This window comes from Amia ocellicauda, chromosome 11, assembly GCF_036373705.1.
Source record: "Amia ocellicauda isolate fAmiCal2 chromosome 11, fAmiCal2.hap1, whole genome shotgun sequence".
In the NCBI taxonomy this organism is placed as follows: domain Eukaryota; kingdom Metazoa; phylum Chordata; class Actinopteri; order Amiiformes; family Amiidae; genus Amia; species Amia ocellicauda.
This window is the reverse complement of record NC_089860.1, coordinates 13,346,154-13,418,242: the sequence shown is the minus strand read 5'-3', so window position 1 is coordinate 13,418,242 and position 72,089 is coordinate 13,346,154. Positions and strand designations below refer to the sequence as shown.

The window sequence follows — 72,089 nt, the reverse complement described above, 5'->3', positions numbered from 1 at the left end:
CTCCCCATCAAACTGTAAAATTAAACAATGCATTTTTCTTTAAGATCAAAAGGTTGACTTGATACATTTGTGTGAAGCTGCAGCTTTCTTTTGAAACAGTCACACTATTCCTGCAGAGAACAAGTCAAAGACAGGAAGACTGATGCTGATCAAATCTTCTCTCTGCTCTTCGATTCAAAGTAATTCTTCGACACACATTTTCTGTTCACCCCCAAGCAAAGGAGATGAGAGAAGGCAGCTTATGAAGTTAAGCAAAGATTTGTCCACAATGCAGTGAGCAAAATACAGTACAAATGTGTACAAAGTAAACATCCAACACAAGAATAGTGCAGCAGATGTGTGGAGTCTTAACACAAAATAAAAACAAAAATATGTATCAGATATGCAATTGTTCATCAACTGTATTTTTAGAAATGTTAGAGGCACAACAACGTTATATTTAGTGTCCAAGCACATTGCTTGTAGTGATGCTGCTCTATGCTGATAATCAGTTTGGGTGTAGGACAACAAACTAATTGGGATTATAGAAACAAGTTTGGAAAAAAACAGTCTAGATCAATGATTTTCTAACCTTTCTTTGAAGGCCCCTGTTCATGCAGTCCCTGGTGTCATTAGGAAAACTACCCTTAATAACAATTAATAATTTCTGCTACAGAAAAACTAGTGTATCTGTGTATCGATTTTCAAAAGCTTGTGAAATAAAAGCGCTTTCTGTGTGGCAGTGGAATGATTCTCTAGATTCCCAGGCCAGCATTCCAATGTCTTTCCAAACTATTGAACAATAATAAGAGTAACACAGTCTTTTAGTCAAACAATCATTGCTTTATTGTAATCAAATCTCATACTTGACAGATACATATACTTTTCTGTCATAACATTATGACCACTGACAGGTGAAGTGAAAAACACTGATAATCTGGTTATCATGGCACCTGTCAGTGGGTGGGATATATTAGGCAGCAAGTGAACATTTTGTCCTCAAAGTTGATGTGTTAGAGGCAGGCAAAATGGGCAAGCATAAGGATCTGAGCGACTTTGACAAGGGCCAAATTGGGATGGCTAGACGACTGGGTCAGAGCATCTCCAAAACTGCAGCTCTTGAGGGGTGTTCCCGGTCTGCAGTGGTCAGTACCTATCAAAAGTGGTCCAAGGAAGGAAAAGCGGTGGACCGGCGACAGGATCATGGGCGGCCAAGGCTCATTGATGCACGTGGGGAGCGAAGGCTCGTGTGATCCGATCCAACAGACGAGCTACTGTAGCTCAAATTGCTGAAAAAGTGAATGCTGGTTCTGATAGAAAGGTGTCAGAACACACAGTGCATCACAGTTTGTTGCGTATGGGGCTGCGTAGCCGCAGACCAGTCAGGGTGCCCATGCTGACCCCTGTCCACTGCCGAAAGCGCCTACAATGGGCACGTGAGCATCAGAACTGGACCACGGAGCAATGGAAGAAGGTGGCCTGGTCTGATGAATCACGAGTTCAAGGTGTTGACTTGTCCTCCAATCGAGCATCTGTGGGATGTGCTGGACAAACAAGTCCGATCCATGGAGGCCCCACCTCGCAACTTACAGGACTTAAAGGATCTGCTGCTAACGTCTTGGTGCCAGATACCACAGCACACCTTCAGAGGTCTAGTGGAGTCCATGCCTCGACGGGTCAGGGCTGTTTTGGCGGCAAAAGGGGACCTACACAATATTAGGCAGGTGGTCATAATGTTATGGCTGATATATATATATATATATATATATAAATAAAACCTAACATCCTATACTGTGTGATCTGTGCTCTGTAAATGGCCTTGTACTGGAGTAGGTGCATCTTGGTGGATGTTGACATAGAAAAGGTGTTGGAGCAAATCTGTGACCAGAAGTTATCGGCTGGAATTGTTAGATCAGATTCCCTCTGCTTGTAATGTACTCACCTTTTGTTCCAAATTACATTCTCTTGATCTTTTGTCTTTTTGTTTGATGAAAATGATATTATCTTCCCTCTCAGTACTACTTTAGCAGTTTCCCATAGTATTATTGGTGAAATGTCTGGAGATTTGTTTAGTTTCAAAAAGGATGCCCATTCTCTGCAGTGAAGTGTTGAAGTCAGTGTCCTTTAGCAAAGATACACTGAAGCGCCATCTGGTGTTGGGTCTCTTGGCGTGACAGTCTGATAAATCAAAGCTAATTGGTGCAATGGTCTGATATAATAATATGATGCATTTTGTATTAGATATTTTAGAGAAAGTGGAGTTTGCTGTGAGAGAGCGATGCAGAGCTGAGAAATATGTGTATCCACTTGCTGATGGGTTTTGAAGTCTCCAACTGTCCCCAAGATCAATGAAATTAATGTACTGTCTAATGGTTTCACTTGAGTTCCAGGCTCTGTAATTATTTGTGTTATTTGATCTGTCTATTAGAGGATTAATGACTGTATTGACATCGCCCCCAATAAATAATGTTGTGTTAGTAAAGTCTAGCAGTAATAAAATGATGGGTCATCTGTGTTTGGGCCATAAACATTTGCTATAGTGATTCATTTTTAATTTTAAGTGATCAGAATCTAATCAGTGTGTATCCTGTAAAAGACAGGATTCTGTTTTGAGATTTTCAAGGTGGTTTATACCAATGCCACAAATATTCCAACTAACAAATCTAATAGACACTTGATTTACTAGATTTAGATGTGTAGTATAACAGCTGTGTGTGAGCTTTTTGTGTATAGTGGTAAGGCAACTATGTGTAATATGATAGGAGTGTGTGGTGTAATGTTTTTGGTGTACAGAAGATTAGTTTTTTATGTACTTTGATTGTAATATAAAAATACTTTGTATATTGTGTAAATGTATTTTTCTCCACATCCTTATATAAATAGATAATTACATTAAAAAAAAAAAACACACACACACACACACATAAGAACATACAATGTACAACACATAAGCATATAAGGGATATGTCAGAGTGCATAACTTAAATAGTTACTGAGGGGGGATGATATTGAAGTCATCTATATCTCTTTAACTGGGTGAGAATTATTTCAATACATATATTTAGTAAAGCCATAGTGTAATAGTGTTGTAGGTGTAGGGTGGAAGGGAGGTGGTTGGAGGCTGTGCTCCCTGTTGGATTTCAGGTGTGGGATGTTAGGAGATAATGAGGTGTCTATAAAAGGTGGGACGGGTTTGGAAGAAGGGAGACGAAACTGGGCGATTGGCTTCCTGTGGCTTTTTTGCATTGTTCACTGTCCAGTCTGTCACAAGGGAAAATTGTATTGCATTGGGGTGGACTGGCTGGGAGTCGGGGAGTTGAATCAGGTGTTGCAGTTGGGTTGGAGGACAGGGGGGATTGGGATTTGTGTAAAGCTCAGGTGGAAGATCCAGAAATCCAACAGCTGATCCAGCGGAAGCACCAGGGATGGAACGGGGATCATTCCACTGGTGAGGAGCCCATACTCAATCGGCTGCTGGAGTTGTGGTCGGATCAGGCACATCCACCTCTTCAACAGTTCGGGTCAGATCCCTTTCCAAATTGATAGGTGTCCCCTGGGCCACTGTTTCCATGACTGTATGCAAACTGGGTTTGGTTGAAGCTGGGGAGGGTTCAAATTCTTCAGCGTTAGGTTTCAGCTTATGATGTATGGAACTGGGCTTGATTTGTTGTTCTGATAAATCCTGATAAATTCTGGTTGGATCTTCCCTCTGATCTTATTCCGGTTTTCCCATTTTTGGTTTGTTTCGCTTTGTTGGAGCTCATCCACCGGTGAGTAATCACAAGGGAGCAGCAAGTTTCTATGTAACATTCTGAGTCTACCAGTGCCAGTTTCAGGTTTGACTTCATACACTTGGTTCTTGTTTTTTTTTTTCCTGTATATCCACATGGACTCTCTCCTCCCAATATGACCGTAGCTTACCAGGTCCACCTCACTCATTTAAATTTCTGACTAAGATCCTGCTGCCAGGATATAGCTATAGTCATAATATTCCTTTCCACTTTCACCTTCTTTCAGTGTGGTTTTAGATGCAAACTGATATGCTTCTTGCATTCTTGTCCTCCACCTCTCCACGTAATCCTCATGCGTGTCTCCCTTTTCCACACAAGTCCACACATGATGTCAATGGGAAGCCTGGGGGTTTTACCAAATGACAAATAGAAAGGTGAAAACCTGGTGGCCTCACTACGAGTGCAGTAGCAAGTATGCACCACTTTGGCAAGAGAATTCTTCCAATATTTTAATCTTCAGGGAGGGTTCTTAGCATGCTCAGGAGGGTCCTGTTGAATCGCTCCACTTGACCATTGCCCTGGGGATGATATGGGGTCATGTGGGAACCTCTGACTCCGCAGTACTTCTCGAGTCTTGAACTCTCTCCCTATATCATGATGTAACTTTGTGGGAAATCCAAATTTAAGCACAGAATCATTGAAGATTTTCTCTGCAGCTGTCTTCGCAGGTTTATTTGTGGTTGCATACGCTTGGGCAAAGCAGGTGAAATGATCAATTACAATATCCCCCCTTACATTTCTCAAGATGCAGGAAATCCACAGAATCCATCTCAAAAGGATAGGTGGTGACAATGTTTGATAGTGGTGCTCTGGTTTGTTTATTTGGACACTTTCGCTTCAGACAGCTGCATACTTTGGTGGTCCACATCCCTGTGCATGTGTGGCCAGTAGAATCGGTCTCTTACTAAATGTATGGTTCGTTCAACCCCCAGGTGTCCAATGTCCTCATGAAGCTGCTTGTATACATCTTTGTGGAATTCCTTTGGTAACACCAGCTGGGTTCGAGAGTCTGTATTCTGGTGAAGGACCCCATCCTCATCGATTAACAATTTATTCCATTCTCTCATGAGTTTTGTCAGTTTGTACTGCAACATCACTCCAATTACAGGGTCCTTTTCCTGGGCCTTTCTCATAACTCCTTTTGCTGATGGTAAGTCGCTACTCTCCTCCTGTGCTACTGCTGTTGTTATGGTCACCGGGCACACCCATGGCCCTTTGTCCTGTTCCTGGATTTGGATTGCCTGCACAGTGATACTTATCATTTCCGGGTGGACTTCTTGTGCGCATTCCTTCATGTACTGTTCCATATCCAATGGCACTCTGGACAAGCCACCTGCATCAGTGTTAGTCTTCCCTGGGTGGTATTTAATATTAAAGTTAAAGTCTGCCAGTTGATCTACCCATCTGTGCCCTGTAGCATTTAACTTAGCTGTGGAGAGGACATAAGGGAGTGGGTTGTTGTCTGCGTAGAAAACAAATGATAGGGCATAGTTCAGAGTCACAGTCTGTCACATGGCCCATTTAATTGCCAAAAACTCCAGTTTCCCAGAACGGATGTGAACGGAAGTTCTGTATATAAGCATGGTGATAGGAGATGAAGCCTAAGAGCTTTCTAAGTTCTCTCACTGTTGCTGGCTTCTTCTCTTTCATAGCTTATACTGGTACAAGATCTGCTGGATCCATAGTATATCCATCCTCAGACACAATCTCACCAAGGAATCTAACCTGCCGTCGGGATCAGGAATGGATTTCTGATTTAGCTCGTGATCATAATCACAGACTCCCATGCACACACGCAAACAATTGGAGAATATGATGACTTAGATTTGGTAATCCACCCCCGATTCAGCAAATCCTCAAGGTACTCCTTGACCTCCTTGTGCAGTGGCTTGGGAACCGATATATATGTTTTCCTCACTGGAGTGTCATCTCGCAGTCTAATCTGTAACTGTGGAGATGGAATACAGCCTATTTCTCCATCATTCTTAGAAAATGTCCGACGTTCTTCTCTGAGCATTTTCCTTACCATCAGCTGTTGTTAGGTGGGCCACTGAGACTGGGGGGTCCCACAAAGCCTCACAGTCTTCCATCTTTTGGGTAAGGCTGTCTTGGTTCTCCTATTGATGAACTGTCTCTGAAACACCGTTACAGGTGATCAACATACTCTCGCATGCTGACGGCTCGTTCAGAATACGATCTACAGGTTTGCCGCAGTGGGATAGACTGCTTTCACTAACTGGATCATTGATTAAGAGAGATCATGACAAGTATCATTAATAATAGGAATTGTTATTCTAGACAAACTAGAACAAACTCAGGGCATCAGTGATGATATCTGGAAGCTGTCCACTCTCCATTTCCACGTTGACTAGTAATTCAATCACATTATAGCCAATTATTGTCTCTTCGGCCATGCCAGGTTCACAGGACACAAGGACAGGAACTCTGAATTCAGGTTGTAACCTACTTTCTGCTCCAAGCTGGAATGTTACTTCAATCCATCCGGAGAATGGAATATTTGTCTGGTTTACAGACTTTACTTTGAGTGTCCCAGGACCTAAGATGTCCTCAATGGCTCTGATTTTGCTGCCAGTTAAATGTTTCTTTCTCCACTCCTTATTTATGAGACAGACCTGGAATCTAGTGTCCCATAAGTCATGTGTTGTAATGTCATCTAAAGAACACAAGATTAAACATTTCCTCCCGATGAAGTTCAACAGCTTTGACTTAATGTAACAGGATCCTGTGAGTTTGATCTTGCTTTCTTGTTTTGCTTTCTCTGTCTCTGTTCATTCTAACTGACTAATGCTATCACATATTCTCTTGCGAGCTCCATTGCATTGCTCCAAGCAGACTTTTGAACAGCTGAATGTAGTGTGGCGTTCTTCCATGTTTTCAAACTGGAAAGGGTGATTGTGTTCTTTTTCACAACCCTGGCAGCAATGGGACTTTTATTTTGAACAGGTTACGGTCTGTCCCGCAACGGCAACCTGGTCTCGTTTCCCTGCTGTTTGAGTGTTCGACAGCCTCTGGACAGATGACCCTGCTGACCACATTTAAAACAATGATTGCATGTCTCGCCCTCACCTCTGTCTAGACAAGACCTGCACCCTCGTTTTAGCGGCTTAGGCTTCCGGCTGTGTTCTCTGGGAAGACTGAACATCCTTTTCATCTCTGCCATGTCCTCCTTCAGCTGTTTCACCACATCATAAAGGTCTGGATCTCTTCTCTTGTCTATTTCCATGGAGTCCCTGCCTTTCTCCAGTCAGTTGTGCCACTGCTTGGGGAGCTTATTATGTTTCAGACTGATTAAGGTTGGTTAATCACTCACGCTGCAGTCGGGAGATCAAGTTTACAAAAACAAACCATTATTCACATGTCACTCGATCACTATTATCTTCTGTCGCACACGAAAACCTTGGTAATAACCACACTTTACGTACTGTTGTACATAACATTTCCCCCCTCTCTGAACTGAAGATCCCAAGACTCGCTGAAAAGAACACAATGGTTAACCTGAGACTTTTCTTTTTCAATAACTACCAAACAAGTTTGCCTAAACTAGGTAAGTGTCCCATTGAGAGTCTCTCACTGACTATGTGTGGAATGAAGTAACAATCTTATAGGTAGGCGGGATGAGCACAAGCCCGCACCTCCCTGTCCTCAGCTACCATGGGCCGCTGCCTCTGTGGACAGTCAGGTATGGGCCACTGCGGCCCAAGCCGACCGGACTATCTGGACCCAGAGCTAGAGTCAACAGGCGTGCCAGTGAGAACCATCACTCAGCCGTTTCTCCACCCGCAAGGGCTGGGACCAGAATGAGGCCATCTTGTTCAACACTGGGGACAACAAGCTCTGACCCAGTCAGACACATGAATGGAGGATTGCTTGACTTTGCGGGCTCTATCAAAGTCCAGTATCATTTTTTCCTGCCAGCGGGAGACAGTAGCCTTCACCTGGGCATGTTCAGCTGCTGGTGCTGTCACCCTCTCTGCTCTGAGTCTGTCCAGGGGCAGGTCCATCACCCGACCGAGCATAAAAAATGCTGAGGAGGCACGTGTTGTGGCACGTTGTCTCGACCTATAGTGTATCAGTGTTTGATTCGCGGTCCAGTCAAAAGCGCCTGGCAGTCCAGATTTCCCCCTATTGACTACCCCTGATGCACAGTGTATGTTTAAGTGCAATAAGTGTTCTGTGATGTGCACGATTTAAATGTCCGTGTACGGGGAACACTCACACTTCTTGCCGTGAGGTGGGGGGGCCTCTTCACTGGTCACTCGAAGGCTGATCTGACGTCCCATCGGCAAATGGGGCAGGATGCGTTGTCCTGGAGGAGAAGAATTCAATGAAAACAAAATTAACTTCAAAATGTCTGTGTCTGTGTCCACTGTGTCCACTGACTGGACTGCAAACAGATCTCCTAGGATTAAACGATTGATAATGGAAATCATGTGTTTTTCACACACAACCACAATTCTAATTAATGATGTTGCTTGATGTGGAAACAATATGAATTTCAGTTATCAGTGCAGCTGACACAGCACACACAACTAACATTATAAATCACACAGGAGCAACCAGTCGTCATTTCCAAACATTCCTGACCTCTTATCCTCTCATCACTTTGAGTGAAGCTCGTACACCACCAGTAGGAAGCGTTGGTGGTGAGGTTCTGCCTGGCCATGAATCTCCCTGCAGAGTTGTAGGTCTTCCTAGGCAGAAATCGGAGGTAGTAGGCAGTCATCCCCAGGAACGAGGCCACTTGGGAGGCAGAGGTGGGTTCTGGGATGTTGTGGATTGCCTCTATGTTTCATAAGAGCGATGCAAACCCTTTGGCAGTCAGTCGAAAACCCACAAAGTCAATGGCTGATGCTGCAAATGTACACTTCTCCCCATTGAGCGTCAGATGGTTTTCCTGGAGAGCGGTGAAAAGCCTGTGGAGACGCTCATTGTGGGTAGAGAGATCAGGGGCATGGACCACAATGTCATCCAGAAACATTACGACCCGTTGGATCCCTGCCAGGACAGCGGTCATCACCTTCTGGAAACAGTTGGGGGTGGAGCTAAGTCCAAAGGGCATTCGTGTATACCTAAACACCCTGCGTGTGTGACAAGAGCTGTGAGATCTCGGCTGCCTGGGTGGAGGGGCACCTGGAGATGCAGCGTCTGCTAGCACTGTTGAACACTCTAAAGCAGCTTCCGTATTTTCTCACACAGTGTCCCTTCAATAAGCTGATCGCGTACGATCTGGTCCGAAGCACCCCGTAGTGGCATGATCTAGCCACATCCCTCAGGTTAGCCACGTAGCTTTGAATGGACTCACCCGGCCACTGATGCCGTTTCCGTAGCTTGTATCGCAGAAGGAGCACCCCCTGTCTCCCAGTGAAGTGCTGCCGTAGCAGGGTGACTGCCTCTTCCAATGTCTCAGCAGTGCCCAGGGTTCTTGGTGTGGGCGTCTTTTACCTAAAGTGTTTATTAGTTGTTGCTTTTATTTCAATGTGCACATTGCACTATTTACTTTTGTATTTATTACTAAATCTATGTTTCCAACATGCACAGTGTATGTTTAAGTGCAATAAGTGTTCTGTGATGTGCACGATTTCGATGTCCGTGTACGGGGAACACTCACATTTCTTGCCGTGAGGTGGGGGGGCCTCTTCACTGGTCACTCAAAGGCTGATCTGACGTCCCATCGGCAAATGGGGCAGAATGTGTTGTCCTGGAGGATTAAACGTTTGATCTAATAAAGATTTAATCCTCCTAGGATTAAACGATTGATAATGGGAATCATGTGTTTTTCACACGCAACAGCAATTCTAATTAATGATGTTGGTCGATGTGGAAAAAATTAATTTCAGTTATCAGAAACCAAATATAACACAAAACACAAATGCAATACAATGACCATTGTCGGCTCCTGCAACACTGGTTCTGCTGCAGGTGATTACTGCACTCTTAACAACACACGATTTAACCATGACCTTGTTGTGTGTGTGCAGTACAGCTGACACAGCACACACAACTGACATTATAAATCACACAGGAGCAACCAGTCGTCATTTCCAAATATTCCTGACCTCTTATCCTGTGCAGAGAGGCATCGTATTTTTAAGGCATGTTCTACCGTGAAGTACAATTGCAGTGAAATCAATCCCAGTACTCTGCATCCAACCACACAGTCTAGGAATGAAGGGAGGGCTCACCTCTAGCCAGCGATCCACGCACTGCACGTGGTAGTCGTGCAGGCAGGGCAGGGTCCTCAGCTCCTCGTCCTCGTCGAAGTCCATCAGGCACACTTGACATCTGAAATACAGAACAGTATTGGACACAGCTCAGTCAGGGGACCAAACTCTGCTTAATTACGTACAACACATACTTGGTAGAACTGTGTGTATATTAATTCCAGCATATTAGATTGAGACCAGAGAAATGCACCCATATAAGGTTGTAACTACATTATTGCGTTGCTCTCTTAGGTCAGTCTAAGCTGAGACTGTATTTTGGAGCAACGTCTACAAACAGGGACTCCCAGGCTGCTGGTCTCACAACTCTGCCTCTAGATACAGACGCCTGGAAGTGAGTTTCATTAGATTTCACTGCGTCTAGAGACCCAAGGTGAGGAGAACTTGCTCTGACTCAGCAATAGGCTGCAGGAGGGCAACTCACGCTGTCTTCCCTCCACTGTGGGCCGGATCGAACCGCTTGGTGGGCAGGAGTTCAGTCTGCGATGCGTTCAGTCCCTCGTCTCCAAAAGCACCACCAGATTCCAGATCGCCATCTGAGCAGGAACAAGAGCACAAAGCCTGGTTTAAAGCACTGCGGGTTTGTAAAGCAAAGTGAAAAGCAGCACAGAGCAAAATCTGAAATTACCCATAAAACAAGAATAAACTAAAAATCAGCTGGGGACCCTGCTCTAAAACATCCGTCTGACTCAGACACATCTCAGGCCGAAACCACCTGTTGAGTGACCATTTCTTACCCACGGGCAGGTATTCCCACTCCTGTACCCCAGGATCCTCTCCATCATTTGCCACAGGAACCAGGAGATACTGATCATGACCCTCCAGCTCCTGTCCGTCAGCTCCCACAGTGACCAGGAGATACTGATCATGACCCTCCAGCTCCTGTCCATCAGCTCCCACAGCGACCAGGAGATACTGATCATGACCCTCCAGCTCCTGTCCATCAGCTCCCACAGTGACCAGGAGATAGTCCTCATGTTCCCCAGGCTCCGGCGCATCGTCTTCTGATGGAGGGTCCACACTAACCTGAGAGGAGGGGCGGGAGGAGACAGGCGAGGTGGAGGGGTCCTGTCCGGGTTGTGCGCTCTGAGAGCTGCTCTGCTGCTGCTGCTCCTCTCTGTCCAGCTGTGGAAAACAACACATACATCAGCAAGCGCTACAGCACGAAACTGAGTTGTTCTCTGCGCCACCAGAAGTGGCACTGAATTGCTGAGCCAGGCACTGAGGATGGCAGCACTGACAGGCCCTGTGCAGCGGCCACAAGCATCACAGCGCCTGCAGCAGCGCCACTGACCTGCAGACGCTCTTCCTCCGTCTGAGCAGTGCGCACCACTGCCACAAACACCACATCTTCATCATCTTCAACCTCCTCCGCTTGTCCTACTTCTGCCAGGAGGGGTTCACTGCTCTTGTGGAAGAAAGCAGAGGGGGAGGGGGAGGGAGAGGGGGTGCGCTGCTCCATATGAGCAGCGCGCACCACTGCCACAAACACCACATATTCATAATCTTCAACCTCCTCGGTTTGTCCTGCTTCCTCCAGGAGGGGATTGCATCTCCTGTGGAAGAAATCAGAGGGCGAGAGAGAGGAGGGAGAGAGAGAGGGAGAGGTGTAGGGGGGGAGAGAGAGGGAGAGGTGGAAGTGAAGGGAGAGGTGTAGGGAAAGGGAGATGAGGAGGGAGATGAGGAGGGAGAGGGAGAGGGAGAGGGAGTGGGAATGGGAGAGGGGGTGCACTGCTCCGTCTGAGCAGTGCGCAGCACTGCCACAAACACCACATCTTCATTATCTTCAACCTCCTCCGCTTGTCCTGCTTCCTCCAGGAGGGGTTCGCTGCTCCTGTGGAAGAAATCAGAGGGGGAGGGGGAGAGAGAGGAGGGAGAGGAGGAGGGAAAGAGGGAGGGAGTGGGAGAGGTGGAGTGAGAGGGAGAGGTGGAGTAAGCAGGGGCCGAGGTGGACAGGTCCGGTGTGGATGGTGCAGATTGAGCACTGGTCTCTCCACGGTCCGTCCTGTCTGCCTTCTTGCGCTTCCGCTTCTGTCATGTTGATTGTTTGAAAGAGAAGGAGAAGGAAATGGAAAAGCACACATTTAAAGTGTCCCATTAAAGCAGCTACATTTGTATGCTGTTGTTTTTCTCCAGCTGTGGGGTTTAATGTTGTTTAAAGGCCAGCCTTTGTGCAACAGCCGGGTTTGATTTGAAACAGATTCCATTTCAGATTCCCAAACTATAACTGTGAAATGAAAAACCTGAGAAGACCCATAAAGAGGAATGACAACGAGCACACAGATGGGTGTCACTCATCTGATAGACCTGCAGAGAAAACTATTCATTGCTGCTGCTGCTGATCAATCTGTTATCTGTGTACATTTCTGCAAATGCAGTACAAACCCTCAGAGGGGAAACCAGTGAACATGTTTTACACACACATTCACAATGAAACAAGATGGCCGAGCGGCCCTGTTTGTACTGTATGCTATAGGAGGCTACAGGACATTCAGAAATTCCTCACAGACACTGACCTTCCTACGCTCTTCCAACACCCCTCCATCAGGCCGCCTCTTACGATGTCTCGGGCTGCAGATAATGATCATTAAAAAGGCAGTAATTCACACATTAGACATGTTGCTCATATCTTCCCCTCATCGCACAAACAATCAACAGGGATTGTGACAGCAGGGGAGGAATAAGACTCCCGTTGCACAGCAGTTTGACACATTGCTCATTTTACAGCCTGCGGATCAGCTCATAAGAGGCCCTGGATATTGGTGCTGAATGGAGAGAAACTGAGGAGAAGTGCATACTGTATGTTGAGTTATATTGTCAAGTGTCATTTCTCGCTTCATCCATGTCATTATACACAAGTATTGAGCTGTGCAATAGTGATCTTTACATTGGGCCGCTGAAGGCGCTATATACCTCGGCGCTGCAGGAGGGAGGCCGCCGTGGGCCTCGGAGTCGCTGGCCGCACTCGACGAGTCGAGAAACGGCGTCCAGTCTGACATTATAGTCGCTCTAATCGCGTTGAATCGCAGCTAGTGCTTCTCAACAAAGGGCAAGCAGTGAAACTGTTTCATGGAGGAGGACAGGAGCAGATTGCGCTGAAAAACGACTCATATTTTGAATGTAAACATGTTTAAATACCTAGATCTTTATCATAGGGAATGACTAGTTTTGTTTCAGACGTTTATGTTTTTATGTTTCGTCGCTTGCATTGTGTTCAGTATCGAGTCACAGCCCGTGTGTGTATAAATGTTCAGTAAATAGAAACGCGACTCACCTCCAAAGAGAACCACATACGAGTGACGCGGCACACGCACGCCAGTGACGTCATGACGCAGCGTGATCAGTCCTGGGTGAGTTAATGCAGCTGCAGGTTATTTACAGTGTGAGTCGGTGTTTGAGTTGCCACCCGTCCCTTACAATACGGAATCGTCCCGTTATGGAGAGAACAATGTTGCGGTCCGTATTGAATCAATACGGGAGTCGATGTGTTTTGCCATTTCAGATTTTACTGTAAGAAGCTTGCTATATATACCATTGGCAGAAGTAGTGACGTTATATTCAATCCCATAGATGAGCGTCATCTTATTTGTATAACCACACTGCAAACAATCACATAAACAGTTACAGATGATATGTTTGTTAAAGCCAACGGAATATTCCCTGCAGTCTCTATACACATTATAGGTATCAGTCACATTGACCAGCTGTGTAAAGAACTACCTGATGATCTCAAGGTGCAAATTGACAATATCCCTGTGGCAGGCCTCTCTAGAGAGAGCAAACACACATTCAATGTGCAAATCTACCTGTACAGATGAAAGAGGGTCCTGTCCGCAGCAACATCATCTTTTAATAATAAAAGTCTGTAACACAATTGGAAAAGCTCAAATTGCATTATGATATTTGGCCACTAGATGACACTGTTTGGAAATATAACACAAGACAATCATTGACCTGCAGGTAACAAAAACGTCATTAAATGCTTAATAGTTTAAAAGCATAAAATATTCTTAAACTTTCACTGAACAATTGCATTAAATTAACATTAAAATGGCCCTTAAGTCAGGCAGGTGCAAAGTGCAAACAGTAAGTCTTGGTTGAGCTGAGGATGCCTCCCCAAAATACTCCCATAGGGCTCCTGAGGAGATTGAACATGCATTACAATGTCATGCACACAGCATGTTGTGAATTAGAAATGCTTCCCCCTGCGATGTATTAAACACAATTGCTGGCATACTAGGTGTATCTGTAGTTCTCACATTACAGTAATAATCTACCTGTTCGTTAGCCTAAATTCATTAATTATTTTGTGAAATAATTAAGTAGACCTGCATTTCCCAAACCCATTTTTTACAATGACAGACGCTTAGTTTTACACATTGTTGCCCCAGGCTTAGTCCTAGTCAGCAGCACCCCGTCATGTGCAGTCTGAAGTCCATCAGTCCACAAAGGTCCTGACCAGTGGCGTATTTAGCAGGGACCATGATGTAAATGGATATTAATGATTGAGGGGTATCCCACATTGTCTATATGAATATTAGTTAGATTAGAAAAGTCTTCTATTGCACAGTAGTGTCATATTTGAAGGTAATTCAGACAGCGTTTATTAGAACTTCTAATCAAACTTTGTACAACAATGTTGAGCCTCAACACTAAACCAGTTCCAGTTCAGCTACAGTGTTCGGGATTGTTGTTAGAAGAGTCTAAAGCATCTCAAATCAATGTTGAACTGACATTATAAATATACTGTGTGTACACTCACCTAAAGGATTATTAGGAACACCTGTTCAATTTCTCATTAATGCAATTATCTAACCAACCAATCACATGGCAGTTGCTTCAATGCATTTAGGGGTGTGGTCCTGGTCAAGACAATCTCCTGAACTCCAAACTGAATGTCTGAATGGGAAAGAAAGGTGATTTAAGCAATTTTGAGCGTGGCATGGTTGTTGGTGCCAGACGGGCCGGTCTGAGTATTTCACAATCTGCTCAGTTACTGGGATTTTCATGCACAACCATTTCTAGGGTTTACAAAGAATGGTGTGAAAAGGGAAAAACATCCAGTATGCGGCAGTCCTGTGGGCGAAAATGCCTTGTTGATGCTAGAGGTCAGAGGAGAATGGGCCGACTGATTCAAGCTGATAGAAGAGCAACTTTGACTGAAATAACCACTCGTTACAACCGAGGTATGCAGCAAAGCATTTGTGAAGCCACAACACGTACAACCTTGAGGCGGATGGGCTACAACAGCAGAAGACCCCACCAGGTACCACTCATCTCCACTACAAATAGGAAAAGAGGCTACAATTTGCACAACTCACCAAAATTGGATAGTTGAAGACTCGAAAATTGTTGCCTGGTCTGATGAGTCTCGATTTCTGTTGAGACATTCAGATGGTAGAGTCAGAATTTGGCGTAAACAGAATGAGAACATGGATCCATCATGCCTTGTTACCACTGTGCAGGCTGCTGGTGGAGGTGTAATGGTGTGGGGGATGTTTTCTTGGCACACTTTAGGCCCCTTAGTGCCAATTGGGCATAGTTTAAATGCCACGGCCTACCTGAGCATTGTTTCTGACCATGTCCATCCCTTTATGACCACCATGTACCCATCCTCTGATGGCTACTTCCAGCAGGATAATGCACCATGTCACAAAGGTTGAATCATTTCAAATTGTTTTCTTGAACATGACAATGAGTTCACTGTACTAAACTGGCCCCCACAGTCACCAGATCTCAACCCAATAGAGCATCTTTGGGATGTGGTGGAACGGGAGCTTCGTGCCCTGGATGTGCATCCCACAAATCTCCATCAACTGCAAGATGCTATCCTATCAATATGGGCCAACATTTTAAAGAATGCTTTCAGCACCTTGTTGAATCAATGCCACGTAGAATTAAGGCAGTTCTGAAGGCGAAAGGGGGTCAAACACAGTATTAGTATGGTGTTCCTAATAATCCTTTAGGTGAGTGTATATGTAGGTATATACACTGATCAGCCTCTGAAGGCGGGTTTTGGTATCTGGCACCAATATGTTAGCAGCAGATCCTTTCAGTTCTGTAAGTTGCGAGGTGGGGCCTCCATGGATCGGACTTGTTTGTCCAGCACATCCCAGCAGTGGACAGGGGTCAGCATGGGCACCCTGACTGGTCTGCGGCTATGCAGCCCCATACGCAACAAACTGCGATGCACTGTGTGTTCTGACACCTTTCTATCAGAACCAGCATTCACTTTTTCAGCAATTTGAGCTACAGTAGCTCGTCTGTTGGATCAGACCACACGGGCCAGCCTTCGCTCCCCACGTGCATCAATGAGCCTTGGCCGCCCATGACCCTGTCGCCGGTTCACCGCTTTTCCTTCCTTGGACCACTGCAGACCGGGAACACCCCACAAGAGCTGCAGTTCTGGAGATGCTCTGACCCAGTCGTCTAGCCATCACAATTTGGCCCTTGTCAAAGTCACTCAGATCCTTACGCTTGCCCATTTTTCCTGCTTCTAACACATCAACTTTGAGGACAAAATGTTTGCCTGCTGCCTAATATATCCCACCCACTGACAGGTGCCATGATAACCAGATTATCAGTGTTATTCACTATATATATATATATATATATATATATATATATATATATATATATATATATATATATATATATATTATATATACTTTTGTATCTGTCAAGTATGAGATTTGATTACAATAAAGCAATGATTGTTTGACTAAAAGACTGTGTTACTCTTATTATTGGGGAATAGTTTGGAAAGACATTGGAATGCTGGCCTGGGAATCTAGAGAATCATTCCACTGCCACACAGAAAGCGCTTTTATTTCACAAGTTTTTGAAAATCTAACAGAGTTGAGTGCTTTTCTACAAATGTTTAAACTGCTCACAGATATACTAGTTTTTCTGTAGCAGAAATTATTAATTGTTATTAAGGGTAGTTTTCCTAATGACACCAGGGACTGCATGAACAGGGGCCTTCAAAGAAAGGTTTGAAAATCATTGATCTAGACTGTTTTTTTCTAAACTTGTTTCTATATTGTGCTTGGACACTAAATATAGCCGGTGCCATGACAACGAGATTATCATTGTTATTCACTTCACCTGTCAGTGGTCATAATGTTATGGCTGATCGGTGTATATATTTGCAGCGGTCAAAATGGAAATTTTAAAAGTACCGGTGTTATGACATATTTGACATCCCGTTGAATGACTGATTGCACCTGCACAGTTTCAAACCCTGTAACATAATACTGTGAATAATAATTAAAATCCTTTTTTAAATCATTATCTTCATTATATATGACTGATTTGACATGTGGCTTTATACAACAGTCTGCAAAGAGAAGTCTTCACTTTAAAATATAACAATGTATTTTCAATTTATTTGGCAAAGTGTGCATGATTAATATTTAAACTTCCTGGAAATGGATGCAAATAATCTACCTTTTTTGTAATAAATCATGCACATTTGGCTGAAAAGTAATGAATGTGAACATTCTGAGTGAGAAACTGTTTTAAATTAATGTTACTTACTGTTACTTATCCACTGGTGTCGATCATTATCTTTATCTTTATCCTCTTCTGTTTCTGAACTGTTACCTTTCCGACTTTTACACTAAGACGGATTCAGGGACCTTAACACCGATCCAGATCCCAAGGGCCAGGGTAGCACACACAGCACACTGTATCTTGCACTCCCTGAGGTAATAAGCCCCACAGACACAGTTCAGCATTGCAGTTTTATAAAAAGGTCAATATTTATTGCTCTGAAAAGACATGCAAAGACAGAAACTAAGACTAACTGAACTAAGAAGAAAGTACAATGAGAAGATAGGCCAGTTGTTTGATCTACTTTATAACACAAGGGTTTTGGTCAATGTAATGTCAATGTATAGCTAATTGGCCCTGTGTGTGTGTGTGTGTGTGTGTGTGTGTATGGCAAGCCAAATTATCATGTATAGATATCTGCAAATCATTTAGAGATATCTTAATAAGGTGCTTTTTAAAGATATCTCTAAACCTCCAACCCCGCCCCGCTGTACAGAGCTGCGGTCCGAGCTGAGCTCCCAGCGCTGAACAGGCCGGGACTATACCATGTTGGCATTTACCACTACATCGGATATAGGCTACATACTATGGAGGGTCATTTGTTCCAAAATTAATAATACATACATAAATAAAATAGGAAAGAAATAAAAATGAAATAAATGAATACATATATGAATATAAAAGGAAATACATTGAAATATACATGTATTTCGTTATGTATGTATTAATTTATTTAGTTAATGTTTTATTTAAACATTTATGTATTTATTTATTTATTTATTTTCTATTTTATTGATTGATTGATTTATTGATTTATTTTATACTGGCAACAGCTTTTCATCATGGATCGATGATCTACTCAATTTGCCGTCAATTTGCCCAGCAACAGTGCTGCCAGGTCCTCTCCTTAATTTCCCCCCAAACTGGCCCTAAAATGGGTTGTTATAATGGGGGATTTAAATTTCCCAAACTTAGACTGGGAAAGCCCAGTGGGGACTACAGAAGCAGAAATAGAATAAAATAGAAATGGTTGAGATGGTAAATGACTGCTTTCTAACTCAATTTGTCAGGGAAGCAACCAGAGAGAGCGCATGTATTGACTTGATATTTTCAAATGACCAAGATAGAGTCAGAGGGACACTAGTTAGAGAACCAATGGCAAACTGTGATCACAATAGGTATGAAGGTATGAGGCGGCACTTAGAAGAGGTAGACTGGAGCACATTGGATACAGAGTCAGTTGAAAATGGATGGGTATATTTTAAGAATATACTACTTGAGGCTCAGGAGCAATTTGTACCAAAACTTAGCAAATTGAGGAACAAAAAACAGTGGCCAAAATGGTTTAATAGAGGTATGCAAAAAATTATAAAGAGGAATAAAACGTTGTATAGCGCATACAAAAGGGATGGTGACGAAACAAAATACATAGAATATGTTGAGCTGCAAAGAGATCTTAAGAAAGGGATCAGGAAAGCAAAGAGGGAAATAGAAAGAAACATAGCTATTGGAGCTAAAACCAATGTAAAGAGCTTTTTTCAATATTACAACAGCAAGCGGTCAATAAAAGAGGAGGTGAAACAGATAAAGGGCAAAAATGGAGGTATCTTGGAAAATGAACAAGATGTGTCAAATATTCTAAATGAGTATTTCACAGAGGTTTTTACAAAAGAAAAAACAGATGACATGCCACAGGTTGACAATCAGTCCAGTCAAACCCTAAGAGAGATCAGGATAATTGAGGAGGAGGTACTAAAGGGACTAGCAGAATTAAAAACAAACAAATCACCTGGGCCAGATGGGATATTTCCAACAGTACTTAAAGAAATGAGGGAAATTATTTATAGGCCGCTAACTCAATTATTCCAAATGACACTTAGAACAGGGGATGTGCCGACTGACTGGAAGACAGCAAATGTCATACCAATCCACATGACGTTATGTTCAGCATTCCCACATTGCAAGGTGAATTCATATCCAAAATTGATAGCTGCTCTTGGCATAATGTAATGTTTGAAATTGTAGTTTAACAATTCATTCCTTTTCACAGTCTGGCACAACAAACCGGGTGAGTAAAGACATGTAAAAGTCAGTAAGGTCTTCACTTTGGAAGAATTTATTTACTGTGGTCACATCTTTAAGTATTCCCTTCAGAAACACCAGGTACATCTTACAAGTTTGGTCATTGTACATTTGGTAAAGCTGATCAGCTGTGTAGCATCTTTCCTTGTCTTTGACCAGCATGAAGTGAAGCTTCAGTGTATCCCATTGATCTAAAATGACAGATATTGACTCATGTCTTGAAAGCCACCTAGTGTTAGCCAGTTGAACCAGTTTGACTCATCTTTCTTTTCCTAGGACTTCAAACATTTGTTGGATTCATGTTGCCTCTTGCTGCTATGAGCAAACCAGTTGTAAGATTCTCGAACCAAAAACTCCAGGGTTCTTGGAAGCATACTACAAGCTTTTTCTGCTGCTAGATGGAGAGAATGACAAACATCTCACTACAACTAAATGACTGCACATAAGCATTGATGACACTGAACAATGTTGTCCTACCATCACATTTGCACCATCCACACCAATGCCAATTAAAAAGTGCATCAGCATGCAGTGTTTTAATTATGAGGTTTGTCAAAGAGTGTGCATTTGCCACTTCAACCATTTGCCACTTGTAATGTAGTTACAAGTTTATGTTGGGACTCACTGTAGTAGCGAATCATCACACAAAATAGCTTGAGATGTTGAGATGTCTGTACTTTCTTAAAAAATGAATGAGTAGTAGCTCTTTCCAATGTCTGCCAACAGTTCCTCTGTAAATGTGGGAGTAATGGCCTGTTTTATTAATGCAGTACGTTTTGTGCTGTGCATTTGTATCTGATTCAGTAGATGTGATTGAGGGTCAAGAGATGACAACATTTCTGTTAGGTGATCAACATCTACCTCTATTTTTAATTCAGCTTCTTTCCGACTGTCTGTTATTTCTGGCACCACAAAGGATGCCATGGACGATGTTCTTGCTTCTCTGTTCAACTTAATGCACTTGTGGTGTTTAGCTGAGTTAGCGTGGGCCAACAAATCTTTTTTGTATGCTTTCAGAATTGCCTGACAGTACTTACAGCGAGCTGAGAAATCGTCTCCAGGAACCGAAGATATCCATTCTGTAAATAAACAAATAAATGACCGATAGAGATGCACTTCTTTCATGAGAAGATTCATAAAAAAAACACCATAATGCTGAGGAATCACTGTTAATACAAAATAATGCAAACCAGGGATTCCCAAAGTGCAGCCCAGGGGCCAAATGCTGCCCTCAAGGATGTTTGGTAAGGCCCCCCAAAGCCAAACATCCCTTTTCTGAACCTTTACTATATTTTTACACTTCCTGAAACTTTTGTTACAAATTTCACATGTAATTTGCGGGGAAATAATAAAACAACAATTAAAGTCAATAAAAGTTCCCTAACAGAAATGTTTAGGAAATAAAAAGGTATGATTTGGAACATATTTTGTTTTCATCAGTGGATAATTTTCTACTGCGGCCCCCCCATCCCATATAACCTCCAGAAATTGGCCCTCCATCACCAGACATCAGGAACGCCTGATGTAAACATATTGAGTAATTTAATGTGTTCAAACCACTGCACAGAGTACACATTGCAAACAAAATAAATAATTTGATTGTATACCAAAGGGTGAAATAGGGCGATATATAACATATGCATACCACATTGGAAATATAACACATTAGATTATATTAATTAAATTTCAAAAATCGACTGCAATGCATAATTAAACAAAAACTCAACATATAATTTTTGAAATCGCACGGTACTAAATCTTTGTCTTTACACTTTACAAATTATACAGGAAAATGGCATCAGCTTAATTTGCGCCTTTTCTTAGGCTACAGTGCATTTATTTACTACATACCTTTTTTTTACCCCAAAAACTTCTTGCTCATAAAATTGTGGTATTTTACTATTTACTACAGTATAGGTCTACTATTTTTCCATAAATGTTTTTTTTGTTTTCATTACAGTAACGTTTATAGGCCTAACGCTATAGACATTCATGAAAGCATATGGTCTTTAACTCACCTTTCAGTAAAGGTTCACTTTCCCACAGTTTTGCACAGTTTGAATTTTTCTTCATTTGGGATTTTGATTTATGTTTTTGGTTCCTTTGTATTTATAGGGTGCATGCGGCTGGTTTCATTTAAGATCTACTGTCCTGGGTGGCACAGAACAAGCATATGACTGCGTGACTACAAGAAGTATTTTGTTGTGCTGTTTTAAACTGAGATGTCACCACATGAATAGACTAGCGTGAGAGTATGTTGTTGTATCAGACCCTCCCACACAATTGACGTCAACCAATCCCAGACAGGGACAGTGAGGCAGAGTCTCAGACTAACACATTTAGCCATGACATTCTTAAAAGGTAATTGGCTAAATTGGTCACAGTTTACGCAGAATGAATCTCGTGAAGGCACCCAGTGTTTTCAGCAGCTTCCCAGAGATCACTGTAAGTCACCAGTGGAAGAAGTGCAAATCCACTGTTCAAATCCCTAAATCCCCCCAGGTTAAAAAAAATTAACCCCCAAGATTTCCCCATACAAATATTGCCCCGAACTGTCCCCCTGGGCACTTAAAAATCCCCTAAATTTGGGGGAAAATCCCCCAATCTGGCAACAGTGCCCAGCAATAACATATTTGCCCGCAATATTTACTCCCAGCCCCACTAAATATGTTACAACCAAAGACATATTAAATAGATTGACTTTCCTGAGCCCCGGGCCGTGTGAGTGAAACACTGAGCTGCATGGCGTCTCGGTAGAGAAGCTCGCTCTGCCAACAGTAATGATGTTCAACTGTGTACCTATATAATCAGAATTGATTGCAAATGATATTTTATCTGAGCTTTCTTGTTGTTGGTCTCTTTTCTTGAACAGATTTACTGCTGCCTGTGTGATGTTGGGTCTGGAGCATCTACACAGCCACAAGATAGCTCACAGGTAAGGTCTCACACATCAGCACTTTTTACAACATACAGAGAAGACAAACCCCACCTCAACTATTCTCCCATTTCATTTAATTTCTGGTAGATTTTGTAAATGATTGATTGTGACTCATAAGAGAAGCCACGTCCTAATATCAGTGCAGACATGAACCTGAATGCACACAGTGTGAGACGTGTGTGTTTCCTTCAATGGCTGACAGTGAAACAGTGCTCGTGTTCCGGGCATGTCCTCTCTCTATTCTGCTACCATGTGATTATACTGTATACTGTACAACCGTTTTAGGGCTCTGTCCCATGAAGGCGGCACCACCTTATCCTTCATTTCTTCTCTCTCGTTTCAGAGTGTGGACTGGCCAGCACTGCTTGCCAAGAGAGTGACGCCTCCCTTCACCCCCACAATCATCGAGCGCGAGGCCCTGTGCAGATTGTAAATTATATTGTTAATCCATTTCTTCACAGAAATTGACATTCAATAAGTTATTTCTATTTTATTCAATTTTAATATTAAAGCAATAGGTGATATGCAATCAAATATGAAGTATTGTGCATTTTTCTGCTGTAGATTAGTTTGCTAAGTTTTGAAAGTAAATGAACCAATCAAACGAGAGAGGGCATGGTTCTGTGTTGTCAATGCAGGGAATGGTATCATGGAGCTTGCCTTTCAACAACCATACAACGTCCTAAGTGTTTCATTTGTGAGACCTGCTTGTAAATCAATTTGTGCATGTGTGTGAAAACAATCCTATTATGTGTTTAGTGTGTTTTCAGTTTATCAGGTTAATTTAAAGAAAGTGTATTCAGGATTTTAGAATCCCAGGCTAGGATTTAATCAAAACTTTAACCCACCCGCTAATAGAAAACTAGACAACTGTACTCAGTTGCGCCTTCAATTTTAGATGCCACGTTCTTGTAATCATAAATATAAACGCTATAATGTACAGGTTTGTAGTTTGCTACTAGTGGGTGTGTCAAACGTTTGTTTTAATCCGGCCCCCAGTCTAGGATTTGGAGATATAGGTAGTCAAACCTATGTGTGCTGTTTTCAACGTGTTTTATACGTGACTTTAGTACCCATATATTTTGAAAGAATGTTTAAATCCATCGATAAACAGATGAACTAACATACAGGCTCTAGGACCACAGGGTTATTGGGCACATAGACAAAACGCCAGCACCCCCCCCAATCAATACAAGCATTGCGTATGATGATCAACTGCCCAGTGTGACATCACAGTGGTTCCAGAGTTCTAAACCATCCTCCTTATGCCAAGCATTCCACTGCTGTGCTTACCTGAGAGAGAACGGACGTGTTTTGACTTTGTGCAAACATTGTTAGACAATCCACTATCCTCTACGTAGCTAAAGCCTTTCTTTATTGTTATCTGTTCTTTGAGTATCTGTTCTGTTAAGGAGAAGCGAGAGACAGACAGACAGAGAGACAGAGAGAGAGACGGAGGCCCGGTGGGGTGCCATCTCCCCCGGGAGACAGAGGAGACAGAGATTCCAGCAAAGATGGGGTTTAGGTCATTCCTGCCCTACGTATTACCTGGAGTCCTGGCGGTCATAGGCTGGTGGTGGTGGTTGTCACGGAAGAACCAACCCGACGACAGCCACGCCTCAGCCGAAGCCAGCCACGTCTCTGCCGACGTTAACCACGTCGATGCCGACGCCTGCCATGTGGAAGCCGACCCCTGGCACGTCGATGCTGACGCCTGCCACATGGAAGCCGAGTCCTGGCACGTCGATGCCGACGCCAGCCAAGTCGAAGCCGACCTCTGGGACGTTGATGCCGACGCCAGCCACGTCGAAGCCGACGTCTGCCACGTTGATGCCGACGCTTGCCATGTCGAAGCTGACCTCTGGCACGTCGATGCCGACGCCTGCCACATGGAAGCCGAGTCCTGGCACGTCGATGCCGACGCCAGCCAAGTCGAAGCTGACCTCTGGGACGTCGATGCCGATGCCTGCCACATCGAAGCCGACGTCTGCCACGTCGATCATGACGCCTGTCACGCCGAAGCCGACCTCTGGGACGTCGATGCCGATGCCTGCCACATCGAAGCCGACGCCAGTCACGTTGAAGCCGACCTCTGGCACGTTGATGCCGACGCCAGCCACGTCGAAGCCGACCTCTGGGACGTCGATGCCGATGCCTGCCACATCGAAGCCGACGCCAGTCACGTCGAAGCCGACCTCTGGCACGTCGATGCCGACACCTGCCACGTCGAAGCCGACCTCTGGCACGTCGATGCCGACACCTGCCAAGTCGAAGCCGATCTCTGGGACGTCGATGCCGATGCCAGCCACTTCGAAGCCGACCTCTGGGAAGTCGAAGATGACCCCTGCCACGTTGAATCCGACTTTGCCATCGCCAGCCACGGCAACTTCCAATGCCTTGCTGTCCTGGGTCAGGGGACGTTTGGAAAGGTATATCCCAGTGACCCGAGTCATGGTGGTTATAATGTGGGGCGGCTCCAAGCGATCGGTAATTCAGTCGAGGATGTGGATAATAGATATTTGCTCGACACCAGTCTTTCAAAAACATATCTGTGGACACTTTAGAACTGACGTCCACTTTCTATCCTCTAACAGAAACATTGTCTGTGACTTATAAGCGCAATTAGTGAGGACGTACTTCTAAATGCCTGTGTTGTGAGTGTCGCTCCTGGGCTTGACAGCGGAGTTTGCCCATCTTGAATCTGTCTTGCTCTGACAGGTGCTGCTTGCCGAGGCCAGACACACTGGAGAGAAGTACGCCATTAAAGCATTGAAGAAGGCAGACTACCTAGGTAGTGAAGATTTTGGCAGGTATGGCTTTCTTTTGGCTCTAGTGAAGCTTCTGGGTTTCTCAGCAGAGCAAAGATAAATAAACCTCATCATGGTTTTAATGCTTTAGACCTAGGGACCACATTAGCAAGATCTTCATTGACTTTTTTAACTGTCTTACTCTGCAGAAAAGCTGCCATTTTGTTGCCTCTGTGGACTTCTTCACCCAAGCTGTTGATAAATGTATTTTCAGCTGCTGTCTGTCTTTTGTCTCTCCCAGCCTCATGTGCGAAAGGCGCGTCTTTGAGACGTTAAACAGTGAGCAGCACCCGTTCCTGGTGAACTACTTTGGCGCCTTCCAGACCAGCGGGCACGTGTGCCTCAAAATGGAGTATGTCGTTGGGGGAGACCTGAAGATGGACCCAGACGCGGGCGCGTTTCCTGAGCCCCGGGCCGTGTGAGTGAAACACTGAGCTGCATGGCGTCTCGGTAGAGAAGCTCGCTCTGCCAACAGTAATGATGTTCAACTGTGTACCTACATAATCAGAATTGATTGAAAATGATAGCTCAGATAAAATATCTTGTTGTTGGTCTCTTTTCTTGAACAGATTTACTGCTGCCTGTGTGGTGTTGGGTCTGGAGCATCTACACAGCCACAAGATAGCTCACAGGTAAGGTCTCACACATCAGCACTTTTTACAACATACAGAAAAGACAAACCCCACCACAACTATTCTCCCATTTCATTTAATTTCTGATAGATGTTGTAAATGATTGATTGTGACTCATAAGAGAAGCCACGTCCTAATATCAGTGCAGACATGAACCTGAATGCACACAGTGTGAGACGTGTGTGTTTCCTTTAATGGCTGACAGTGAAACAGTGCTCGTGTTCCGGGCATGTCCTCTCTCTATTCTGCTACCATGTGATTATACTGTATTTTTATTGCAGGGACCTGAAGCTGGACAACCTGTTGCTGGACAGAGACGGCTTCATTAAAATTGCTGACTTTGGGATATGCAAAGAAGGTAAATTACAAAAACAATAGTGTTGATTTCCTCATTTAGCACTATGTATAATTTCCATTTTTACTCCAGTGTGTTGTTCCCGACTCCTCTTCGTTGTTCTTGCCAGGCATGGGTGCCAGTGATGTCACCGGCACATTCATTGGGACACCCGACTTCCTTGCCCCCGAAGCCCTTACAGAGGAGACCTACACCAGAGCTGTGGACTGGTGGGCACTGGGGGTGCTGCTATATGAAATGCTCGTCGGCAAGGTGGGTATTCTAACACAACTTCATTAAACCTGTTGATTTTGCAAATGCCAATCTAAAGGAAAATGTAAACTAATAACTCCAAAAGCTGAAACACAAGCCGGTGTTTAATCTCAAACAGCTCTCTCGTGCACACAGAACCGAAAGCACACGCCTGCATTGACACTTTGTCCACCAGGTTTGGTTCTCGGAAGGATTGCGGTTTCTGCGCAGATGAATTTCACTTCCTATTCTATAATTGATCTTCTTTAATAAGTCATGTCTCAGGTGTGAATTTGGTTGCGCAGTTTACACTATTGGTGTCCGTGTGGCTTTTGCAGTCCTGGGCTCAGATTGTGAAAAATTCAAAGGCTCGGTCTGGAGACACCCTTCAATGTGCTCTCCTGTCTTTCGTCTTGTGCCCGTAGCGTCCCTTCACTGGCAACGATGAGGACGCCATGTTCGAGAGCATCATCAGAGACCCAGTGCAGTTCCCCAGCCACCTCTCCACAGAATCCACCTCCATCATCACAGGGGTTCGTGTGCCAAGTTTTTTCCTCCAGTTTGTGCCTCGGTATCCCGCTTCCCAACCATAATGAACGCATGTCACTGTTATTGAAATGTGACGGGACTCCTCTCCAGCATCACGTTTCAGCTCTAAGTCCATTGCTTGAGAATAACGTGCCTCTCCTTCTTGTTTTGAATCATCTGCAGCTGTTGGAGAAAGACCCAGAGTGGCGGCTGGGCGCCGGGGAGCGCGGAGTGGAAGACGTCAAGGCCCACCCCTTCTTCAGGGTACGTGGCACACACAACCGTTTTAGGGCTCTGTCCCATGAAGGTGGCACCCCCTTATCCTTCTTTTCTTCTCTCTCGTTTCAGAGTGTGGATTGGCCAGCGCTGCTTGACAAGAGAGTGACGCCTCCCTTCATCCCCACAATCAGCGAGCGCGAGGCCCTGTGCAGCTCCGCGGCCCCCGTGTTCACTCTGCCCCACAAGCGCAGGGCCCTGACTGAAGAGGAGCAAGAGCTCTTCAAGGACTTTGACTATGTGGCCGATTGGTTCTAGTGCCAGCGCTGTGGAAAAGAGACAGACAGTCCAACAGAGAGAGAAAGACAGTCCAACAGAGAGAGAAGAAGTCACACAGAGAGAGACAGACAGGCATTGAAATCAAGAGTGAAGAACATCAGCTCTCTCCCTACCCTCCCTTTCCTTATTCATTATTTCAATAGTGTTGTGAATTACACAACCCAGCCGGACTCAAGCAAGGAGTCCCTCTAGCGATGGAGAAAGTTATATACATGTAGATGACAAAGCAGGCAAATAGTGCCCTCTTCAGTTCAAATAAGTGAATTTCAATCTGGAATGGGAACACATGAATTGGGGGAAAAAAATCAGAATCGGGGAAAACTGGCTTGTAAAATGCATCTTAAATGTAAACTTAACTTATTAAATCAAGCTCAGGCCTACAAAAGAAGCACCATTTCCATCAGCATCACCCTCCATATTTTGTTTAACCACAATTAACCAGTTTTCTTGCCTAAAAAAAATCTAATTACCACAACTGTGTCATAAATCATTTTATTCAATATGAAAAAGAAGCATATTTATAAGACAATATACAGTGTAACAGACCATGTCCAACAATCAATGTCTTTTTATTTATTTTCATCAAAACTAGTAGTTCTAACAAATTGTTTTAGGAATCAAACTTGTAAACAATTCAACATTGTTAACGTTTACTACTTGGAAAATAAAAATGACAGTGATTTTTTTTTTTCTTTCACGTTTGTTTCTCCTTGAATGACTAATGGATAAGGACCTTGTAATACTGCATCACAGATCATTCAAAGTAGTGAGTGGGGGAGCAGTAACCTCAGCACCCTCAAGAGACCAGGTTTAAAAACACAAATGTAAGACTGAAGTGTAACAGTGTATTATGTTTAATTGTACTGGATTAGTAATATTACATCACAAAACATAGGAGCCCAACTGCGGTAATTTCACTGGGGCCTCATGCAGCTCATGATTTGAACAAAATAGGAACCCTGCCCCCTTTAAAAAAGTAAAGGGAGGATGGTTTTATACAGTAACTAGTGTATACCCTAATGATAACTGAGCTTCACATGTACTGAGCCTGTGCACAGACAATAGCTTTTGTTTGTCAGGTTAAAACAATAAAATGAAAATACAGAAAACAAACAGTTCAATCCTATTCAGTGAGGTTGAAAGCACACTAACAAACAAACAATGACAGGGTGGACACCAAAAACGAAACAAACAAAAAAGAATATATACTATGAGAAAATAACATGTACTGTCCTTTACTTAAAAATATAAATATGCTCTTACATTTTGGAGTACTAAAATATGTGGTTGGTTGCGATTCACGAATGGTACACAAATACAAAGACCCAGATATTAGTATTGTAATCTGGGGAGCATGGAATATGCCAGCCAGCATCATGATAGCGATTAGAAATAATGGAACGCCACTGTGGATTGATTTTTTGTGGAAAGTGTAAAAGCTAGATATCCCACCTCTCCCCCTTCAAGTTACTGGACAAGAGAAGGACAGATCTACAAAGGGACGTGAAATCGATCAGATCAACATGGAATCCAAACAATCAAAACGAATAAAAGAATGCTAAATTAGAATTCTGAAGGTAGATGCTGCCAACAATGTCTTCATTGATGGCTATATTTTCGGTCCATCTCTATTCTTTATAACTGCTCTGGCATATAAATATTTAAAGAATATCTTCCAAGTGGTTGAACAATCAGAATTCCCTTCATGACCTAATGGCTGTAAGTCACTGGAATAATTCTGCTGTTGCCATGTGCTGTGCTGAATCAGAGCGCAAAGTCAAGTGAATAGAGACTGCAACATAACAGATATTTGGAGAAAATAAAATATGCACTAGACTGACAGGATTCTGCAGTCATAACAGATTCTCTTCATCACCCAGCACAGAAATGTAAATTGGTAAGTCTGATGTTCTGCGGTACACAAAGAAACAGGAGGTAATAAAAATCCTGTCTTTTTTTTTTTTTTTTTAAGACTTTGTTTTCTGTCTTGAGGTAGAGTCACGGGTTCATACAAGTGCAGACATTTTGACAGCTTGCGAACACAATGATTTATTTTCTTGGTCTATTGTTTGTGATTACTCAGTTTAGAATAGGTCCCAATTTATCGCCAAAGACACACTGCCAGATGCGGATTTAAGTATCACGGAGAACAAAAGGCTAAATCATATACATGTTGACCTACAATTACAACATTTGCATTGATGTAGTACTCCCTGCAACATGTACTAAAATAAGACAATGTACAATTAAACGTGAGAAACTTTATTAAAAAAGTTAAATAAAAATGGCAAAAAGTCTAAAAGACAAAACGTGTCTTATTCAGTGATACTACACTGAAGACACCGGAATCAAGACCAAAACAACAAGTGCCGATATCTTACAATGCTTTAACAACGGTTTCAAACGACGGGAATCGCTCCAACTCATCTGCTTACAATTATTGCTTCTTCATAGACAGCCGCAATAAGCCAGAGACCTTCCCTTTTTACCTTAAAGACATCTGTAGAGAATTTAATTAATTATGGCAATCTATTTTGAGATATCGGGCCCATCAGTGGGCTTTATTAGTTTGTTCCAAGCCGAAATTCACTTACCAGGCAGTCCAACTAAACAACAAGCACAATCTAAATTAAAAAAGATAGCTCTTGTTTGAAATAAAATAAAATGTAAAGGATGCGGAGGGCATTAAGGTACTTTTATATAATCAAGGTGCTGACCTGTATGTGCGAGACAATTCGACAGGAATGGAGTACAATGTAAGGAAAGCGAGATTGTACTAAATCGCACACACACACACTATGAGAAAAACAGATTATGGCCAGTATTTCTGTACCAAGAATGGTACAAGTTCAACATGGAGATGCAGAGAAACTGCCAGGGAAGCTCCTCAGTCGTAGAGAAATGCAAGGACAGGATGTCATGGGTCTGAATGGGAAGACGCATGACAATTGCATATTTAAAAAAATGCTATTCATTTAAATTCTGGGCCGCACTATATTTCTATCCAGCACTTGTTTCAACTGTGTCAGCAAAAATGGGTAGAAATTAAACAGTCTGGAAGTTTGATAAATATAATAATAATAATATGTGACTAAAGAACGTTAGGCAGTTCGCACACAGGTAGAAGTGCTGTAGCTTTTGTGTTGAAATTCACCGAATGTAGACTATTTTGCACACAGACATCTACATACATGTCTGTGAGAGGCAGTTGAGCTGAGTTTTCATCAGACCCTACACTTAAGACTCTAACATGCATGATATTTCTCCAGACTATTGCAAGCACTCATTAACATGCCAACATGTAGTCTTCTCCATTTCCCCCAAAATATATATCACCACTGAAGGAGCAGTTAGTGACTTCTGTCAGAAAGGATGGAATGCAAAGGCTTAGAAAATGATCTTAAAGAGACGGCATTTGAAAAAAATAATATCTTCCACTGGAAGCCACAATATATTTATCTTTAAATAAAAATGTCTATATAGTTTCCTGTGTTATGATGCCACTTGTGATTTAAGACAGTTTGTTGGCACTACAGGAGGCAAAGTGTTGGCACTCGCATATCAGTGGCAAAGAACCACTGACCTCATTTCTGAGATATTGAACTTAGATTATATATAATGCCTTAGTAAGACACGTAAGCTGAAGGTGAAGAACAGAACAAGGAGAAAATAGCATGTTAGACTGCAGGTACATAGAAGCTTTTTACTGTCATTTCTGACAGGAATGTACTTGCGTGTAAATAAAAAAAAAACATCATTGCCCAATTCAACACATTACAAACAAAGGATAGCAGTGTTCTTTTCAAGCAGAATGTACTAAAAAAGAAAAGAAAAAGATGGAGTGGCCATTGCCAAAATACAATCAACCCTGTCTTTTGGAGTTAGAATGGCTGAGCAATTTCGAGCATGTTCGTTTTTCTTTTCCTAGGGCTTAACATTACTATAAAGGGTTGGCTTGTTTCACCAGGGTGTTTAGTCCCTGTCGAGGAAACTGCAGCCCTTGACATTTCCAGGTAATGGGAGGCACTGGCACAGCTTCAACACTGTGAGAGAAAGTCTCTCGTCTACAAATTACAAATATATCTCAGTATTGGTCACAACTGTTTTTACAGACAAGTGTGAAGCAACAGATCTACCGTGTAATAGTAGAATGCAGTGATCATCCCAAAGGTGCATTATATTGACTATACCCGCAACGCACTCATGGTTGAGTGATTACAATCACCACAATCTACTCCTCTGTCTTTCTACCAGATTTTAGAGAAACAGCAAAAGGAAAGTGAGGAAAAAAGTTAAGACAAGGTTAATAGAACATACATATTGTTGAGAACATAAATGTTGGCTTCTGAAATTTCCCCAAAATAAAATAATGCTAACTAATGCCTAGTAATAATGAACTTAAACGTCCTGCCTATAAGGCCAGAAGTACTAAGTATTACACAGATAAACGCCTTCCTTTTAGTGGCTTAAAAAAACATACAAAAATAAACAGACAGCATTGAAAACAACTAGATTATCATAATAAAAGGATAAAAGAGAAACAGATGGTTCCAGGTTTAAAATGGTTAATAGGATTCTGAACACTGGTTTTATATTTACTCGGCCACTCTTACGACGCACAAGGTTTCAACCCATCAGCTGGTCAGTTTGAATCTAAGATCCCCAGAGAGTTTGTTGACAGATCGCATCCTCCGTCGTTCTCACTCCTCCGACGTTACGTCCACCAAACGATGGATATTGAACTCAATAGGGACCCGCAGCCAGAATCAAAACTGAAATCCGAGCTAACTGATTTCTGTCAGCCTATCAATTCAGGATGGAAGGGCTTGAGTGGTGAAGACCAAAAAATTAAAGAGGGGGAGGCGAGCAACGCAAACTCAAAACTGAACAAAAGGTTCTGCTTGGAATGGCAGACACTATTAATCTGATCCGCTGTTGTCGTTACTCTTATTATTTTATTTTTTTATCATTATCATTATTATAACAATAATAATAAAGAATGGCAGTCTCCAAACTGGTATTTTTTCTCCCTGTGCTCTAGGGTAAATATTTTAACCTTCTCTCAGGAGTGTGTGCTCTGTGATCGCTCACTTATGATCTTCTGCAAAATCACTCAAAAGGGGAAAAAAAAAAACAGATCAATCCACAGGAATCCACGTTTCAAGACCCCTAACCCCCCCACGCTGCTGCAAACACTGCTCCATGCATTAGTCCAGTTTACAGCTGCTTGGCAGGGGAGGCCGGGAGTTGGACTGTTTCTTGCCACTGTCATGTCTTCAGGGCCTGGCGTCACCAGTTTGCCTTTACTGCTTTAATGTCGCTCACCAGGTTTTGTGCCAGGCAGATTCCGAAGATCTAAAAAGGCATGAGGGCAAGATTGTAAATAATATTCAATACAAAAATATGATTCTATTAATAAGTATAAGGGCAAACAGTATTAAATACACATTTAAAAGAAAACAAATGAGAGAGAGAGAACCTAAAAAGCAGTTTTCATAAATTATATTAAAATTAGTTTTAAGTCAATGGCATCAGCACGTATAACTGGTGGACTAAAACAACTAACAAGACAGCTGAAGTAAAAAACAACAATCTTTTAAAGAGTGTAAATGTCTAATTCAATTCTACTAAACTGATCTTATTTTGTAAATAGTATGGGGAAAAATGATGAAGATGTGGGTTACTTCAACCTTAAAACTTGAAGACAGACAGTTTAAGAACAAGAAATACTATGTTAGAAAGTTTTCTTACAGTTACACTGAATACAAATAAAATTATTTTTTAATTTAAATTATGAATACAAAAAAAAAAAAAAAGACAAATGTGCATATATGAAATACCACCACCAGAGGGCGGTCTTAAAAGAGGCACAATGCCTTTGACAAGAGGGTTGTCTGAAAAGAGTCACACACTGAAAATCACTGAAGCACACTTGATTTTGATACAGGGAATTCTGCTTCTCTTGGGCATTTTAATCCAAGGACAATTCCATACAAAACCAAGCCAAACCAAACCTCTCCTCACCTGTAGTAGTGCAATTCCAACAAAGATGCCAGCTACAACTATTAAATTGTCTTGGAGCCACTTTTCAAATTGTCCCACACAGCCCTTGGTATAAATGTATTTCTGCTGTTCCATATCCTGTAAGAAAAAAAATTAAAAAAAGATAAGAACACAAAATGAATGTGTAGTGCTACTTTTGTTTGACGCAGCAACGGGGATAGTCTTGTGGTCGACTCCGCCATGTAGTACACGTTACGCACACACACGCATGAATACACAGCCTTTTGTCTGTTTTTTAATTATTATTATCTGTAACATATACTGTTTATTAATTCTTTTAGGTGTGGTTATATTAGAAGCCCTTTTGCGTTTCCAACCTCACCCTGCACATTTTATCCAGTTTTTTTTTTATTATTTGGCTTACTTTGTCACTTTGTTTTTGCGTGCGAAACAACTAAATCAATAAATAAATAAAAGTTGGTCCCAATGCCGCAGTAAGCACTGTTGTGTGAAATCAACTCTATTGTGGCAACGAAGAGAAACTGATACAAAATACTTGTAGGGAGATACACCTGGTCAAGCAATCTGAAATATCTAAGGTCTTTCTTTAAATGAGCTGAAACATCCTGGGGGGAAAAGAGAAAAAAGGCACACAAATATCAACATGTGAGTGGCTAGACTGATTCTTTTGTGACCGTTACAAAGAAACCTAGCCAACCATGCGCTACAGCAGCTAATTCTTGTTGGAACGAGATATTTCACGAGGACGCATCCGAAGTTATTGACGAACATTAAAAAGGCTGAAAAAAACAGCATGCAATTTACAGGAAGCTGGAAGGACTATGCTGCTGGGAGGGGGAGGGAGATTAAGTAGCAAAAAACAGAACCCCCCCAGAGACGCTTCTTTGTTTGCGCAGACACAGACAGAAGGAGTCTTTTGTTTCTTCCAGTAACAAACAAAAAGGGTTTGGCTATTCAAATCCCGGCCGCTCTGTGGTCTGCGAGGGAAAGTGGCTCGGTAGCACATTACGAGAACCACCCTAGTTCCAGAACGCAAATATGACTCTGGGGCTGAAAGGTGGTTTTGTATTTTGTTTAAGAATGACCCCTCCCTGTACTCTGAAAAGGCCTATTATTCTTGAGCCCAACACACTTTACTCAAGAATGGTGGAATATTCAAAGACGGCCTAAAATTCACACGTTAATATATGAACATGTTTAATAACTTGCTGTGCTATGTTTAAACACATGAGATCATGCATTTCACATATGGAGAAAGGGTTTGGATTTCAGGACATCGGGTTTTTAAAAGTAAAAACTAGAATAAACAACATTTTCATGTACTCCTTATGTAGATAGGATATTTGCTCACTTGTAACAGTTCCCATCGTTGCATGTGAAGAGGGCAAAATAAAAAATGTGCATAGATGATGCTTTCTTCAGCTGGTTTGCTCGTCAGCTTAGATTAAATATTTACTCATATCCCAGATCTGAGAGACTGTGCCTGCAAGGGGTTAAAAGATGACATCGCCTGCTCCAGGCTAAGTCACAAATACCTTGGCAAACACAGACACACAAACAAGTGCAAAACAATGGCTGATCACGCCTACCTACACTCCTGTCTATCTGCTGTGACTTGTAACCAGACCTACGCAAAATCACAGAGGAATTATACCACGATGAAATCCCAAAGGACAAGCTCAGACTTTCACAGCCGACTAAAAAGGGAACTTAATTAACGATTCTAAACGAAACAACCATATAATTAAGCTAAAAACAAAATGCAATCATTTCCCAATTTGTTTTGAACCCACTGGGGATGTTCTGGAAACTCGTACTCTATGTAACCATCTCTGATAATCAAAAACCCTCCAGAAATATATTCATTAAATAAATCTGTGTCTTTGTTTGATTACACATGTCGTGCACTTTTTAGTATAATTCATAAGGAGTTATAAATGTGCGTTGATCATGCCAAACAAGGCACAGAGTAACTGGGCTGGTACCAGTCACTTGAAGAGGGTCCATTATTATTATTATTTTATTTGTTAGCAGATGCCCGTATCCAGGACGACAGGAGTTTACACAGGAATTATTTTAAAGCATTACAAAAGTGCAGTAGCAAAATCAATACAACATACAATAAGCATACAAGTACGATGAGCTAACCAGGGCAGACATAATACAGATAAGTCGTACACATGTGCTAAAGGGAGGGGTCAGGAGAGGAGACGTTGCTGTTTTGCACGTTTATTGTTTTACTGCAAGAGTGCTCAGACTCATGTATTACAGGTGCGGCCCTGATCTCAGTGGGAAGGTTGGTCCACCACTTAGGGGCAAGGGTGGAAAAGAAACGCTATATGATGTACATCACCATGCATTGGCATGTGACTCCATTCGCCCTGTTGATAAAGAGCAGTGTGAAGGCCAAGAGAGAACACCCACACAACACCAAACACCACTGATTCGAATATAAGGCTTTAGCATGTTCTGCTGATGGTTTTAAAAACAGGAACGGTAAAATATTACTACCCCAATCAAAGATCCACTAAACCGCAGCCCATACCTTAGCTCGCACATAAATGATTATGCAGTGTTTTACTGACAGTAAATTGAAAAACCCTGTTCTGCACAGCCTCTTCCTGGTGATGGACTGGAAGTTTGCCAGCACAACCCATTTCTGAGAGGGGCCTCATCTGTCATTTTCAGTTTGCATAATGTTCATAAATTGCATATACAGGCCTGCACATACATAATCTATGTTCCAGACCACTACTGAAATGGAACCATATACCCTACACACTGTTTGCCAATGAAAATATATCTTTGGAGTCATCCTTTAAAAAAAATAAAGATTAAAACTTAGAATGAGATGACACAGCGAAGCAGCCCATTTGCTCACACATATAAATGCTGATAACAAACACATTGGACTCAAATCCAGCCTCCTCTCCTGGCCCTGACTAACTCACAATGCGTGCTCCTCTGGAAGGATCCGAACCAGCTTTCTTGAGAAAGTGCCCCTTTAATTATTTAAACTAACTGTCTCGCCTGTCAGAAATATGGATAATTTCCACAAACCCACTCTGATTAACATGGAGCCAGGCCAACACACCACTAGGAAAAACAAGAAACAAAAAAAGCTCAGCAGCTTGAGAAGACAGAAGAAAAAACTAAAAACTAAAATCTGTCAAATTACCAGTGGCTAATGGGCTTCAAAATCTTAAGCGTTCAGAGACCTACTGTATCAGCCTTACACCAAGACTATATGTTTAAGAATAAAGTAATTAGTACTTACTCCTTGAAGCCGCACATCGTAGCCACACTGTGTGTTAAGTACATCCTCCTACACGAAGAGGGAAAAGAAACAGAGCACATTTACTAGAAGTAACGTCCATCCTGGTGAGATGTTTCAACAGAGCACAAAGTTCTAGGCCAGGGTTTCAGTGGTGGTAGAAGGCTATGGTTCCTTCTGAAGTTTTTATTCTAGGGCTGCAACGAAAAGTACATTTTGCCCTTCATGAGTTTGGAAGATTACTAGAAACAAATCGACCAGTTTTTGAACAGAACAAATCAAGTAAACCAAATCTGAACAGAAGACCAGAAGGAGACGCGGTCCGCTGGAGGAGTAAAGCCATGCTCTTACCGCTGGGTCTTTGAGGCAGCAGGAGAAGGGGACCCCACAGCGCTCTCGGCTCGGGTTCAGCTCAGTGCAGTTGAAGTAAATATTCAGGTTCCAGTCGTTTGGACCATGTGCACCACAGCAAGACCACTGCAAGGACATGCGTGTTAAACAAGGAAGACAACTGGACAGTTGTGCCAAACAAAGAAGGCAGCAAAGACGCAATTGCATAAACTGATTACACTATAGCTACAGATGGTTTATCAAACCCTGGGAACGGTCTTCAGCGATCTTAAGATGTGACCTACTTTATATCCCATATTAATATTGGCCGTTTGGGGGTTAGTCTGCAAAATGAGTTACAAGAGTTGCACGATTTAATGAATACACTAGTCTACTATAGTACTGTCACTACACTATACTCCATTTTCTGCAACCTACTGTAAGAGCTCACGATAAACATCCTCAAAAACACAATGCTACCTGGATGATGCATAACAGTATAACAAGTAGTTCCTCCAACGAAAACGATCACTTCCTGCAAATTACCAGGCAGGGAATAACTTCCACTTTTGTTCGGAGTAGTATGTAGGTGTGTGTGTGTGTGTTTTGGTGATTCTCTAAATGAAAGGTATTTTTTCTACTCAGTTCAGTTCCCATATCAGTGTTTCCAAAAGAACACCACAAGGGATCTTTCTGTTCAGAATTGAACTCCTAATCAGGCCTCTTCACAAACCACAAACAAAGTCGTCCTCGGAACATGCATTTCTCCAGTTCTTGGAACATAACATCCTGTATTTATTTATTTATCAAACTGTGTGCGCACAACCTGCAGTTAAAAAATGTCATATCTGCTTCCCAAATGCACTGGACCAACCCAAGGAATTGGAGATATAAAACTTCCCCTTTTTGAAGAGTGTACAAACTGGTATTTCGATATTCAATATAACAATTAATAATAATAATAATAATAATAATATCTAAAAATCAGGTTAATCGCTGCCATGAAACTGTTCGTTCAGCTTTTTTTTTTTAGCCAGCCAAGCACATTTCTCCACAGTGGCTGGGTTAATTGCACAGTTTAGACAGATCCCAACAGTAAGACAAATAAACCCCCTCCAGACTTACTGGCTAATTTAAGATCCTCAAACAAAGGTGGATGAAAAGTGCTGGACAACAATCGAGAATTGTTCCCAAATCTGTGCTCCAATATCAAGACAAAGATTGTAAATCTATGTCTCCTTATGTAGTGGCACTGACACACTCTTTTTGTCTGTTTTATAACACATTTTGTTAACTCACATATTCTTGGGCAAAATCTATGAGGTTTTGAAGGTCAATGTCATCGCGATAAGCCTTGACATTGTTATTAATGAAGAAGTTCAGCTGGTCCTTGATCCAGTCCTTGAACACGAAAGCTAGGATCCCAGCTGTTAACTCCAGGAAGAAAATAAGACCTAAAAATACAGAGAACTGAAAGAAACACACACAAACAAAGAAACAAACAAGAGATAGAAAGCAAGGTTTAGACATCATTCTGGAAAGAGAAATCTTCAGTGAAAAAAGGAGATGTTTTTCTTATTCATTCTTTTTATACACAGTTATTTTAGAAATAATTGCATAGAAAATGAACAAAATACTCTTTATCTTGAGAATATTTCTAAAACAAATGATGCGTGAATCATTTAGAAGAAATCTATTTGCATAATGACAGCTGCATAGACACAGTTCAAAGCTACAATGTCAAAAGGCAGGTCTGAAAGCATGAATCTGTTCCAGTCTGTTCCAGACTACAGTATTAAACCTGCATAGGGTTACAAAGGTGATAGAACGATGCATTTCATATTGCATATTATTAGCTGGAAAATGAATAATTTACAGCCTTCTCACATAAAACAAATGAGGCCTCCTATAATGTTGCATTGGTTAAGGTTACTTTTTCAAGCACCAATACAAAACATATCTTGTGGTTCATAATGTGATAAATATATACATTTAAAAAACAAGTAGAATTCCAGGTATCTTAATATACAGTGGATTTATTTTAAGTACTGAGATAAGGCTGACATGAGCACAAAACAAAGCAGGGCAAAAATATGTAGACATGCATCTGTTATCCTTGTAAACACAAAATAGGCTGAATTTTGTGTTAATCTTTAAGCTAAATTGTGAGGTGTGTGTGTCCCATCTGTTAGACTTGTAATGTGTTTACTGTAAACACTTCAGGCAATAAGGCTATCTATATCATTCTGGTCATAAATCATTTTCTTGGTCTGAGACAGGCTTAGATTGCTTTGAGTCAGTATCACCGAGGAATTGTATAGCTGAAACTGAAAATCTATTAGCAGCATCTGTGGTATCAGCGCTCAGTTTGCACCTGCATCGACCAACAATGGTTTCTCACACAGACTGAGAACATTTGTACAGCAATTCATTTTGATTTAGTATTCAGACACACTCAAGACATTCGAAATGAAGAACCATACACCTGAGGCAGGATTTCTTTTTTAGATTTGTTGACATAAAAGGAGGATCTTTGTTTTTATCAAGAGGAGATACCAAGGAGAGTAAGATGCAATATAAAATAAATATACAAGTACTCTTAACTATGTCAGGAGTTAAGGACAACCAGTGATTCATCGATTTGTTTTATTTAGAAATAAAAGGATAAAAACTACCATTTACATATGTCTTTCAAGGCCATTAATACTGATTTGCATAGCCTTCTTCAGTTTAAATTCAAATGTGTATAAAATTAGGTACATAACTATACAGTTTATGATTTCAATATCAAACTGTGATTGGCTTTATGGACTCTGTATATTGAATTTAAATTTAAACTGCCCATTTTCTGTCTGGCAAATGCAAATGCGGTGACATTATACATAGTATTTCAGTTGACAAGTGAAGAGTGAAGAAGTCACTTTTACATTATAACTAAATTTAATTTTGAATGCATGAATTAAAAAGAACACACAAACAATTCTTATTTTTTTGTTTAATGACTCAAACAATATTTATTCAAATTTATCAAACTGTTCCCAAAGGCGTGTGCTGTCTACTTTACTTACTATGCCTATCGAAGAAGTTCTGGTTTGAAAAGCTGAAATGTACACACACACACATTTATATACACAAAGAAATATTAAAATACCTTACATATAACAGGCATATTCACTTTTACATTTTAAGATTTAGAAGACAAAAAAAGGTAAAATCTTACAAATTTGAGGAGGAATGTGTTTTCTCTAAGAGCGCCGATACAGCCAGCAAATCCTAGAATGAACATCACCCCTCCAACCACTATAAATAGCCACACTGGGTCAAATCCTCCCAGGTCTGTAATTGAAGAGATATTTGACAACACTCCCTACAGGCAAGAGAGAAAAAAAAGTAGAAAGTTAACATTGTTTTATTCGCACGGCTATGGAACTGTCATGAAACAGCTTGACAATGTCCTTGGATCGATATCTAGCTAGATGAGCTGCATAAAGTGTATGGCCTCCTGGCTTCCTGTGAAATATTCTACTTTTATTTGCACATCATGGTGGCTATTGAAATTTTGCATTCAACTGGATCATTCTGAAAATAAGATTTGAGAGGAAACCATCAAATACCAGTTTAAAATGCTTAATCCAACTAAAACAATTACAAACTTCCCATTCATTTTCTTAAATCTACTGAATTTCTATAACCCGAATGTGTATATTTTATAGCACAACAGCTACAAGATATAGCTACAGAAATACTGTTTGTTACGGACACAATAAGTGATGCTGTGATTATGCAAATCTCTGAACCCATTTCTAGGAATTTTCCAAAACTAGTATTAACAAGTTACTAGTGAAGGAAGCGCTGTCAATAGTTAATAGTCAAATATAATGCTGTTGATATAGTGAGTGCATTACAATGTGGCAATGCCAGTCGTTGGATTCCAACAATGCATGGCTCAGATTAGCGCTTCCTGGTTTGAAAACCAACTAATCTTAATATATACACATGAAATTATGGTTTGAGATGCTAGAGATGAGTCAGAGTTAAAACAGGGACTTGATTTGTTCAGCCACCCATGTCTTGACTCTGGGAGTAAAGGAATGCTTGGCATGAGATTTTAAACTGTGAAAACAAGAACAAGGTACACCCAGTAGAAAATGAATATGCCAAAGGCGGGTGTTGCATTAGTTTGGAGATGGAGAGAGAGAGAGGGAAAAAAGAAATACCTACTGTAAACAATATATTTTATTGCCATGGTTTCATAACAGACTAGCTAAAAACGTGAAGAATGTCAGAAATACTTTTGCGCTTGTGTACTTGCCTTTTCTGCCCATGCCCACAGTCCAATGCCCAGGAACGCAGCTCCCAGCAACTGCAGGAGAAAAAGACAGAAGAACTCAACCAAACAGGCCACTCATAAATGTATTAAAGCGCTGGAGGACAAGTTATCACGCTTTACCAACTTACAAGGCAGGGAGTGTAAAAGCAAAGTAACATTCTATCAATTACCGTGTCGTATTATAAAATACGGCTTGCGTTTTGTAACTGGAAACGCATTTGTTTTGGTGAAAGAGAAAAACCTTTGTTTTGTATTATGGGATACTGTGATTCGACAGTCCGATCTGTCATCAATCACCAATGCATCAGATGGCAGTACATTAACATGAAAATAAGCTTCTCTGGAACCGTCTTTGTATCTGTTGCTCCTTCCAGATAACTGGGGAAAATAATAGCTTATGTAATAATGCACATTCATTTGTTTTAGGAAACCGCTTCCTCTTAATAGTTCTTCAGCAGGTTGTATACAATGCCATTTAACCTTAGGAAGTTCACATCAGAATTTATATAAAAGCCACACTTGTCTTTACTGGTCTCAGGTACAGCAATGGAGTTTTAGTTTTAGACTGCACTGGAAACTAAAGGCTTCCCGATATCTACACATCATGCACGCTGTTCAAGTTTGTGCAATTTTGTTCAAGAACAAGACTTGGAGGCTTATCCTGCTTTAACAATTTTTTTTTTTATCTAAACATGTTTTGCACGTAACTAAGGTGGAGTATCCTCACTTGCAGTGAAGTACATACACAGCTGACAATACAAAAAATAACCACTACATTTTGTTTAATGTTGTTTTTTATTCCTAAGAAAGCACAACAAAAAAACTAATTTTGAAAATATTTTAGATGACCATATGCATTTATAACTATACATTCACCGATCAGCCATAACATTATGACCACCTGCCTAATATTGTGTAGGTCCCCCTTTTGCCACCAAAACAGCCCTGACCTGTCAAGGCATGGACTCCACTAGACCTCTGAAGGTGTGCTGTGGTATCTGGCACAAAGACATTAGCAGCAGATCCTTTAAGTCCTGTCAGTTGCGAGGTGAGGCCTCCATGGATCAGACTTGTTTGTCCAACACATCCCACAGATGCTCGATTGGATTGAGATCTGGGGAATTTGGAGGCCAAGTCAACACCTTGAACTCGTGATTCATCAGACCAGGCCACCTTCTTCCATTGCTCCGTGGTCCAGTTCTGATGCTCACGTGCCCATTGTAGGCGCTTTCGGCAGTAGACAGGGGTCAGCATGGGCACCCTGACTGGTCTGCGGCTACGCAGCCCCATACGCAACAAACTGCGATGCACTGTGAGTTCTGACACCTTTCTATCAGAACCAGCATTCACCTTTTCAGCAATTTGAGCTACAGTAGCTCGTCTGTTCAGACCACACGGGCCAGCCTTCGCTCCCCACGTGCATCAATGAGCCTTGGCCGCCCATGACCCTGTCGCCGGTTCACGGCTTTTCCTTCCTTGGACCACTTTTGATAGGTACTGACCACTGCAGACCGGGAACACCCCACAAGAGCTGCAGTTTTGGAGATGCTCTGACCCAGTCGTCTAGCCATCACAATGTGGCCCTTGTCAAAGTCGCTCAGATCCTTACGCTTGCCCATTTTTCCTGCTTCTAACACATCAACTTTGAGGACAAAATGTTCACTTGCTGCCTAATATATCCCACCCACTGACAGGTGCCATGATAACCAGATTATCAGTGATATTCAATTCACCTGTCAGTGGTCATAATGTTATGGCTGATCGGTGTATACAGACATATTAACTATGCTCTCTCTACAATATGCCTAATTTCACTCCAGCATGCTGTACACATCATAATTAGCAGAAAGAGATGGCAGTGCAGTGAGAAATGCTCTTGGCAGCTCCTTCTGAAGTTATTTCAACAATTTCAAAATGCCAGAAGTTAATTTACTCCTACAGCTGGATGTTTACATCATGTGAGGCTTCCACTTGGTGCACATTTAACCTCCTTTCACTGGATTCAGATTAAATGCAAAATGAGAAGGTCCTTTATCTAGAAGCAACCTCAGCCCACTCCTGTAACAAACGCCAGCTTCTGAAACAATGCTAAGGACTGTTTGGTTGGAACCAGATCACTCACACTCAAACGCGAGCCCTGCCCTCCTGTCCTGCTTCCCATTCTTGCATGCTTAAAATCTTAAAAGTCTCTCTCAGGCAGTCACCGAGATCTATTCTTGCTAGTATTTTTCACCCGAGATATCACAGCAGACGTCACATGCCAGAGGTTTTTACCCCCAGATTGCAGTTTCTCTTCTAAGCCATTCATGTGTGATCTAACGATGTGTTATCTTAGCCGACACTGTGTAAACGAATAGTTATATCCTTTATTCATGAATTGCTCAGCTAAACGGAAATTAACTTTTCATACCAGTCAGTACCTGTCCCTAGGTCTGTATGGGTAAAGACAATTACAATAAAAAAATCAAAAGGTGAAAATAAAAAACTCACATTCTGCATAAAACATGATATCATTTTCAAACGTTGAGCAAACAGACTATTTAGGATTCACTGAAGCCACACGTAACAGAGCAGGCCATGCCAAAATCTTCAATTAGAGCACACTGCAAGAATTAGAGAAAAGTGGATTTTGAAACTTCCCCATCCATTTCCATATAATAACTGCAACCACTTGGAGCCTGGGGCCAAACTCGCGTACTCTGCTAATTATCAACATGAATACAGATCAGTTTCCTGCAGAGTTTGGAGACTAAAACAACATACAAACTACACCGGCGGTTTGTTCCGTCTGGTCAAGAGGGGATGTTTTTATTATTGTACAGCTAATCTGAAACCGCTGTCAATCACCATGAACACAATCGGGACCAAATATTTCTTAGCAGGAACTAAGACAGAGATACAGTTGTCAAAGGAGTTGCCAATGACCACTGTTTTCAAACACAGTTTCACAGATCTGCCATGATGTTTGCAAACAATCATTATCCGCCTGAATTCAGACAATGTCCCATCAGAAATGCACAAGGAAACTTGGCACAGACAGTCGGTTTCTTGTTATCTCACTTCATAAAACGCGGAAGAGATTTATGCAGTAGGGCCTGCACCTTTATACAACTGCAATGAATTCAAGGCCCTGAATTCATCTCTCACAATGTCTAAATCATTAAGTTTCATCAAGACTAATGTGAGGGGAGACTAAATTATACTGCCCATGTGATTAATCTTTGGAATTTCTGAATACAGATTTCGGTCCATTTATTTCCACCCGCCTTTATTGTAAGGAGATGCTGCAGCAAAACACTTTATACTTGATGTTTAAATAAATGGATAAGTTCCTTACCTCAGCTGCTATACATTAAAGAGTTCTGCTGGGAATTCTGCAAGTATTGCTGTATGAACATCAATATTGTCATAAATTATATGGTAATGTTTGATGATAATAAAGAAACATACAGCAATATTGAATTTGAGAGTGATAGATAGGAATCATAATTTATCTGGGCAAATCAAGGAAACAATGAGCATATTTAAAGTATTCAGAAAAAAAATGTTGTTTTAAAAAAAAGAGATCCAGATAGTATGTCTTTCCTGTTAACGCAACACTTTGGGACCCTAAGGCAATATCCAGGTGTTTCCTGCTTTTTTGAGACTAGTTAGCAAACCGTTTTGATCCTTTCTTCTCTGTGCTATACTTCCTGTGGATCTTTGACCTGAGTTTCCATGATTATACCGTACTGATATATATGTACTGAACTGGCTTGAGCAGCATCAGGAAGTCAGTAACAATTTGAGATACCTCCTAAACTGATACCAAGATACCAAGATTCATTCATTCAGAGCAGATGCTTCCCCCATTACACTGCACTCAATTTTATGCTTTTAATTTCATTCATTCTGAGTCTTAATCAAAAGGTTATTCTAGGATATTGCAATGACTTACTGTACCAATTAATCTAACCTTGTTACAGTATGGATTTATTTTCAGAGACCCATTTATCAACAGGGTTGTGTGCTGTGCCCTGTTCTATACATTTACTACTGTATCAGTCTTTTTTCTTTGCCAAAGGTAAAACAAAAGTCTATTATTCGGTACAGAGAAAATCAATATATAATTTATCCGTTTTGTAATTAACATCTCCAGTCCATATGAGAACATCTGCTGTTTTTAGAACTCTATAAAACATATATACTTTAAAACAGAGAAAACAGGAAAATACAGCCTATTAAATATACTATACTAAATGCAATCTCTGCAGAGAATTGATCTGTATAGATAGGATATAGTGTATTTCACTGCTCTACTGTAGTATTGTACATTGAGAAGTGTCACTATTAATGTCAAATGTCTTACGCAGTGCAACATTTTGCTAAAGGCCTGGGAAACTTCCATCTGGATTAAAATTACATAAATAAACTCCTTCAACAGATTACTGCATATTCACGATCCATTCTAAGTTCCGCTTCCACTTTGTTGGAAAATAAGACTCCTGTCTCCAGTTTGCACACTAGTGCCGTCCTAACCTCAGTTGATTGAAACAGTCTGAGACGTTCATGTCTCATTGGGCCCAGATATTCTCAGCGGTCTCACAGGTCAATGACATTTCTCAAGGGGCAGAATCACAGAGTCTCAGTGGCAGCCCCCCCCCCACCCACTTTCTTTAGTACTGCTCTTTCAAAATCCCAGAGAGAAGAGTCATTTGTTTGGGAAATCCAGCCCGGGCCCTGCCTGAGCCCATGCATTAATCACATACGGGACGACACAAGAAGACATAATTGCGCCTCATGGTTCCCAAAGCTTTGCTCGAGCCACTGCTATGACCTTTGGACAGGCCTTCCCGGACGCTGCCTCGGTTTGAAGCCAGCGTGAAATGCAGTGGTTGCCTGGGTGATGACACCGCGTTCTTATGAAGACATTTGTGCCGCCCGCCCACTACCAACACCACTACCACCTCGGTGTGTGTGCGTGTGTGTGTGTGTGTGTGTGCGCGCGTGTGTGTGTGTGTGTGTGTTTAAAAGAATCATCCCACCTCCTACAGCTTGTTACCATAGTGACCTGTTTTCCACCCCCTCAACTCTTTGCATCATATGGCAATTAGGCTGTGATTTAAAGCCCACTGCGTGCAGCTCCTTGGTGTAATGCAAGTGTCCCCTCACTACAAGTTAAAAGGTTGACCAACAGGTCAGCAGTGTCGTGCAGCAGGAGAAGTACAGGAGCACTGGAATGCAAAAACATTTTTTTTTACAGTTAATCATCAATTAAGGACTTTTAAGGTCACTGAATTTGTCTTCATCTTGCACATTACACACTGGACTGAGCTGTTGCAACACACTACCTCTTCATAGAAATCCTTCTGCGGAAAACTCTTTGGTTACTAAACTAAAACTGACAGCTAACTAAACTAAACACCTTATTAAAACTAGATTTAGTAAGATTTATATTTGTCACTGAGTCGGGGGACAAGTAGACGAAAAAATTTCACCGGATAAGGTGGCCAAAATGATTGCCAAAAAATAAATACATTTGAGGATATATTTCTTGTTGATCTTGAATGATCATCATAAATTGATCACTGGAGCAGAGATTGCAAGTGTCACTTACTCATTTGAATCTTAATCAACAATGCACCTGGACAAGAATTATTCCAGAGTGCATTATTAAACGTTACAGACCCTTTTATCGACATTTTTGTTTTCTACAGCAATAAAGATCATCCGAAGGGCACACACGGTTCCAGATCTGCCCAGGTCAGGTAACGGGGTTAGAAAGCGACAAATCCCATATTGCTCTGGCTCAGACTAATCCAATCAGATTAAAGAGACACAGCAGTGAAAGCAGCACTCGGCCTTCCTGTCTGCCTGCGGATGTTCGGGGCATGTGGAGACAGGGCTGAGTAGCGCTCCCCTGCTGAGAGACCTGCGCTCGATCAACAGGGCTGGGCAGGCAGGGCAAAGTGAAGCAACCCACGAGCTCCCACAAGCAAACAGAACTGAAACCGATTGATTGATTGATTTCTGCCACTCATTCCTGAATCTTCACAACTCTTGCTGCAACAGAAAATGCTGTATCAACTGTGCAAATTTTGATACTTTATCAAACAGCAGAAGCGCACGGCACATTGTTAACGCACGTCCACACCACGGTATATGTTGTCGTGCAATCATGACTACTTATGAGAGAACACGAGTTGTAATTTGTGCAGCTTCTCTGTGTAATTACTTCAGGACAAATCCAATCAGGTACTGGGTGCGGCAGCTCTCCCACATTTCCAGTTATGCACACTTTACGAGGATGTGCGGTAAAAAGAGACACTCTTGCTTTGTTCTGGGAAACACCGGATCAAACACAGTCTATTGCTCATGCTTTTGCTAGGTACTGCAGCTGCTCGGCTGCTGTGAGGGGAGTCAAGGAACTTCCCATCTGTGTTAATACTGTTGAACAGGAAGTGAGCACCCAGGAACTGTCACTCAGGCAACCATTTAGCAGGGAACATATTGATTTTCAATATAACTGGACTTTTCTGATGGAAAAAACATCCTCGCCAAAGGCAGCCCTGCACTTTTCTGTGTGTGTTGCAAGATAATGTGGTTGGATGGTGCACAGAACACATAGCGAATTGTAATCCTGCCATCTCACAAATCCTATAGGCTCTGATGGGAACTAGTGTTCCCTCTTTAACCTGTGATATGAAGTCAAGAAGAGGCTGTTAAGGGAAGGAGAGACCAATAAAGATTATTATTTTTTAACTGGTCTGTTTGACTGAGATCTTTAAGAATAATTATTGTAAAACTTAATTTGATTTAAATAAACAGTATACATATTTTATTTGTTTTCCCGAGATCAAAGGAATCGAGGCCTTTTTCAGAAACTGAAAGTTCTATTCCAAATGGATGCGAGCGATTTGAATTTCAAATGTGGGGGTTTGCAAAGCAGGAGAATGCAGCTAAGCAGAAAAAACAACAACAACAAAAAAAACAACTGCCTACAAGGATAGGTAAGCACTCTCTGGAAGCAGCAATTTGCACAAGTTGAAACTTATTTAACCAGACATCAGGGGAAACCACAATACAAGGAATTACAGTAATCAATCTTTGAGGTACTGTTGCAGAGGCCTGAGCCAGCACTTCATCATCTCCTCAGTATAGCACTAGCACAGGGAATCAGTGCAACAAAGTTTCACATTTCAAGATATGTTGGTTCTGTCAGGGCTTTCTGTTGGGGCACAGAATTTGAGAGTGTTAGAAAACATGCATTAAAGAAACGGGATGAGTTAAACAGCTGCCTAGCATTCCAGCAAAAAGCAACTCCTCTGCTCAAGAACTAAACATACTGTAAGAAACACTTCAAAGCAAGTCACAAATCTGTTTAGTAGACTCTATATTGTGGGAAGATGAATGTGTACAATGGAAAGAAACTGAACATGCCGTGTTAAGAAATAGCTATATGGATTGGATCTATACGTGTGTAATGGGGCGACGTGGGAAAGCATGTGCCTCTTGTTTCATGGTTGGATGTTAAACTTCTGTTGTTAAAACCAGGGCTAAAAGACGGTAAAAGAAATATTTACATATTGCCAATTGTGAAGAACAGAAACACAGAGGGGAATTCAGCTACAATAAGCCAAACCGATTAGAAGGTGAAGGAATGCAACCTTTGGTTTTTACTCAGAAACGGAAAGTAGGTTGATTAAGCCGTAAAGAAAACAAAAAATCGTCAATGTGTAATGTGATTAAGGTCAGCCGAAAAATAGTTTGCTTAAACTCCATTTCGATGCCAGACATGTCCCTCTACCACTAAAAGATGCAATAATAATAATACGCAATCTGGCTGAATAAAATAAGAAAGGTCTGCCAAGGGCATGGAAATGGGAACTTATCAAATTTACCATTGCTGAATATCATATAACAAACCATAACAAATCAGGACAAATCCTATGTGAGTAGGCAGGAAACCTATAAATACCGCGAGTCTCCATTCCCTATAAATGTTAACCCATTGCTTTTCCTTACTAATCCAATAAACACAGAAATCTGTTCACCCCAGATGACACACTCTACAATGCTGGCTGCATAGATAATAACATTATATAATTAAGCACTGTGTTTTTTGATCATCTATACACATATATTATTTAAAAGTTACATATTGTGCATACAGGCTTCTGAGAATTATATATTCTAGGAAGAACTCAAATGGAGTGTATAACATCTAAAATGTACGTATATATACACACACGATACATTATGATTTCTATAGTTTTGTAAATTGTAGTTTTTGACAATAGTGCAGTAGTACAAAACAAATAACATGCTCTGTACTTAATAGGTAGATTTAAAGTTAGATTCGGTGTGGGCAAATGAAAAACAAAATGCAAAGTAGAGTTTGCAAGCTATGGGTTATTCTACTATAACTCAATGTTATTTGTTTCAATGCACGCCTCATGCCAGTGGATGTCTTTCAGCCGTAATGTGTTTACTGCGTGTAGTGCGTTTGCGCACGTGCTGAGTATGTGTAGCCATGTGGGCAGGTCTCAAGAGCTTAACTGTGTGAGGGCAAATAACCCTGCATAGTGAAAGCTCTTGTCTTTGGGACTAAGATCCTTAAAGTCGCCACGTCTTAGTCTCATACAGCAGAGCTCCTTAACCTTCTGATGTACTGAACAGCGCTGAGTGTACTGTTCAAACAGTGCAGGGAGGACCGCATGGCATTTCTTCAGGCATTCTCCACTATGGCAGGAAACTGAAATACCGAGAGCCCATTTTCCACACTCTCTGTGGAAGCCCAGAGTTGTTCATTTTAATATTTGCTGCATGCTTTTCTAAGCGAGAAGCCAGCATCAGACGCTTACAATTTTTAAACCAGGCTCTGCAGCTCCAGTAAGGTCTAATTGGAAGAGTTCTCCGATGACTCTGTTAAGGTTCTGATACTTATTTGAATAAAAAAAAAAAACGTGAGGCCGTGAAATGAGTGTTTGTGTTTTTTTCCATCCGCAAATTCAAATACTGGATGTAATGCGCAACTTTGAATAGGCAATGTAGTGTACATGAAGATCCTTTTTTAATGGGTTTGTACTCTCTGCTTCGGAGTGTATAAAAGCAGATTAGAGCTGCACCACTGATGGCCACAGGGGTGCTCAAAACCCGGGCCTCGAGGGAAGCAATGCATCTGTTTGTTCTTCTACCCGGAGTTAACAACTACAATGATTTAATGAATACCTAATTTAACTGCTGATGATGGCCTCCTTCCCTGGCTCTTTCAATGAGTTAGAGACCTGAGTTTGATCCTCCAGGACCATCTCTCAACTAACACAATACTGTTGAAAGTCTTTAGTGTACTGTATATTCCTAGACTAAGTATCTGAAACGTGACCTATTATACTGTGACAGAGCCCTGCTTCCCATTTTCAATTCCGCAGTACAGATTTGCCCTTTTCTAGTTCCTCTGGATAGCTCATTTAAAGCATTTTTGATTTCTTGATATTGAAAACCCAAATCGTAGGGGCAAAGGAATGTCCTGTAATATTTAATTTGCAAGTCATGTATCACAATTATTGTACTGGTATAATGAGAAAGGGTAGGCATTCCTTTGGGCTAAGCAAGAAAATAATTCATGTTTATTATGAACTTATTTGTATTTAAAAGCTAACCTATAAGGAATGTCTCATTTAGATAATCAGAACCATACAAACCTGTCCTTTTTATTTCCAAGGCCGCTTTATAATCTTTAGAAAAAGAACATTTTTATATTTTGTAATTGAAACACTTAACCTTGTATGATAAATGTTTCTGTTTGTTAGTATATTCTGCACTTCTGTAAAATATAGGCTACTACTTTGGGGTGAAACCTTTCTTATTTACTTCCCCACAAAACTAAAAGAACATTGACATTTTATCAAAGGCAAAGCTGCAATACATTTATTTTGTCAAGCCATATTGATAAAGAAATACATTGTCTCCACAGTTGATTGTATGATGCCGAACCTATTAACTAAGTGCAGAAAATACTTTCAGGGATACAGAAGATTAAGAATTTGCATTAAACTGCATTCATAAATGTATGTATTACACACAAAGCTTCTTATACGAGCCTATTGGTATTTTCAATGGGAACTGGAAGCTTTTGGCTAATGCGTTTTCCCAGTGTAAGTGTGAAGCAGGGTGCTGCTGAAAAGAAAAAAAAGATGATAAAAAAGGAAAAGAACCAAATGATGAGCACAAAAGCCCCCCCGGTGCCCACAGAGCCCAAGCCTTCACTTCCCTATCAATCCGTCACATGGTGCTTTTTTCATTGGGTGAAACCACACTGATAAGAATGTATTGAGAAGGAAAGAAATGCATTCTGATTTCCATCCATATTCTCCCTCGGTCTCTTCTGTCGGCTCGCTAAGACATTTCAATTGATTTTTCTCCAGCTAGCTCATTCTGTCCCAACCCTCAGTGGCACTTTCTACACACAACAGTTACACAGAGCTCTTCAGAGACAAAAAAAATACTCAAAGTAAACAGTGTTTCAGATGAACTCCTTGAGCCCAACGACGGATTCTTACCAATTTGGAACCGCCATTCTAAAATAAATACTACTTTCATCGCAACCAGATCTGCTGTGCAAACCATAGTCACCACTCATATATTATCAAGGAAGTATAAACGCGGTTTAAAACCCTTTTATTATACCAGAAAAGAACGAAGGAAAAAGGGCTACCAGTGTACTGAAAATCTCTAATTTATTACACGCCTACAGAGACCTTTCATTTGCCCGTACTGTACATTCTTTTTCAAAATACTGCACAATAACCTTCTGTCTCCGAAGACAAAGACATTGCTTTCTTGGATAGAAATAGGATGACCGATTGTCTCCATTGTAGGAATCAAGACAATTAGGCCCAAGTTTAAGTTTAACATGCAGATAATCTTTTATGATTGGACTTTTTAGTTTCAAAGACAACGCTGCTAACAATGTGCACCTTTAATATATAGTACATACATATATTATTATATTATATACAGCCCCATATTTCCCCAGCCCACAGCTCATTGAACAACAGGTTACAAGACAGATTTAATACATAACAACATTAATATTTAGTAAGGATGGTAAGTAATGTTTTCCTGCACAGGTTTGAATTTAGATCCTATTAAAGCAAGTAAATTACATGTAATAATAATTATAATGACTTTGATAAAGCAGGCCATTAGTAATAATACAATACAAATAAGTCACTTTATACAACCATGTATAGTACAGCTACAACTGAGGCATTCCTAGTTAGGAGATTCTCTATATTTCTCTCAGATAGAGACCTCAAAGCACACAATATAAACCTGAGGCCGCCCATCCTGGTTTTGGACCAAACCTGCATGTTTTGTAGGTAATTTGAAAGGATCAATGAATAAAGACTTCCAATCAATATTAATCTGGGCATTTAAACAAATTGATTACTTAAATTAAGAGCAGTAAAGGGATTAACTGGAATCCTGCACTTCTTTAGCTGCATCAGATTATTACAAATGTGGGCCTACATATGATTTCAAGTATCCAGTCCACTGCAGTGCTTCTCTCCAAAGTGTGGTGTTGTGTGCGGACATGGAAATAAAAGTGGAAATTAAATTAAATTAATTGGGGGTAAAACAGGGCAAGAGTGGTTGACCAGGTTTAGAAATGTGAGCAACATTAACACCGCACTATGAGCAAACAAGACAAGTATAGATACCGCATTTTATGATCAAGAAAGTCGTGTACGCAAAAATGTGGACATTGACATCCATTCTCTTGAAAGAGTTTCAGTGTTTAGGATTCACTAGTGTTCCTGACTGTGTTAAATGGTCTTCACTAGAGGTGGAAGAAGAGGAACTGTACAAGAACCAATAAAGCATTATACTGACATGGAAAGCACGCGAGCTGTGAGAAATGTTGAAAACTAGGAAAAAATCCTGCGGCGATTCGACAGCAGTACAAGAACTCAGCTGGTGTCAATCAACAGGTGCTTGTCCAACTGAGCCAACATGCTCCCTTGACCATTCATTGTGCTCAACCCCAAAAAAGCAATAAACTAGGCTTTACCTCACGAAATACGGTCAGCGTGTTATTTTAGAGTGGAGGTGAACACAGGTCAAGGTTGGCTGAGGATACCATCCTCAACCAACCAATCGAGCTGCCTACTGCTCGGACCGCTGGGTAGTCTTCAACAACTGCTGTGCACTAAGGGAAACACACACGAATAGGATGCACCTGGACAGCGAATGGTACAATGCAGCAATCCTTCTGCTCAACAACTTGTTACCTTTTTGTATTTCATATTGTTTTAATGAAATGTTAAATAAGGACGAGATGCACCAAAATTAAGCCAGGCGTTTCTATAGATAACATATAAGCACCTCCAGGGGAAACAAACCCAAAGACCTAAAAATCACCATATGATGCAGTGCTAGGAAATCCTATGAATGATGAATTTCACAACTATGACTGTGTGAATACTGTAAAGTCACACATTTCCAATTCACTTTATTTAACGAGCAGTTCATCAATTTGCCACGGAACTTCACAGATGGGCTGGATGGGACACACATACATTGTATTTATTCTTTTGTATCAGAGAAACTGTCACTTTTCACATACCTTGTGTTACATAACTAGTTTTTTTTTTTTTTTCCCATTTTTCCTATAGGCTGTGCCAGTTGATTAATTCAAGAGGACAGATGCCCTAGTCTAAAAATAACTTGCACTGACGAACATCCTCCTATACATCCACATTTATATTAATTAAAGCTAGTGTGAATCACATTTTTTTTGGGGGGGGGGAAACTGGGAAAAGGTTGCCTAAATGTATTCATATCCAACACTTCTCTACCGAATGAGTTGCCTGCCCATTGCTAATGTCTCCAGTTGGCCAGGGATCACTAGCAGTTCTCTACAAAGTTCACTGTTAAGGTTACAGCACACTAACACAGGTGGTATAGAAACACTGGTTATTTTGCTAGATTGAAAAGAAATGATTTGTTTCATGCATTAAGCTGTACATTACATGTCCCCCGGCATGGAGGAATCAGCACCCCAAATCTGAGTCTGAAAATGGCTTTTCATTGTAGCATGTTATTAAAGACATTGCTTATTAAGCCAGCCACCGCTCGTTGTTTGGCTGCTTTATATCCAGACAATATACAATCCCAGCATCAAAAACACCAGGACATGTTAAGGCACATTTCTTTCTTTCTTTTTTTTTTTTTTTTCAAAACAATGAACACACATATCTCTTCAATATTATTATGAATACATATCAACTTCCTTCATTGTAATGTCTTGCCAAATTTCCCACCACAGGGAAACCCCCCCCCCCCCTTCTACGTCGATGTCATAAACGTACAACCCTTCATGTAAAGTTAACCCCAAACTGCAATCAATGCACATACTTCACAGGAATACAAGTACTTACCCAAAAGATAATGTTGAATCCAAACAAGAAATATTTCACGCAGCAGCTAACTTCTGCTACTTTAAAATGGTGATGTTTCCTAGTCATCCTTCTCCTCGTATTATCAGATACTACACGGCAGGCCAAGTGTGTGTACAGTAAGTCTAGGACAATCAACCAAAACGAACATGGGACTATGGAAGACCATCAATCAACAGCACAGCTCTACACAATAGCCCACCCGCGGCTGTAGCAATACGGGGGCATCATAATACTAATAACGCACCGATCCGATTCATCTGCAGGGTCAGATTAATACATGCTATAGAAAACAAAACCGATCAGGAAAGCCGGGCGAGGTGAGCCGATAATCCCCGAGGTATGACCCAGGTTGCATTGGGTTGTTTGGTTGGGTCTCAGGCTCGTCTGGAAGTAACCTCCATGGCTGCAACAATGTACCTCTGACTTGTTCTAAAGACAACAAGCTTACACTCCAGGGCTGTCAGAGATGGAGCAAGACAGGGAGCCAGACAAATCCTGGTGCTAATCCAAGATATTTTTCAGTAGGGACCTCTAGTGGAACCCCAGAATATGGCGTTCTTTTTGAACCACTCTATAAAAGCAATCATATTCGAAGTCCCTATATAGATCCATACTTCCGTTTAATTTGAAGGCAAACGCATGACCCTTCCTGTTGTTGGTGTTTTTATAGAGGTAGGAAACGTTATATGTAGATGTCAAGTAAGTGTGACTAGATTTCTACAATCATTTGAGGATTTTAAATGTGCTAGTCCCACTAGTTTAGCAAACAGGCTTTTCAATAGTGTGCAACAGAAATGCACCCTAACGAAGATGGTCTTCATCTATTCCTAAATGTTAGAATATTTGAATGTATTATTAATTACTATATGTAATTGTGTAGCACTAGAAATGTGGGAAGACCAGGTATTGCCATAGATAGGGATGTTGATTATAGTCAATTAAAATGTCATGAAGGTTTTAATTATGGTCCCAAGAGTCATATAAAGATGTATGGGTACACTGGTTTTGTCAAATAATGCTCCATTCTGTTATCAAACTATAGAGAACGGTTGACAACCAAGGTAGGAAAGAAACATTTCTAATTCTGAGCCCACATGTGCTTAACATCCTACTTTGCGGTGAAGTCTTTCTCGGCTGTATTTGATCGAACACAGCCCAGTTGTGATAGTTTGCCCCTTACGAGACAAATAACATTTTAAAAAGCACGCTCATCATAAAGTATGAGCATGCATATGGCTCGTCTGACTACTTTACCCATTCTTTGTGAGTTAATGGCCATAGTACTAAAATTGTGCCTTCTGGTTTAATATCATTTTTATAACCTTAACCAATAACATATAAATTGAAACTAGGGAATATGATACCAACTCCAATATATTTTTGAGGAAACCAGAAGATAAATCTCTTATGTAGAGAAAATAACAAATTACCGATCTTCAGTCCACAATAACAAGTTACACAGTAGGATTGATCCGATTCCAGTGAACCCCCCCCCCTTTCATCTGCATGCTAAATCTGTTATAAAGTGAAGCTGTCACTGTCTGTCATGCAGAAAAACATTCTTTGTTAATATAATTGCAGAGTGAAGGAGGTAGCCACAAAAAGGTACATTAATAAATAGCTTGGCATCACTTATAATCAATCTGCAATACAGATGTGGATTTTTTTTCCTTTTAAAGCAAGAATTTCCAAGGCAACCACAATAAAGGGCAGAAAGTGTGCTTCTCACTTTTTAAGTCTTCCTGTCATTTACATTATACATTCAGAATATAAACAAATAAGACGAACACAAACATTGCAAAAAGTCCTACATATGAGACCAAGAGGAATTCAGTACGTCTTTTACTTTCCAGTGCCTTGGTTTCACACAGCAGAATTTACATTCAGTCAAGAACAAAAGATTCACTCAGCACAGTTAATACAGAAGGTAACTGCCATCGAGCAATTTCACATTAAGTGCAACATCAAAATTAGAAAGTACATTCTTAAATTTCGGAAGTCTGGAACAGACCTATTAGAAGCTTTTTATTATTTTATTAAGTTAGCTCAAGTACATAGTCTTCTTTCAAATATACTGTATTGTACAAAAAGTAAAGGAAAGTACACAGAAATATCCTCCATTTATGGGATATATTTTGTGTCAAATCAACTTTATATCAGGTCTGAAAAAAAAAAGAAAGAGGTAGTTCAGTAGCAATAACCCGAACACTCAGACGACAAATTTGTTCTTGGTTATCGAGTTGCTCTTGGTCGCAGTATCAGCATGGGCTTGGTAACCAATGATGATCTTCATAGGTAGGCCCAGTCCTTCCTTGTACTTGCGTCTGAAATAAACACTTTATTAAATGTTCCAACCAACAGGAAAGATAGATTTAAAAAAAAAAAGTGTCAAAATCAGTTGACATACTTTTAACCTTTTGGATCTGGAAAATAAATAGATGTTGTTGAATGATATAGAAAGTAATACCATTTGCCTTCCTCCAACCAGCCACCTTTGAATAGTAATTACTAAAACAAATACTTTGGCTGTACAATAATGAATTAATACACACATTTGTCCAGTATATGCATTTAAAATGTGCTTAAACCCAACCGTTTTCATCACGAAAGCAGACTTACCCAATGTAGGTGACCGCCTCTCTGTTCTCTGCATTGGTGGTCCAGATGGCAATTTTATCACCTTTTGCACGTACATTAATGACAGCACCACACACGTCCCTACTATAGACATCAAAGCCCTCTCCTATAATACACAAGAGCTGCGAAGGGGAATTAGTGAAAAAAGTTTCGTAAACTTAAATTAAGCAGAGTAACAAAAGGACAGATGTGTATTCTGGCTTGCATTCAGCTTTAGAAAAACAACCTCAATTATATATTAAGAGACTTCTAAACAATGTTTATGGTCTTACAAATGTTGCATTTAATTTCAAGACAATTTGGAATTCTTAACATATAAAGTCATTACCTTTACAATTTACATTTATGGGGAAGACAAATAACCATTAACCAGATAGTACTGATCACAATATCACACGGACACGTAGTTAAACGTTTGAGTAGCACATGGAACTGGGAGATTGAGTAGTAGTCTTTGAACTTAGAAGTTATACATTTGGAACTAGCTTTAGTATTAAGTGTGAGTGGGATTACAAAGCTGAAAGGAGGGACCACTCACAGTTTCAAGCCAAAAACGATCAAGTTCAGTGTGTCTCTGCTGTTTGGATAGAGTGATGAGCCAGCGTCCGCCACACTTATTTTGCGGGTCTTCCCACATTGGTTCAATTCCATCCTACATGAAACAATTAGAATTACTTGCCTGCAAGCACACAAACACACAACACAGGATCATCCATTTACCGTTCAACCTCTTCAAATGTTTATTATTCTTCAAACGAAGGCCGAAGCTCTAACTTTCTACAGTAGACGGTGGAATATTCAGTTTTATTCCAGAGGATCGAAGATTTCCTAATCGAAAGCGGTACATTAAACACTTGAAGCAGGGAATTGGGAGAGTACTGCACTGTAATTTGCCTCCTACATGTTAAATTATTCTACCAACTTCCCACTGCCCGATCTGTAATTGTAAAGGATGGAACTGAAAATACTGTCCATAATAGAGCAGTTTCATCTACAGAACATCCATACTTAGGTGGGATGACATCTTTGGTCAAAACCCACAGGTCTCTGTTATATAAGTGAATAAGGTCTCTTACTGTACAAGAGATCTCGCCCAAACTGCGTGAAAAGAGTTGAGACAATAAGAGACACCCCTCCACACAAGCCATTTAATTATTATAATTCAAACATGTAAGGATTAGACATCTTTATAATGAAAACAAATTATATAATATATATATATATTCGTTCAGTCTAACAATTAACCTCCCTTTTCTGCATCTAAAAATGTTTTGGTCCAGTTTCCACTGTAACTGACCTACATTAGCTGATCTGTTTTGTTTTCATGGTAGTTAAACTTAATGAAACTATTGAAAACCAATGTACATCCTGTGAAACTGGCCCCACTAGCACTAAGTGTCCTGAATTTTTTTTTTTTTTATCCTGACAATTCTATGAACCGGATGACATTTACAAACATGGTAAGATTAATAGGAATGTTTAGAAATGCTGCTCTGTGATTGGGTGTTTTCTCATGTGATTTTCAGACCATAAGTGAAGGCATCTTAACTTAATTTACCTTAAACACGGAGTAATCACAGCCTGATGACAGCTTGCTTGCCACTTGGATATTGTTATATAATCTTCAGAAACAAATATGTATAAAATGGAAAATGTTTGCATTAGACAGGAACACAGATTGACATTCAATGCAACAGAACTAATTGCTTTACACTGTACATTTTACAAACACAGGACAAATAGTTGAAACCTAACCTAATTTTTTATTTTACACTGTTCAGATGGGATTATAAAGGTCTTTGCCTTTACTATCAGGTGGCAGCCTTAATTTAACAATGAGAAGGTTGCTTATAGATCAGAACTGAACCTTTTCACCCTTGAACAGAGGAAACTACGTGGGGACTTGATTCAAGTCTTCAAAATCATGAAAGGCATCGACCACATCAAACCAGAGGAGCTTTTCCAGATCTGCAGGGACACACGCACCCGGGGACACAAATGGAAATTGGGCTTCAAAGCATTCAAGATGGAAAACAGGAGACACTTATTCACAGAGAGGCGTCACAATCTGAACAAACTCCCCAGCGATGTGGCTGAAGTGACAATTTGGGAACATTCAAAAATAGATTGGATAAGATCCTTGGATCACTTAGATATTAATGAACACCAAACGAGCACGAGGGGTCGAATGGCCTCCTCTTGATTGTCAACTTTATGTTCTTATGTAGATCACATACATTATAATTGAATAAAAGATATATGCTTGGAATAACCAGAGAAAAATAAATTAACGGATCCGAGAAGAATCCACGCATTGGCATTTGGCCGGACACATTGCAAAAAAAAAAAAAAAAAAAAACAGATCAAAGACAGATAAAGGAGGCGAACTAATTAATCCCAAGAGATTAAAAAAAAAAAAAAAGACCTAGAAGATGACCACATAAAAGATGGTAAGGTGAAAAAATGTGCAGGCGTGACATGAAAAAGGGAAGCTATAGATCGATGCAAGTGGAATCTTGTGCAGGGCTTCATTTAGCATTGCATTGATATCTATCCATCTATATTAGTTCCTAGAGAAAGAATGTCAAATTAAACCATGTAAAGGAAGGTTACACGAATGGAATTCAGGCATGCCGATTTAGGAGAAAGGAAATGTAAACACTGTGGGATATCAGCCGATAACCATACCAGCTAACCTTGAATAAAGGGTCCACAATATGATGTGCAAAAACCTAATTACTTCCATAAAAACACTAATCACTCTGCATTCTCATTGGAACCTTCAATGTTCAGAATAGGAATTAAATACAGAGACAAATGGTATACTTATTTATACAACACATAACATAGCAAGCAGACCACAAGACTCAAGCAGATTTCCTTCTGTATCTACTATAGAACCGGGTTAAGGAGGTGTTGTGAATTGAGGGTGATTTAAATCGGACTTGGCACGGTCTGCCATTGACTGAAAATGGAAGTGCCATTATGCAGTGAAGATTGCAACGGGGTTCCAAGATTCACATCAAGATTACTCACGCCCAGAAATCCTCCACGGTGTCGAACTTGGTGATGAGGCTCAGGTTTTCTTGCCAGGTTTTGCTCTTGTCATTCTTGTAGAACCACAGTGCCCACCTGCCCCAAATGGACAAGCAAGAAATAAAAATAAATAAAATAAAAACTTGCCAGTTCAAATAAGGGAACACGCACAACCCACAACAAAAAAAAAAAAAAAAAAAAAAATCCTTAAATTAAATCTAACAATTTAACAAGCATTTGGAGATGAAATTCAGTGAACAGCCTCCATAGTTTTGTGGTCAATTCTCACTTGCTTTAGCAATTAAAAAAAAAAAAAAAAAGCCAACCAAATCATTCCCACTTAAGCTTTAGTGCATACCTTCTCCGTTCCACTTCTTAAAGGAAACTCAAATACTTGAAGTTACTTCAAAGCAGGACCTCCGCCACTCTGAAGCCCTTTTCACCACAGCAGCAAACAGCTGGATTATACACACATCTCAATGTGTGGGAGGCAGATAGACTAATCTGCATTGCCACTAGGAGGCATTTAGGCAGGCTAGAGGACTAATTTGTATTGGATTTGATCGTGATCCTGGCATTAATCTCCCCTCTTGTGTTCCTTCCAGACTTTCAAGATTGAGGTTTCTCTGCAAGATCTCTGGTTGCATTAGCCAGCAGGTAATGCATGAGGTTTTCTGCCAAAATGACAGCCTTTACTACAACAGAAGAGGCACCTGGCCCTTGGCAGCTTTCAACATCTGCCATTGTTAAGGAAATCTGCTAATGTGGCATCAGGGAGCAAAATAATGAATGGCAAAGGTCTGAAGTTCCCACCCCCCCCCAAAAAAAACCAATACAATATACTTCCAGCAACCTGATTCACCACAATGTTTGAAGCAAATTAAAACAAGGGAAGCAGGAATGCAAGGGCCCACATTACAAACTCCAACCTATGTTGCAAGGGGTGCTTCACATGTCTCTCCAACAAAGCGGGGGTCTCTTTTCCGCTTTTCTTGGTGGTCTTCTGCTCCACATCCCGTCTTGAAGGCAGACTCAGCTGGATGACAACAACAAACAATGCAATCTAATGGAAGCTCGAACCCTCTGCGCATGCCCACACCCCCTTCACAAAACGAGCTTAAAACGTCTTAAAAAGTCAAAATCTGCGTGTGTCCTAAAACTGAAGTCACATTTACGACAATGGCCTCCTACATATTAAAAATAAAAATAAAAAAAAACTAAACACGGTGTGCAAAACAGTTCAGTGCAAAGTGTTGTTATGTACCAAAACAATTGAAATGCGAAGTTTCTTACCTAACAGTAACTGTATAAATGTGAATATAATTGGGGGGGAAAAAAAACATGCAAACTTGAGTTCCGTCCTAAAAATGCCAGTTTCAAAGCGCAACAGCACATTTAGGAGCCGCATTTTTAAAGTCATACCGATTGAACTACTGCAGACGCCATCCTGACTCCCAGCGAAATCAATTAGTGTCAGAGCAGCTGATTCAAGCTTTAAATGTGCCATGTGCTTCCGGGAGCCTGTCTGTTTTTATTATTATTATTATTATTAAAAGTATAATAAACGAACGTATTATTAATATTGTTTTATCTAGGGTGGAACAGTAAATTAATTAAATATTTAAAATAATAAACATATTCAAATGTTTACTTGATGATCGAAAATAAGTACGGAAAACACGAATATCAATGTTAGTAATATTTAGCCATCTTTACATTTTGGGGGGTTATTTGAATTTGTGGCATAATAATGACCTCATTTCTCAATCTGGATTGCATTGTGTCCAATATAAAGAAGTGATTCGACTACTCTTGTTGTGTCTTTGCTGGAAGTGGCCACAGGGTGGCGACAAATGCAAACTTTTTGAAGCCTCCAGCCGATGTGCACCTCAAGAAGGACTTGTGTGTCTCTGGCCTACCTGCAGCGCTCTTGAATTGTCATATGATGAATTAACAGCGGACTTCAGACCTTTACATTGTGTCTGGTGTAGCAAAACATCCGGTTCCAAGAGGTCAATCAATCAATGAACCAATCAACCTTTGTTTCATATAGCGCCTTTCACAGTTTCCACAGAAGACTTTACACTGAAATCAAGCAAGCATACATTATTAATACAAAAAATAAAGTACAAATATTAAGCACGGAGATAAAAGCAAAAACTACAGGATGTAGTAGAAAATACATTTCCTGGGGTTCCTGGGGTTCCTGGGGGGGCAGGAGAATTGTCCTAAAATCCTAGCAACATCATTTTGGACGAGCTGAAGATAACAGATAACACAGTTAGCACTGCCTGCGAGTATTGGATTACAGTAATTGAGTCTAGACATGACGAAAGCATGTATTCATTTCGCGGTATCCTGCAAAATAATAGGAAAACGTCTTAATTTAGAGCTATTTCAGAGGTGAAGGAATGACGTGCATTTACAGGGGTCACTAGCATAAGTTTACTCAACCCTTGTCTTTACTGTTTTCTGAATGCTGGGTTCAACAAACTCTGATTGATAAATCTAGTTAAATGAACAATATTAAACCAGCTGAATCGCAGAATAACATTGATGGAATGAAGTGTATGAACTGAAGACTGCAACTCTGTATATGCATTACTCTATGAGCTGCTTAAAAGTAAATTAAACTGTAAAATATGCAATTTTCAAGTGACCTGGCTAATGCATTAAGATAGATGGTGGCTTTTAGTCAAGGGATCCTTTCACCAAATGGAACATGTTATTTGTAATTGTTAGATTGGTCTAATTGAACTCTGCTTTCTCAGACATACTGCAAATTCATTATTTTTATGAAAATGTAATTCATTCCACTGTGTGTTCTTTCTAGTAGTAATTCCAAAGAAACAAAATAAACACTTAAACAATCTTTATTAGTATTGCAGGAATCTCACAATTAGCAAAACCTTAGAACAGTTTATATATAACTGTAAAATGTGGTGACTTTGCAGCTGACAGAAGGAGGATTATACTGAAAGCATATGTAATTTTTGTAAAGTTTAACGAATACGTTTTTAGTCCAGTACCATTGATTGATTGATAGATAATGAATTGTTTGCTGATTCCCACTTTGATCATATTAATCAAAATGTATGTCCAGGAGAAATAAGCTTTTGTGTATAATATTACAGAATACAACCCCTTACATTGTAAGCCTTTGCTCTAGCTTATTCCTAACAATATCTTCATCGGTCATTTATGTAATTAACAGACAATTCAGTTACACATATCCTGGGAAGATCAAAGTCCTTTATGACGTGAACTGAATTTAACACGGTTGCCTATGCTTAAAGTCAAACATCAAATTGTAGCTCTTAGGCCAATATGCCGAGATGCCATGATAAAGAGACTATGAAGAGAACATATTTGCAAAATAAAACGCCCACAAGTGGAAGCAATTTTAGAAGACCCTGCAAAGGTTTCATGGTTGGTCAAATCAGAGGTCTCGTTTACACTGGCAGCAGCAGAAGACACACTTTGTTTGTCTTCGTAGCTATTACATAAACACACAGGGTAGGGAAGTGTGTTGCCAGTCCTCAAAGATATTATTTTTGCCCCCAGAACATGGGAAGAATCTTCAAAGCTTCCACCAGATTGAGGCTTCAAAAGTGTGTCTTATAGTCTATTAGACTCTCTGTGACTTCAAGGCATGTCAGTATCAGCTGGTTGGTACTGACTTCATTTGTGTGTGTGTTGGATGTGTCGATTCCTTATCTTCATCAAGTAGTTATGCCAGTTCAAACTAGTATGCTTATATGTATGTATATAAACAAACAGACAAACAAACAAATAGATACATTTGCATGATTTAGGAATGGATATAACACAATGGATCATATCAAGTTATATGAGAAGTATTGGAAAGATGCAGAAAATATGGGCTTGCTCTGTGCCTGGGCTTTGTTGACTATGAGACACCATTTGATTCAATACATACAAACTCAGTCATCAGAGCTCTAAGATATCAAAACATTGAGGAAACCTATATAACTTGAATTAAATATATCTGACTCCACCAAGAGATCAAGATCCACAAAGAACTACGTCATGTAAGCACAATCTCCAAAACTCATCATGGCAAATCTTGAAGAAGTGTTTGAATTTGGACCGGGAAGAAAAAGGAATCAAGTTCAACAGAGCTTATTTTAATTGATTCGAATTCAAAGCAGCTTCAAATTCAAGAACTCTCAGATGCATGAAAGAAAACTGGACTTAAAATGAGTAAAATTAGTTTCTTACTTGAGTAAAAACAAGTCATGTTTAATCCGCGCAGATGGATATATTATGGAAGAAGTCAAAAGAAGAGTGAAAATAGGGTGAAGTGCATTTGGAAGAAACGGAACGTTGTTGAAAGGAAATCTACCCCCCATTTGTAGTAAAAAGTATTTGATTAATACATATTACCAGTGCTCACTTATGGCTGTGAAACCTCGTCATTAAATGCAAAAATGTAACAGAAACCTGGAACAACATAAAGAAGCAAGGAAAGATGTATGCTTGGAATAACAAGAGATAGAAAAATAAATCTGTGACATCATTGAAAAAGAGAAAAAGTTCAAAAGGCAATGGGCCGGATACACTGCAAGAAGAACAGATCAAAGATGGGGAAAGGAAGATCCCGAGAGATGAAAAAATACCTAGAAGATGACTACATAAAAGCTGGGAAGATTAAATAATACATTTTGTAAGTGTGACATGAAAAAAAAAAGGCAGCTACAGATTGACGCAAGTGGAAATATCTTGGGGCAGGGCTTCAGACAGCAGTGAATAGATATAGGCTGTTGATGATGATATACTTTATTTGTTTTATTTTCATACATATTTATTATTTTATTACAATTACACACACACACACAATTAATGTCAGCTATTGGCCTAATCAGATCAAACATATACATGTATGTTTGTAAATATGGATATATAGATACATGTTTATTGTCAGTGGAGTTGGAAATAAAACTTCACAAAGCAGCCTGAGCCTTTGGTATGAGACATTTCAAAGCCTCTCATTCACCAAGGTGCCAGTGTGCATTATCGCTTCTACGTCATCATCTGCAAAAGCTGGGCGTCACAAGATGTTTCTCAGTTCAACTCAGCTCCCCTTGATGTGGGTATTCTCCATTCTGCTCTTTCAGGGGAGTCACAGTGCCAGATGAAAGCTGGGGCTGCTCAAGAAACCAAAAATATAATAATTCAGGATGCTGCTCAAGAGAAAAATAACGTTTTCTTTTGTTACATTGTTGTTTTTTCCACAGCTTGCAAGGACACTTGTTTGTGGGTGATTCATAACCACATGTTGCTCACATATAAAAATGAAGCCTTGTTCCAGAAAGTCCTTTGAGCTCTACCTATTGGAGGAGAGAAGTTAATCTTGGGTCCCACAAACATCTTTCACCTCAGAAGCAGGGTTACGTTATGTAGACGTTATGTATGCATTGTGTGGGAAAGGAATTCTCTATTTTTATTTCTGCTGGTTTCTAAATCCTCGGTGAATATTCAGCACCTGCCTGAAAGCAAAACACTGGCTATGAATGAGAAAGACTCCATTCTGCGTCATGCTCTGGATCTGAAATCGCTCAGTTTAATTAATTTGAAGGATGGGAATCAGAACTTTTTTCATGGAGGTCGGGTTGTCTCTGCTTTTGCACAACGATACTTCCTTTTGTAGCTTTAATAAGTAAACAAGATATCTTAATGTACCATAAGGAGGATTGTGGCCCCGGGATATCGATTGTTTATTCAGTAGTTGTGCAAATCTTGAGCTCAGCATGTATTTACTTATTTTGTAGTGGATATTTAGTAATTAATCTGCAGGTGATGTGTTGATTACTTAATTTTTCTTCAGAACAGGCTTACTGCAGTAGATTGATCATTGGCGTGAGGAATGTAAGCCTAGTCAGTCCGTTCTCATTCCCCGGTGAACTCCACAGGGCCCGATCCATGAGAAATGCAAAATTCATGACATCTGTAGTTCCTTATTGATTGATTAGATGATTGCCTAATTGAATTTGATTTCAAGTATTGCCAGGAAGCGAAAATGAATAGAATCATAGCATTATTCGGTTAATCAGAAGATTAGTTAATTCACTCTTCTAAATCTGACCCCTTTCCAGCTGCGCTCTCTCTGACTTCAATTGGATAAGGGACTGGTGCCAAAGACTGGGGAAGAAAGAAAGGAAGTTAAAGTAATATAGGATCTGTATGGTATAATAATGGTTACAGTTATGGTTTCACAACAAATCTGACCTAATCTGCTCCTGTAGTATGAATGATTAACTGCAAATAACAGGTTGGATTTCCTTTTTATTCAAATTTGGAAAATGGATGTTGGAGCACAAAGCCATGAAATCACCTTACCAAATGGCTCTAAACATAAACATATTTCTCATGAACTGGAGAAATAACTTCACTCTTTCATTATATAAAAAAACATTGGGAGAAGAAGAGAAGAAAAATAAGGATACAATCTTTTTAATTATAAGTTACAGAGAAATACCTCTGATTTGACTTAATGTAGAATAAAAAGGGAAAACATCTGAGAGCTGAATTTGAATTTGTACCACAGCTGGGTGCAAGCATATAATTAAAAGTAGCACATAACAACTGTTCACTTCATTGTAATAAGTACCTGAATTATAATATTACCTCAGTCCAGCTTCAGAAACCCATGTCTCTTGAAGAATGTGTAGCTTAGTTACTAAGCCTACAGACTGGAAATGAATGAGTTAGAAATAACAGTAAACAAGACTGACTGAGAGAAATCAAATGAGGTCAATTTAGGAAAAATGCACCCTTTCATTTAATATAAAGATGGCGTATTTGTTTTGCTGCAGTAATCTGGGATGTGTTTCAGAAATTAGTAACAGGCAATAAGAACAGAGAACAGACAATAATTAAGTAAAACATAAATGTGCGTATTTAAAACAATTTAGAAACTCATCTTAATTCTTAAGATAAAAAAAAAAAAGTCAGGGGTTGTTTTTAAATGAATATGTTTAAGATAAGAAAGCATAATCATTTAAATGTCAGCCTATGAGTAATGGTACATATATTCCTCAGTGTTTGCTTAATAGATTACCTGCCAGTGTACCTGTGGGAAACATATAGAGGATCAAACTGTATTTTTATGTTTGTATTATAATAAGTGCACTGTTTTAAATTATTTTCAGGTTTGTTCCATCAGATATTTATCTGCACTGACGTAGAATAAATATGTGCTGTCCATAAAGATTGTGTCAAGCAGAAGCTGAATGCTCTGCTTGCATGATTAGATTCTAATTAACGGGGAACACATACCATTCGAAAAACTGTGGTTTTATGCCTCTTTTCGTGTTGCTATAGTCTATAAGGAAGATGAATAGCACTTTCCCAGCTCGAATCTATCATATCAGCAACTATTAAAACTTTATAATATAATTTACCAAATAATGGCAGATGTCAAAGTCAGCATGCGTGCTCTTTCAGGGTTTCAGGAAATGTGGTCTTAACTTCCTGGATAGCAGAAACACAGTGGAAAACCTACAAAGCACCGAAATCTGATGGTTTCTGTTATCCAAGGAAGTTATGACACAATACGCCCTGAAACCCTGAAATAGCATACATTATTTATTTGCTAAATAAATAAGTAATGCATAAAACCATTGGATTTTAGGACTCGTGCATGTGGACAAAACTGAGCAAAGTGATTCGAGAGGCAGAACAGGAGAGGGGGTATAATGCACTAAAGTTTTTTTCTCTTCTAAAGGAGGAAGTGAAACAGATAAAGGGCAAAAATGGAAGTATCTTGGAAAACGAACAAGATGTGGCAAATGTTCTAAATGAGTATTTCACAGAGGTTTTTACAAAAGAAAAAACAGATAACATGCCACAGGTTAACAACCAGTCCAGTCAAACCCTAAGAGAGATCAGGATAAATGAGGAGGAGGTACTAAAGGGACTAGCAGACACTCGGGCAAGCCAGCTGAGGAGTCAACTAACTCGCCTCAGTTAAGTATCGCTTTTTCTCTTGTGTTTCTTGTTTACGTGGTTACTTGTTTAGCTAAGAATTGTATATCTTGCACCTGTATTGTAATAAGAGCAGCGACTGTTTGTTAGTTAATTTAGCAATTTATGTAGCACACTCGACACGCCCTTTCTGTAAATCAGAAGCGTTACATTGTAGGCTGTGATTATTTAGCATTTATTTAGCATTACTACGCGCTATTGTTCAGTATAACTGCGTGTGTCCGGCTAGGTCTTTGTCTGTATTCAGATATAAAGCAGCCATTAATTGTGCTATTAGCAGTCCTGCGTGGGAGGGAGGGCCATCCTCACAGCCTTGTGTCATTCAACGCAACACAGTGAAGTGATGTATTTAACAGCCCCCTGGACCCCTGCGCCAGCAGTCAGCACCAGCAGCCTTCAGTGCCCCCCCTTCTGAAGGGCCCCATCTCCAAAGGGCAGGGACTCTAGCTGTGGGACTCACAAGGGCCCTATCTCCAAAGGGCAGGGACTCTAGCTGCGGGACTCCAGCGAGGAGAAGACTGCGAGGAGACGCCACACAAGCAACAGCAAGAAGCCATGACAATCTCTCCGATTCCTGTCCTGCTCTCTCCATCTTCTCGGCGTGCACCTGCATGCCATTGCTTCCCTAATCCCTCTAACCTCATCTATCTGCCTCTCCCCTCCTCCTCCCTCCTCCCTCCCCTCCTCTCCCCTCTCTGGAGGTCTGTGGAACTGCCACTCAGCTTCCAACAAGGCCGACTTCATCTCCATCTTCGCCTCCCTCCACTCTCTGGATTTCCTCACTCTCACCAAGACATGGATCTCCCCTGAGAACTCAACCACCCCTGCTGCCTTATCCTCTATATTTGTCCTGTCCCACTCCCCTTGTCTTACCGGGTGGGGAGGAGGAACAGGGCTCCTGCTCTCCCCTTCTCTCCTCTTCTCTGTCCCCCCCTCTCTCTCCTCTATCACGACCGACAGCTTTGAATTCCATGCAGTGGAACTCACCTCTCCCTCTCACCTCTTCCTTCTAGTTCTCTACCGTCATCCCGGTCCACTCGCCTCCTTCCTGGATGAACTCGACTTTCTTCTCTCCTCCCTCCCCTCGCTATCCTCCCCTACCATCCTCCTGGGAGACTTCAACATCCACCTCTCCAATTCTTCCCACTGTGCTGGATTTCTTCCTCTCCTTCACTCCTTTAACTTCTCTCTCTCCCCGTCTCCCCCCACTCATGGGGCAGGCCGCCAGCTAGACCTCATCTTCTCTAGAGACTGCTCCCCTTCGACACTCTCTGTGACACCCATGGACATCTCAGACCACCACTCCTTCTCTCTTTCCCTCCACTCCCTCCCCACCCCACCCACTCCCTCTGTCACCTTCCACCGTAATCTCCGCTCTGTCTCCCCCTCCACCCTTGCTTCCACTGCCCTCACTCTCTTACCTTCCATTGACTGTTTTCCCCATCTATCTGTCAACTGTGCTACCTCCTCTTTGTTCTCCTCCCTCACCTCCTCCCTTGACTCTCTCTGTCCTCTCACGTCTCATCCTGCCCATCCCTCCCCTCCTCAGCCTTGGCTCTCTGCTGTTCTCCGCTCAACCCGAACTAGTCTGTATGCCGCTGAACAGAAGTGGAAAAGGACCAAACTCCCAGCTGCCCTCGAAGTCTACCGCTCCCTACTGTCCACATCCTCGTCCTCACTCACCTCAGCCAAGAAGTCTTACTTCCAATCACTCTTTGAATCCACTGTCAACAACCCCCACAAACTCTACTCCACCTTCTTCTCCCTCCTTGCGCCCCCCCTCCTCCCTCATCTCTCACTGCTGATGATTTTGCCTCCTTCTTCTCCTCCAAGATTTCAGACATCCGCAAGCTCTTCAACAGTCCCCCCTCCTCTCCAAACCTCCCACCGGCTAAGCTTCCTTGTTTTCATTCTCACCTCTCTCGGACTCTGAAGTTTCCACTCTCCTCCTACGTCACAAACCTACAATGTGTGCACTGGACCCTCTCCCTTCTCGTCTCCTCCAAGCGACCGCTCCTGATCTTCTCCCCTTCATCTCCTCCCTCCTCAACTCCTCACTCCTCTCTGGCTGTTTCCTCACTCCTCTCTGGCTGTGACGCCACCTCTCCTCAGAACTACCGCCCTGTCTCCACCGTCAGCTCTCTGACTTTCTTTCCCATCACTCATTCCTTGATCCTCTACAATCCGGCTTCCACACAACTCACTCCGAGACGGCTCTCCTGTCAGTCACTGACTCACTCATCTGTGCTCGGGCGGCCTCCCTCTCCTCAGTCCTCATCCTCCTTGATCTTTCCACAGCATTTGACACTGTCGATCACTCCATCCTCCTCTCCTGCCTCGCTGACCTTGGTATCTCTGGGACTGCTCTCACCTGGTTCTCCTCCTACCTCAGCGACTGGACCTACCAAGTGACATGGCGAGGTTCCTCATCCACCCCCCAACCTCTCCTCACAAGGCGTACCCCAAGGCTCCATCCTGGGCCTGCTCCTGTTCTCTCTCTACACTCGCTCCCTGGGCCCCCTCATCGTATCCCATGGTTTCTCCTACAACTTCTATGCTGATGATGCCCAGATCTTCGTGTCTTTTCCCTCTTCTGACCCTCTCATTCCCTCTCTCATCTATTCTTGTTTGTCTGCTATCTCTGCCTGGATGCACTCACACCACCTCAAGCTCAACCTCTCCAAATCAGATCGCCTGTTTTTCCCCAACTCTTCCTCACCTTCTGCTGACCTCTCCATCTCGATCCCCTTGGAATTCACCACACTCTCCTTCTTCTTCCGCTACAAATCTAGGAGTCACCCTCGATCCTACGCTCTCCTACACCCAGCACATCACCACGCTGACATGGACCTGTAGATTCTTCCTGAGCAACATACGCCGGATCCGTCCCTTCCTTACCGACTACTCGACTCAGCTGCTCGTCCAGTCCCTGGTCCTCTCCCACCTGGACTACTGCAACTCCCTCCTGGCCGGCCTGCCTGCAACTACTACCCGCCGCTCCAGCTCATCCAGAACTCTGCGGCTTGTCTGGTATTCTCTCTGCCCCGATTCGTAAAAAAACTCCTCTGCTCCGCTCCCTCCACTGACTCCCGATACCGGCACGCATTCAGTTCAAGACATTGACCCTCACCTACCGCTGTCTCGACCAGACTGCACCAAGCTACCTTCAGACACTCGTCTCTCCATACATCACCTCCAGATCACTGCGCTCTTCCAGTGCCAAAAGAGTCCTTGACCTCCTTCCGGCACTTACTCAAGACTTACAGTACTTGTAATATTAGTCTTTTTAATCCCCGTTAGATAGCACTTCAC

General features: G+C 41.1%; 3 protein-coding genes across 3 annotated transcripts; all 3 read right to left on the bottom strand.

Annotated features, from left to right (window-relative positions):
• Nucleotides 1-815: 815 nt before the first annotated feature.
• On the bottom strand, nucleotides 816-11,474 carry LOC136762700 (uncharacterized). The gene is made up of 8 exons (XM_066716263.1): nucleotides 11,307-11,474; nucleotides 10,750-11,137; nucleotides 10,437-10,548; nucleotides 9,974-10,073; nucleotides 9,400-9,489; nucleotides 8,376-9,233; nucleotides 8,008-8,097; nucleotides 816-7,102 (listed from the first exon to the last, which is right to left on the bottom strand). Exons 1-5 carry the CDS (start codon nucleotides 11,472-11,474, stop codon nucleotides 9,436-9,438), a joined length of 822 nt encoding a protein of 273 aa, XP_066572360.1. The 3' UTR covers nucleotides 816-7,102; nucleotides 8,008-8,097; nucleotides 8,376-9,233; nucleotides 9,400-9,435.
• Nucleotides 11,475-28,178: 16,704 nt separating this feature from the next.
• On the bottom strand, nucleotides 28,179-55,547 carry tspan17 (tetraspanin 17). The gene is made up of 8 exons (XM_066716595.1): nucleotides 55,077-55,547; nucleotides 41,635-41,685; nucleotides 40,543-40,689; nucleotides 38,622-38,792; nucleotides 37,344-37,469; nucleotides 36,996-37,043; nucleotides 33,719-33,835; nucleotides 28,179-33,049 (listed from the first exon to the last, which is right to left on the bottom strand). Exons 1-8 carry the CDS (start codon nucleotides 55,161-55,163, stop codon nucleotides 32,984-32,986), a joined length of 813 nt encoding a protein of 270 aa, XP_066572692.1. The 5' UTR covers nucleotides 55,164-55,547; the 3' UTR covers nucleotides 28,179-32,983.
• Nucleotides 55,548-56,891: 1,344 nt separating this feature from the next.
• LOC136762961 (eukaryotic translation initiation factor 4E-1B) lies at nucleotides 56,892-62,262 on the bottom strand. Its single transcript, XM_066716594.1, has 7 exons — nucleotides 62,193-62,262; nucleotides 61,700-61,806; nucleotides 60,771-60,866; nucleotides 59,293-59,356; nucleotides 58,273-58,386; nucleotides 57,717-57,856; nucleotides 56,892-57,421 (listed from the first exon to the last, which is right to left on the bottom strand). The coding sequence occupies exons 1-7, from the start codon at nucleotides 62,214-62,216 to the stop codon at nucleotides 57,307-57,309; spliced, it is 660 nt and encodes a 219-aa protein (XP_066572691.1). The 5' UTR covers nucleotides 62,217-62,262; the 3' UTR covers nucleotides 56,892-57,306.
• Nucleotides 62,263-72,089: the final 9,827 nt, after the last annotated feature.

Coding starts and splice junctions, on each gene's coding strand:
- LOC136762700 (XM_066716263.1), bottom strand. CDS start 11,474: ATGGAGCAGCGCACCCCCTCTCCCTCCCCCTCCCCCTCTGCTTTCTTC. Junction 10,549..10,749: donor GTGGGAATACCTGCCCGTGG/GTAAGAAATGGT, acceptor GTTCCTGCTCAG/ATGGCGATCTGGAATCTGGT. Junction 10,074..10,436: donor CACAGTGGAGGGAAGACAGC/GTGAGTTGCCCT, acceptor TCTGTATTTCAG/ATGTCAAGTGTGCCTGATGG.
- tspan17 (XM_066716595.1), bottom strand. CDS start 55,163: ATGACTAGGAAACATCACCATTTTAAAGTAGCAGAAGTTAGCTGCTGC. Junction 41,686..55,076: donor GATTCAACATTATCTTTTGG/GTAAGTACTTGT, acceptor TTTCTCCTGCAG/TTGCTGGGAGCTGCGTTCCT. Junction 33,836..36,995: donor ACGATGTGCGGCTTCAAGGA/GTAAGTACTAAT, acceptor TTTTTCTTACAG/GATATGGAACAGCAGAAATA.
- LOC136762961 (XM_066716594.1), bottom strand. CDS start 62,216: ATGGCGTCTGCAGTAGTTCAATCG. Junction 60,867..61,699: donor AAGCACCCCTTGCAACATAG/GTTGGAGTTTGT, acceptor CATTTGGGGCAG/GTGGGCACTGTGGTTCTACA. Junction 58,387..59,292: donor GTGATTACTCCGTGTTTAAG/GTAAATTAAGTT, acceptor TGTTTCATGTAG/GATGGAATTGAACCAATGTG.